Here is a 72,089-nt window from a genome sequence, read left to right as displayed (position 1 = left end):
TGTTTTTGCGGACATCTGGTGCATTAGGTGGTTAAGGCACCAGACCCGTTAAGACAAGGCACCCCCTCTCCAACCACTTTGGCGAAACTAATGTGTGGTGTAATGCCTTCACTTAAAACTGAACTCGACTCATTAAAATCCAAGTGGGTCTTAACACTGTTAACTATGGGCTTTAATACTCAATCTGTGGCATTTTAATGCATTGAAATTATATTGCCAGTCTTCCTCTATGTTAGCGGTTAACGTGCTTGCTCTGGATTGCAATATTGCAGCTCCAAACTAAACAGAGCAATTTCCGCGAGGGGAATAAAATATCACTGTGTATTTCACACTAAGTTTGTTTATTTTTTTATTGGGTTATTTTACGACACTTTATCAACATCTAGGTTATTTAGCGTCTGAATGAAATGAAGGTGATAATGCCGGTGAAATGAATCCGGGGTCCAGCACCGAAAGTTACCCAGCATTTGCTCGTATTGGGTTGAGGGAAAACCCCGGAAAAACCTCAACCAGGTAAATTGCCCCGACCGGGATTCGAACCCGGGCCACCTGGTTTCGCGGCCAGACGTGCTGACCGTTACTCCACAGGTGTGGACACTAAGTTTGTGGTATACCGTATTTGGTCACCGTAATTGTTTAGATATTTCGAATTGTAATCCTGCTGTGAAGCTGCACTCAGGAATGGGTTCGAATCCCTCCTAGGGCTGATTAATCATGTCGACTTTTTACAAAGATTTCTGGAACAGAAAAATCAAAACTTTATGGGAAATATATTAATCGACTGATAGGAATATTTTCTTATGGTCTTACTAATAAAAATTCTATATACAGATGTTCAACTGTCTTATACTTATAATGAGTAGCTCGTTTATAAGTCGTGTGTAAATTCCTTACTAATAATCACTACATACGTCGTGTATAACAGTAAAACTGTTACACAGCTACGTCATAGTTTCGTCATTACTTCATTACGAAAGGTAATAGTCCACACTTGTGGAGTAACGGTTAGCGCGTCTAGCCGCGAAACCAGGTGGCCCGGGTTCGATTCCCGGTCGGGGAAAGTTACCTGGTTGAGGTTTTTACGGGGTTTTCCCTCAACCCAATATGAGCAAATGCTGGGTAACTTTCAGTGTTGGACCCCGGATTCATTTCACCGTCATTATCACCTTCATCTCATTCAGACGCTAAATAACCTAAGATGTTGGTAAAGCTTCGTAAAATAACCTACTAAAATAAAAAAGTAAAAGAATATCTGAGGTTCTCTACTGCATCCAGTAGAGCGCTCTATTGTGCCGTGTTAAGTATCGATAGTACAACTGGCTCTGATCGATTACCACACTATATTTTGATCAAAGAGTACAAGCTACAGCAATATTATTCTAATTATTCTGTGCTCTTTGGTTTGTTCTTCTGTGGTTACAAGGCAAGCATCATCATAAAATGACAGTCGATACGAACAGCTGTTATAGGGGCGGCCATTTTTTCTTTATATACAACTCTTAAACAAGAGGTTTCGTGTATATAACTACTGCAAAGCAATTCCCATTGTATAGTTACAGACTGTTTATACATCCATCGCTTACGCATGCTTTATTAGTCACGTTTTCTGTCTCAACTCTGCATAAGTCTCGTATAAAAACTATACACGGTTTATTAGTAAGACCGTTAGATATTTTCCCAGTTGTATTGTTGGTGGTGGTGGTTGTGGTACTGTAGTTATTGTTGTTGTAGTTGGTGGTGGTGGTGGTGGTGGTGGTAGTGGCGGTATTATTATTGATAGTGTTAATGATAGGTAAGTAGTTGGGAGACCGGAGGGAAAAAGATCTTTGAGGAGGCCGAGACGTAGAAGAGATGATAATATTAAAATGGATTTGAGGGAGGTAGGATATGATGATAGAGACTGGATTAATTTTGCACAGGATAGTAGGGACCGATGGCGGGCTTATGTGAGGACAGCAATGAACCTGCGGGCTCCTTAAAAGCCATTTGTAAGTAAGTAATGGTAGGTAAGTTGTAGCTAGTGGTAGGTAAGTAGTATATTTTATGACAATTTCAACTGCAGATGTTGTTCAACTTCGAAATTATACGTATGCGACAAATGGGCAACTACTTTCGCCTAGAACTCTCTGCCTTAACTTGGCCTTTCGAGGGCAAGACCGGGGCCGCCTTTAATCTAACCATAAAATATTCAGTTCCTTATTTGCCTGTTGTTCAGGTATTGTTTAATTACTTATTTCCTTTAAGATAAACAACATACTGCGATACACCTAATAAGAGATAAGAAGTTTCCTTTTTATGATAGATAATGCCAGAAAAACAAAAGCGTTATCTAAACAAATTATGACACGAAAACTCGTCTTATTTAATTGTACTTTGTATGTTTACGATTTCAAATAGATAACTACTACTTTTTATTAAGCTTTATTGTTTTCTATATACATTAGAGCGTCTCGTTTAGGCACAGTGGAAACGTAAACAAAGTACAGGTCGCGTGTGGTGGGAGGATGAGCCGTACGATAAACACAAGGGATGAACAAGGTTTTAGTTACAACATTTATGGCGGAGCATTAATTGAAATTATATTTTCCAAAAACACACAAAACAAAAGAACACAAATTGCATAACATTTTCATATAGGCTATACATTTTAACAAACAAGCAATTGTAACGTTGAAATACTCTTAATTCAATATAACAAATCAAATTTTGCTACTTAAATGATGTTGTTTTCAAGAGCATTTTTACGGTCAATTTTATTATCTATATGACTAACATAATATCACCGTCTTCTGTGGCCGAATTAACACTAATTATGTTTAGGAAATAGTGTTGTCACTTCAGACCAATATATTATCGCTTTGTTAATTTGGCCACAGAAAACGGAGATATTACGTTAATCATACAGAGAATGAAATTCATTACCATAAAATTTCGTACTTGAAAGCGACATCATACAAGTAGCAGAATTTTATTTGTTATATTGAATTATTTCAATGTTACAAGTGCTTGTTTGTTAAAAGGTGTATATGATAAGGTTATGCAATTTTTGTTCTTTTGTTTTGTGTGCTTTTGGAAAATATAATTTCAATTAATGCTCCGCCATAAATGTTGCAACTAAAACCTTGTGCATCCCTCGTGTTTATCGTACGACTAGTCCTCCCCCCATACGTTACCTGCACTTTGTTTACGTTTTTACTGTGCCTAAACGAGACGCTCTGCTGTAAATCATTCCCGAATAAATTAATTATCAGATGCTGAACATTAATGTGCCCAATGATGTAGGAGAAATCACTGTAGGAAAAGTGAGAACGATAGTCGACATATACACAACTACTTTCTCGATATCGGGAATGCTGAAACAGCGTCCCCGGCAAGACCCGGGACAAATTCTTCAACTTAAGATTACACTGCTCATTGTACGGGATGTGGCTTTCTCAGGACTAGAATTGATATACCGACTTGATACTTTCCGCGTTTCATAGGGTGTAGGCAGCGAATAGGGATTATAAAGAATGGACACTTCGCGTCGGTACCTTTGATGTAGCCGGACCGATTTCAATTACCTTCAAGCAAGAAAAAGCGTCAGATTCTGCTTTCTCCCTAGAGTTGGCGCTGACATCACACCAGCTAGCAGTCGACACAGCGGAAATATAACACATACAATTAATACATCTAGGTACATTATGTACTCAAATAAAATAAATTGGATCCATAAAATAATAAATCCTTCATTAACTGCAATGTCTAGACTCTAGAGTTCCTTTATAATGAGAGTTGAGACGTTGACCCCAACAACAATTAAAATATGTAATGATTTGATAGCGCTGAAAATGGAAAAACAAAACTCTTACGAGTAGTAAAACCATATACCTATATTATATTATATACAAATATTAAACGAATTCGATACTTAATTTTATAATGTATTATATTATTTTATAATATAATGTATTATATCTGAAATATAAAATATTATTATTACAACTAGTTTGTCACTGAAAAATAAGGAAAAGCTGTTAACTTTAATTTATTTGAAGCAAAGCGTTACTGGATTATGCAATAAGGTAGGCGATGTTTGGATCCTGTGCCTTAACCACAGTATACTATATACAGTCGCGAAGCTTGAGGCGATTTTTTGCAAATCTCGTGATAAAGCGCTCCAAGCTGTTAGCAACTAGAATCAATAGACTGTCCACGGTCGACTTTGGACTGTGTCGTATTTCCATCGAGTGCTAGCTCGTTGCGTACTTCACATTGATGCTTGTGAAATGTTCGTTATTGGTTGTAATGAAAATGTTAATGGCTAAAATAAATAATTGGAATAATAATATTTTACTAAAGACGTAGAAAAATTAAGTTTGTTTTAATGAAATTTATTAATCACGTTTTATTTTCAATTCTGGTGGGATTATTATTGCTTAGCCCTACTTTTTTTTTTCAAAGGATATGTTTTTAATTATAGCTGTTAATTTTGTTGTTATTTTTATCTGTTACTTTACTAGAGACGTAGAAAAAGTCTGTTACAATAAAACTTATTGATCACGTTTTATTTCCAATTCTGGTGTGATTATTATTGCTTAACCTCATCCCCCTTTGTTAACTACGTAAGCCTACACTACAAGTACCGGTACACGTAAGTTACTCCATTAATTCATATTTCCATTATTATTGTTGTAAAGGGAAATGCAAATTAATATTTATTGGTTTCATAGTTAATTATCGCTATAATTTTGAATGAGTGAAGCGATTATAGTAAATTTCAGTTCGTTTTGCACAAACAAAAATAATATTAACCTATTTCTTGCAGGTATCTTCGAGTTTGTGGTGGAATTTAATATACTTTATTAAAATAATAAATTAACTTCATGCATTTAATATTTCAATAATGGAAGGAAGGTGTTAATTTTTCCAAAAGAACACAACGAAAGTGTAACATATTTTGTCGTATACTAAGAGAGTTGCTTACGAGATTATTGTATAATCTCGTAAGCAACGACTAGGAGAGAGATCTGCGATGATGAGGCGATAGTAGCGATCGGCAACTACCCATGTTTGCATTTTTACTACATATTGAGCTTCGCGACTGTATATAGTAGACTGTGCCTTAACTCTATTCCATGGATGTCTGTTCTCAATTAATTATCTTAGCGTATGCTCGATTACACTACCTCTAGCGCTTGAAAGTGGAACTAGCTGCTGGCGCACAGAGAAACAAAACACAGGAAAATTCGCTCAGTGTCCATTCTTTATAATCCCTATTCGCTGGTGTAGGTATCGAAAATAATTTTGTAAGCTGTTGAAAGAATCTTCAAAATATAATTATAAAAACATGTGAGTTAAGTTTCGATATCTTAAAGAATTCTGACGCTGTATCTTGTTGAAGTTGTCTGTTTCTCTTGTAATAATCCTGCAATTTTGAATTTTTATTTAATTTAGGCCTATGCCATATCATTTTAGTTCAACATCTCTGTCAAAAATATATTCCAAAATTATGTTTAACTTTATAAATTATAGAAGTAGTCGTTCGATTACTGCGTATACAATCTAGTGCTATCTAGGTATTTTTGAAGAGCTTACTATGTCAGAATGTCCGTTTGACCAAGAAAGTACATATACTTCTCACCCCTGTTCCTTTCGGAAGGAGTACAAATGGAGAAGGTAGGTAAAAACAAAGTTTGCAGTAAAAAGCAACCCTCAGTCTATGTAATTAATTGCTTCCTACAGCCACTTCAATTCCATCCACACAGCGGTGACCTTTTCTTACTAAGCCAATTCTCTGACTCTTAAACGTGGTGAACTACTTTCAGCGGAAGGTGAAAAATTCGTTTAAATATGAGCATAGTTCACGAAGACCAACTCTGGTAACTTTCAAGGAATATCACTTTTGTTGACGTCGTACAAAATTTTGTCCAATATTGTTTTGAGAAGATTAACTCTGTACATAGATGAAATTATTGGGGATCATGAGTGCGGTTTTAGCCGCAATAGATCGACTATTGATCAGATTTTTTGTGTTCGACAGATATTGGAGAAAAAATGGGAATATAACAGTACAGTACATCAGTTATTCATAGATTTCAAAAAAGACATATGATTCGGTTAAGAGAGAAGTTTTATATAATATTGTTATTGAATTTGGTATTCCCGAGAAACTAGTTCGATTAAATAAAAAGTGTTTCAGTGAAACTTATAGCAGAGTCTGTATAGGGCAGTTTCTATTTGATGCTTTTCCAATTCACTGCGGGCTAAAGCAAGGAGTGCATTACCGCCTTTACTTCTTAACTTCTCTGTAGAATATGCTATTAGGAAATTTCAGGGTAACAGAGAGGGTTTGGAAAAGAACGGGTTACATCAGCTTCTTGTCTATGCGGATGACGTGAATATGTTAGGAGAAAATCCACAAACTATTAGGGAAAACTCTGAAATTTTACTTGAAGCAAGGGAGGAAAGACAGAAAAAAAATACAAATCCAAGTATATTTATATAGATTATTTTAATGTACCGAAGTACATATGATATTTCCATGCAGATATTCTGCGTCATCATACGATGAAAGAGTAATGGAACGGAGAAAAATTCTCTCCGGCGCCGGGATTTGAACCCGGGTTTTCAGCTCTACGTGCTGATGCTTTATCCACTAAGCCACACCGGATACCAACCCCGACGTCGGATAGAATTGTCTCAGATTAAGTTCCAACTCTTGAGTTCCCTCTAGTGGCTGCCCTCTACACTGCGTCATAGATGTCTATGAACGTAGGACTGAAGTCCACACATGTCCTGAGGTGCATTCGTTATGAGTGACTAGTTGGCCGGGATCCGACGGAATAAGCGCCGTCTTAAATCACGAAGTGATTTACGCATATCATATATTAGTAATCGGTGGAAACTCACCTTGGAGGTGTTTAACTTCAGGAATTAACGATCCTACCTACATGAGTTTCAGGTCCTCCTGATCCGGTAAGTCGCACCTGGTGAGGGTCCTATCCATAGAGTTACGTGGGGATAGATGGGACTCCATAGCTGTAGTGAAAGCAACCCATCTAGGAAATGGTATCCGAAAATGAAACTACGAAAGACCGCCTAGCAAGCCACCGGAGGTTCTCACCTAAATCGCTCAAAGAAACAAAATGAAGAGCCGGACTGATTATATGTTGGAAAATTGAACTCAGAATTATAGAACAAGTTATTATTTTTGACTATCTTGGAGTGACGATAACTAACTCTAGCATATTATACGTTGAAGTGAAATATCAAGAAAATAAAGCTTTACAGATGGGAAGATGCATTAGTGACATTTTTCGGAAGAATAAGTTCCCTAAAGAAGAACTAAAAGTTAGAATCTACAAAACAGTGATAACGCCAATACAGAAACACGAGCAGATACTGCAGACACCTGTCATATATTGGAAACAACAGGAAGGTCTGGACTTAGGACAATAACTAAGGAAAACCATGCTTAACAGGATAGAACAGAATCATTGGGAATAATCTAACGTCAAAGCGACAGATGACTGGATCATAAGAGGAAGAAGAAGAAGAGAGTGGAATAACCATGTCACTGATGACATATTACAGCATAGAGGTATTTTTCTGTTATGTAGGTTACAAAATTGTGTGAACAGAAAGGTGTTAATCTCAGTGGGCCTATACTATAATAATCATCATCATCAGCCACATGATTTAAGCCTTGTTTGGCTCGTTCCGGTCTCATGAAGTATATACATTTTGAAATTGTTGAAGCAATCTTTTCCTGGGTCTACCTATGTTTCGTTTACCAGTTGGTCTGTAATCGAATATTAATTTAGGAATACGGTCTTGAGTCATTCTTTCAATGTGTTGCTTCCATTTATTCCTATATTCTGTGAGTTTTTCAATTAAATTGAATATATTCAGTTCTAGTCTGATGTCTTCATTGCGTTTCTCGTCTAAGAGAGTATAACCTGCTATACTCCTCAAAAATCTCATTTCTATCACCTTGATTCTTTTTTCTTCGGATTTAGTAAGAGTCCAGAATTCAGAGCCGTACAGCAACATAGGGACTGCCATAACTTTATAAAATTTTAATCTTGTTTCTTTGCTAGTGTATTTTAAAGTTATTTTTATTACCCCACAGAAATAATTAAATTTGTTTATTTTATGTGTAAAATCTTCTTTTCTTGCATATGAGATATTGTAGCCCAGATAATTAGAAGCATTAATTTGTTCTATCATTCTTCCATTCAACACGATTTTGGCTCTAATTGTTTCTAATCCTCTAAAGGCTAACACTTTTGTTTTAGTAGCCGATATAGTTAAGCTATTTTCTTTACTAATTTTGTTTAATTTAAATATTGCCATTTGTAGGTCATCTTTAGAAGCAAAAATTAAAACCTGATCATCGGCAAAAAGTATCGTATCTAAGTTTATGTTTTTTATTTTAAAATGTACTTTCAAATCCATCTGCCACTTCAGCACGATGTTGTCCATATACACATTAAAAAGTGACGGTTACAATGGGCACCCTTGTCTTAATCCTCTATTTATATTGGCTGTAATAATAATAATAATAATAATAATAATAATAATAATAATAATAATAATAAAAGCCGTAAATCCCCAGTGGTGCAAGTCCTCCTGCTTGAGCAGCGGTGGCTCGAGTCTTGACCATCAGAAGAGCCGACCTGATGGTCTATTTACATTCCTAGCTTTTTTTTTTGTCCACAATTTCACTAGCACTGGTTGTTGCTGCCGCTCAAAATTGGTTGGCTGCGTCCTTCCACCATGTTCTTTGACGTCCTATTCTGGTCCACAGTCCTCCTAGCTGCAACTTGAATTCGTCCCCCATCTGGTTGACGGTCGTCCACGGTTTCTCCAGCCAATTCTTGGATCCCACAGTGTCGCCGTGTGTGCCCATCTGGTAGGATGCATTCGTACCACGTGTCCTTCCCAGCGCCATTTCATCCTATTAGCGAGTGTGACCACGGCCTCTACCCCGCTTCGTCGCCGTACTTCTTCGTTTCTGATTCTGTCCTTCAGGCTTATTCCGAGTATTTTCCTTTCCATTGTTCTTTGGCATCTTCCTAATCTTAATGCCTGTTTCTTGGTGAGTGACCAGGATTGGGCCCCATACAGAAGTACAGGTGCAATGCAGCTGTTGAAGATCTGCCTCTTGTTCTGCCATTTCTGGCTCTTGTCCATTAGGATGAAGGACAGATTTCAAACCTTTTCCATGCTGATGCTATTCATCTATCAATATCTTTATCCATGCTGTTCTGAAATAATATGGTCTGACCAAGATAAATGTATTGCGTGACAAATTCGATGTTCGCAATGTTGATGATCATTTGCCCTTCTGCGTCGTTGGTCAGTACTTTGGTTTTGCTGGTGTTCATCGTTAGACCTACTGCCATGCTTTCTTCGCACAAATCGTTCAGCATCTCTTCCAATCGTTTCCTGGATCTTGCAAACAGAACCACGTCATCAGCGAATCGTAGATTGGTCAGTTTTCTTCCGTCAATAGATATGCTTTGCTTGTAATCTCAAGGTAACTTGCGAAAAACCTCCTCCAATACACAATTAAAGATCTTCGGTGACAAGGGATCTCCTTGCCTCATCCCTCGCTGTATGTTGAATGGTGTTCCTTCTGTATCCAGTTTCACTTTTGTTGTGTTACTATGCTCAGTCCTATAGCTATTCATAGCCATTTAATATATGGTACTATTCTCTGGGGTAAACTGCAGTTCAGCTTTTAATATGTTCAAACTTCAGGAAAAATCAATTCGAATTATTTTTGGCATTGATTATAGGGCTCATCAGGGATTCACAACTTCCCATCAATAAAATATTTACATTGTTTGTTGTCGCTAAAGGTAATGTTTCTAATTTTAAGCCTGTAACTCCAGGGTGCGAATTAACGGCGTAATGGGGGGATTTTCGCCCTGTTGGAAAGTTATCCCCTCTCATAAATTCATATTAACATTCCTGCCAGGGGTAACTTCTATGCGTCCACACCTGTGGAGTAACGGTCAGCGCGTCTGGCTGCGAAACCAGGTGGCCCGGGTTCGAATCCCGGTCGGGGTAAGTTACCTGGTTGAGGTTTATTCCGGGGTTTTCCCTCAACCCAATAGGAACAAATTCTTGGTAACTTTCGGTTCTGGACCCCGGACTCTTTCGCCGGCATTATCACCTTCATATCATTCAGACACTAAATAACCTAGATGTTGATACAGCGTCGTAAAATAACCTAGTAAAATAAAAAAATAAAAACTTCTATCCCCCTCACAAAATATAATTTGTTCTAATACGAATATACTTTATAAAGTATAAAGTAAGCAAAGAAAATAATATTGATGTAGTATCATCACCGGAAAACTGACAACAATCAATAATTTAGGAATTACACATTTTATTTTAAGCCTGCTCATGGACATAATTGTAATTATGATCAGATTCAAGACAAGCAACTCAGTGCGACCAAGCGTTGAGCTGCAAAAGTGTGATCCAGTCGTGATACAGAGGTAAGTTTATTGGTTACTTTATTATTTTAACTTCCAATGTTTATATTTCATCACAGTAATACCAACAGCAATAATAATAATAATAATAATAATAATAATAATAATAATAATAATAATAATAATTTTATATGTATGGTATTCTCTATCTAGAATTCTATCCCCACCTCATCAGAAATCTTAATTCGCACCCTGTGTAACTCATTCCACTACACATAGATGCCGTACCAGAAATTGTCAGTATTACACCTATACATTGATCATTTTCAAAAATACAGTATAATTTATGTAATGTTAGTTAAGATTTATAATTTGTTTTCCTGTTGTAACTAGAAGTCTGCATTTTAAACCTTTCAAATGTTTAGTAACAAAGAAGTTAGAGAACTTTACATAATCGTATATAGGAAACTAGATTATTATGATTATGATTATGTGCTAATGATTTTTATATAAATTTTATTTTCAGTTTCTACCTTACATATTTAGACAATTCTATACTGTATCATGTCGGGGCAACAAACAACATTAGTATAATATTTGTGTTTGTTATGGGTTAGGTACAGCTTACAGCAGTAAAATTTTGGAAGTTCTCAACATTTTTCTCCATTACCGTATCTTGTACAATAATGAAAATTGGTATATTTAAAACACTGTCCCTCTGCTATATGAAAAAAATACTTTTACGATTTAAAGAAAATGTTTTACTTTTTTTTTTTTTTTTTTTTTTTTTTTTTTCAAAATTCAGTTCTCTGTGCTGTAATGAAACTTTTCCTACATAACTAAAAAACTATTCAACATTCTGTGATGAAGTGTTTTGTGTGTATTTATACATGTCATATCAACAATATGATGGAAGATCACTCCTCTACCTTTAATACATTGTATGATAAAAAAATTAATTCGTTTGAAAAATGGTCAAATATCAGTATTTTCTTCTAACACAAAATAAAAAAAATATATATTATTTATCAAGGAATGTAGTTGTAAATATGAGTTTCAGCAATAAAATAATTTAGGAATTTGTTAAGGGTTAACAAGTTTATAAAGTTCTGAGGGAAACTGCACAGTGAACTGCCAACATTTTTAATTTTGAAAAAAAAAAATAGCCTACATAAGTAATTTTTTAAATCGTAAAAATATTTTTTTTCATATATCAGAAGGACAGTGTTTTACACATACCAATTTTCATTATTGTACAAGATACAGTAATGGAGGAAAAAAAAAAGTTGAATATTTGCAAAACATTTACTGCTGTAAGCTGTACCTAACCCCTTAAAATCACTAGAAACTAATTGCTTGGAAGTTAGAGAAACCCGCAATCTGTACCTATATTATATAGGTCCAACGATTTCCGTTGTTAATAGGGAAAGATATTAAAACAGACAAAGAAAGAAAATAACTGTTTGAAGTGAGTTCGTATCTTTTAGCTATTTTAAAGTCACTTATTTCTAATTGTGTTTATTTTACGTTATTCCAATCTATGAGTTTATTAGTGCATGCGGAAGAAAAAGGAAACTACTTGTTTAAATTATGACATGAATAAATATTCGTTCCTTTGTTCCTAATTTTATTAAATTACTGTTTTATTACTTCTTTTGTTATACAGCTTCCAACTCCCGCTTATTTTTTGTTTTAATTTTTTCCTTCGTTCATCAGACCTCCTCCTCTCTGTCTACGCCTCATTTCACCCCATCGTCTGTCTGAAGTACCCGGATAATGTTATATACCCGCTGCACTCTGCAAGTATAGCGCGGGGCATGCATCAATGCACACACTATAACTTCAACATTTTAGTTCCATGCTTCCCCGTCACGGCGTCGTCATCGCTCGCTTTTTAATTTCCTCCAGGCTACGTACCATTCATCATCCGACTTCTTGCCTTCTTTATTATTCACTTCACCGTCTCACGTCGACACAAGTGATACATTGGACTACAACTTCCCTCCGACAACTGAAGCATTTTTTAAATTATATAGTCTATGACTTGCCGATAAATCTATACCCAGCAGAACTAACTCGATGGTGATGAATAACCTATGCGAACTTCATTTTAAAATCTCAATCCATATTTCTGTAAAAATCATAGTTATACCGAATCGAATGATTATAAAGAAACCAATCAAGTGAACATGAGTTTGGTTCGCGCAGAAGAAACATTTTCTTCTTTTTACTGATTAGTTTTTCTGCGTTTCTCCGTATTCATATTTTATATATCTTCCGTACATGACTGCTTCCCCGTTGTCTACAGCCTACTAGTTACACATGCTTGCTATTACATCTGAGGTTCGCATATTCGAACCTGACCGAGGGCGGTGGAATTTTAAGAGTGACTATTACACTTTTACTACGTCACACTACTTTTGACCAATAAAACGGTACGAAAGGACGTCTTTCAACCAATCATGGCTGTTTATCGCACAATTTTATCGCGTCCCTAGCATTTATTTAATTTTATCGCGTCCCTAGCAATTGTTTATTTTTATCACTACCCTAGCATTTGTTTCTTTGTTTGCCAACATTTCAAACTGCTCTGGTGGACGTCAAAAAACAGAAAATTACAAACCACTCCAGTCGATGCACAGCAGTTTCAAATATGACTCTCATTGGCATTTAAGAACAAGAATTAATAAAGATCACTAGTCATAGCAATGCGTCTTCCCTGAAACCCTATTTATAAATAAATGAAGAGCACCATTCGGAAATCCTGAATAAGTTGAGGGATACACCATGTACACCAACCAGTTCACTTCTTTTACGCACACGTCCAATATAACATCAACTGAACCACCAACCACTAAAACATTCAAGTTTGAAAATTGTACTTTCAATAATTCTTTTAAAATTATTCATGTTTATTTTTTTATTTCATCATCGTTAATTAAAACGTTCCTTGTTTATTTCATCATCCCTAATTAAAACTTTTCTAACACTCTTTTATATTATTTAGATTATGTTATAGCTTCTGCTATATGATATTATGAATAGTCACGTATCAGAGATTGTTTAATACTAAGATTTATTGAAAATCATCTGTCAAGTGACGTTGATTACTGGGATCGGGATAATTGAAGTGGCATGCAACTGTTTTAATAAAAATAAAACTGAAGCAACATAGCCTTCTTGACAAGTAACCGTCCACACAGTTCAATGAAGATTCCATAGTTTGCACAACTGATAAGAAAATAGCTAAGCATAACACACTACTGCCATCTACTAGCGTAATATTTATAATGTTGAGATGGTACAAATTTGAAGACAGTTTTGTATTTTCGTAAGTCAATTAATATTTTATTGTATTGGAGTACTTCGTTACTTCTAAGCTTCATATACTTTCTTCTAATCGTGTAATAGTCAATTAAATCCCACTCGAGTTTTGATTTTCTCTAGACTATTACACTCTTACTACGTCATACTACTTTTGACCAATAAAACGGTTCGAAAGGACGTATTTCAACCAATCACGGCTGCTTATCGCACAATTTTATCGCGTCCCTAGCATTTGTTTAATTTTATCGCGTCCCTAGCATTTGTTTCTTTGTTTGCCAATATTTGAAACTGCGCTGGTCTGGACGTCAATATATATATATATATATATATATATATATATATATATATATATATAATTACAAACCACTCCAGTCGATGCACAGCAGTTTCAAATATGACTCGCATTGGCATTCAAGAACAAGAATTAATAAAAATCACTGATCATACCTATGCATCTTCTGAAATCCGACTTACAAATAAATGAAGAGCACCATTCGGAAATCCTGAATAAGTTGAATACACCATGTAGGCCTAAATCAACGAGTTCCACTTCTATTACGCACACGTCCAATATAACATCAATTGAACCACCAACCACATTCAAATTTGAAAATTGTACATTCAATAATTATTCCTTTTAAAATTATTCATGTTTATTTTTTATGTCATCGTCGTTAATTAAAACTTTTCTAACACTTGTGTATATTAGTTAGGTTATGTTATAGCTTCTGCTATATGATATTATGGATAGTCACGTATCAGAGATTGTTTAATATTAATATTTATTGAAAATCATCTGTCAAGTGACGTTGATTACTGGGATTCGGATAATTGAAGTGGAATGCAACTGTCTTAATAAAAATGAAACTGAATCAACAAAGCCTTCTTGACTAGTAACATTGCCATCGTGTATAGATCGAGAACTTCCCGACGAGAAGGCATTGCTCACTACTGCCATCTGGCATGCATCTAGCGTAATATTTGTAATGTTGAGATGGTACAATAATACATTTGAAGACAGTTGTATTTTCGTAAGTCAATTAATATTTTATTGTATTGGAGTACTTCGTTACTTCTAATCTTTATATACTTTCTTCTAATCGTGTAATAGTCAATTAAATCCCACTCGAGTTTTGATTTTCTCTAGATAAATCAAAACGTCTAGTGAGATTACTGTTGATAAAAACCTTTAACGTGGTTTCCTTCTAAAAAGGAGTAAAGCTGAAAGATCCGTGTTATATATTTACGATACACAAAAGAATCCTGTACTTAAAAGAGAGGTCTCCAGACAAAACTTTCTGGTCATTTTGCGTACACTCCAAAAATTGGATTATGTAAGTTTGGTTTCACGTGCGTGCGTTTTTTTTTTTTTATCACTCACCGTTAGTGTTGCCATGGCACGGAACTTTAAATTCCCACACGATTCCCTGTAACTGTAGCAACAAAGAAAAAACAACACTGTTATGAAATTTTCTCGTACGCCTTGCGGGAAGCAAAATCGTACATACAAGCACAACCTACTTTTCACGCCTCTTCTAAATCACTATATTTCATCAGCACAAGCGATGTACAATCATTTCTGCCAAAAATTTTACGATTAATATCAAAACTGGCAGAAAATTACAACTTATGCAGAAAGACAAAACAATAATGAAATTGTATGTACATAACAACAGTACTATCATAGCAAAAAAATCCAAAACCCCGTTAAAATACAAATCCAAAAGAAACAATATCAAAATCTAAAATCCGTCTATCTGCCTGCCTACCTGCCTGCCTGCCTCTGTCTGTCTGTCTGTCTAAAATCAGTTTAACTTTAAAACTTATTTTTAATCTATACTAATAATAAATCTGTAGCCGAAATTTTTCTGGTAATTATCGATTTTCCAAAAATAATTGGTCCTAACATATATAATTAACCACCCTGAAACCGAAAATCGCTTTTTTTAAATTTTTGTTTGTATGTCTGTCTGTCTGTCTGTCTGTCTGTATGTTTGTTACCTTTTCACGCGATAATGGCTGAACCGATTTCGATGAAAATTGGAATATAAATTAAGTTCGTCGTACCTTAGATTTTAGGCTATATGGCATTCAAAATACATTATTTAAAAGTGGGGTTATAAGGGGATCTGAATTAAATAAATCGAAATATCTCGCTTATTATCGATTTTTGTGAAAAATGTTACATAACAAAAGGTTCTTTACAAATCATTTCCGATAAGGTTTATTCTTTGAAAAATTTTGATAGGACTGATATTTAATGAGATAAATGAGTTTCAAAATTAAAATAACTACCATCTAAGGCGGTGTATTGAAATAAAAAAAATGACTTCGTCTATAAGGGACCTTGGACACAACAATCGAAAGCTATGAAACATAGCCTACAGACAATGTTTCTGTGTTTGTATGAAGTAATATAGGAAGCTAAATTAACCGATTTGTATAATTAATTATTATTTCATCATTGGAAAGTGTAGTTTCTCTGGATGGACATAATGCTATAATGTTATTACCAGGGAAAGGATTTATATGTAAATACATATTTACTTATAAAGCTAATATAATTTATATTTTGCATTATCTTTATGTTTCACAATGTGTAGGGTTGAAAAATCCTACTTTTATTTTCCATATTTTTCCATATTTTAGAGTTTAGTACATATTTTCGTTAATTTCCATATATTTTCCATATTTCATATAAAACAGTCCATATTATATTAGGTTTAACAATAAAACAAAACAAAATTCCATTAACTTTTAAAAATACATTTCAACAATAGAGATTTAAACACATGTTCAGTAATCCCTTTAACATCAGAGTTATTTGAAAATTAGCAGTCCTATCAACAATGGGAAAGTAAGTTACAAAACTGTATTAATTTAATTTAAAATTTTTAACAGACTTCAGTTGTGCAGCTCAACAGTTAAATGCCAGTCAGAGTACACATAGGTTCAGTTTTGTAAATCATACTATAAAGACGGTAAATATGCCAAAAGTACGTCATTCAGTCAATTTAAAATCAAAACTAACAAGTTACATTTCAGAATTTAAAGAAGATGGTTTATCAACTGACAATAAAATATTATTTTGTAATTTGTGTCAGTGTGCAGTATCATCTACACAAAAGTTCCTGGTGCAACAACACATTACAACTAGTAAACATCAGGCCAACAAACAACTAAATTCCAAGCAGAGACAATTGTTTTTAACACAACCAACAACATCGAATGTAAGATCTGAGTTTAACATCGACCTGTGCCGTTCTCTCATCTCTGCTGATATTCCTCTCTACAAACTAAAGAATAAGGTCTTCAGGGAATTCCTTGAAAAATATACTCAACATACAATCCCGGATGAGTCAACACTTAGGAAGACGTATGCTCCATCCATCTACGATGAGACAATACAGAAGATAAGAGATGAAATTAAAGATAGTTCAATTTGGGTTTCCATTGATGAGACTCCCGACAAAGAAGGTAGACTTGTTGGTAATGTAGTTATCGGTTTGTTAAGTGAACAATATTCTGAACGAATTCTTTTACATTGTGATGTTCTAGAAAAGTGCAATAACAAAACTATAGTTAAACTGTTCAACGAAGCTATGGGTATCCTGTGGCCAAAGGGTATTATGTACGATAATGTGTTATTCTTTATTAGCGATGATGCCCCTTATATGGTCAAAGCTGGACAAGCATTATCTGTTGTATATCCTAAATTGACTCATTTTACTTGTGTGGCGCATGCATTTCATCGTGTGGCAGAAGTGGTCAGAGACAATTTCCCTAAAGTAGATTTGTTGATTTCATCAGTGAAAAAAGTATTTCTCAAAGCTCCCAGTAGAGTTAACGTGTTGAAAGAAATGTACCCTGAAATTCCATTGCCACCAAAGCCAATTTTAACTAGATGGGGTACATGGCTAGAAGCAGTTGAATATTATGCCGAACATATAGACTCTATTAACAATGTTCTCCTTGCATTGGACTCTGAAGATGCAGTCTCAATTGATACTGCGAAAACAGTTACCTGTGACATAAGTGTGAAGAATGACTTAGCTCACATTCAGCATACATTTTCATGCATCATAAAAACGCTCAAAAGTCTCCAAAATAGGCACCTTTCACTATCTGAAAGTTTTGAAATTATAAATAGTACTGTGGAACAACTGAATCGTGGTAGAGGTAAAGTTGCAGATGCAGTAAGAGCTAAGGTGGACACTGTACTTTCAAAAAACCCTGGATATGAAGAACTACAAAAGGTTGTTGCTGTGATGAGTGGTGAATCAACAGTGAAGATTAACTTGGACTTATCCCCAGCAGACATTGTGAAATTGAATTATGTACCAGTTACTTCTTGTGACGTCGAACGCTCTTTTAGTCAGTATAAATCTATCCTCAGAGACAATAGAAGAAGATTCACTTTTCAGCACTTGAAAGAAATGTTTGTAACCTATTGTTATGGTAACAGACAATAAAAATTGTGTTTTGTTGAAACTACATTGGAAGATAAGGTACGTCCATTATATTTTTTGTTTAGTTTGATTAAAATGTACCAATATTTAACGTACATAGTCATTTTTTTATAATTTTAAGTCCATATTTAATTCCATATTTTGGTAAAAATCCATATTTAATTCCATATTTTGGTAAAAATAACTACATATATATTTACATATTTCATATATTTTTAGTCCATATAAATCCGTTCCCTGGTTATTACAGTAACTTTTGAGTGAATTGAGGACAGGTAAGATTAAAATAACTTCTCATGCACAGAAAACTTGATAGGTTATTCTGTATATTCATTTCCTGTATTTCTTAAAATAATGTTTATGAACATATTCATTTTTATCTCAGAGAATTAACGAACAACGAGAGTGTATTGATTTAGTATGCAGTAATAGTACGTTAACTTAGCAATACATTATTTTATAATTCAAATTTTAACTATGCTCAATTGAATCGTGTTAAAATACATAAAATATATATGCAATAAATACAATGCAAAAAAATTGGGTAATGAGCCAAGCAGATTATGTTGCGCTGTTGTGAAAGCTGTTCCTCCTGAGATTCAAGAGCTCCCACAACAAATTAAAAACTTTCTAATTCGAGTACATCCGTTATCAACACATTTTTTACATAATATAATATAATATAATATAATATAATATAATATAATATAATATAATATAATATAATATAACATAATATAATATAATATAAACATAATAATAAATCTGTAGCCAAAATTTTTCTGTTAATTTTCGCTTTTCCAAAAATAATTGGTAATAACAATTAAGAAACATGTTAAAGGAATTGTCATTGCACCAAATGAGTGGTCTCTGGATCAAAATGATCGCATTTTAATATTTTAAATACAATTTAAATTAAGTAACATATTAAACGATTTATCCTTCTATCAAACACGAATGTTCCCTGGATCAAACGTCCTATTTTAATTATGTAATTACTTTATATTTATTTCTAACGGGTGCAGCGGAGCGCACGGGTACGGCTAGTTAATTAATAAATTAATTTAATTTAAAGATCGTCCAAAAACAAGCGGAGCGGTTTTTTTTTTTTTCAAATTTTTTCTCGACTCTACTACAATGCACTTCCCACTCTTGTGTCGCACTATATTATAGCAGCACCACTTTATCGAATTAGGATACTTTGTCGCACTACTTTTTCAATTATATGTGGCGTCTAAGACGTGACGCCTTGTGGCAACTCTTGATTGCATCCGTGAAATGTTAATGCCAATTGGAGCAACAAAGCGACATGTCGCAGGTTTGCGAGGATGGTCAATGTTATCTAGTGACCATTAGAGAGACATGCCTGATTCATGTCTGTTATATCTCAGACTCGCAAGCTAAAAGGCACTTGTAGGATATCTCATTAATTTCATGTCAACCCCCTGTGAAATGGCTGTCGGTGTCCAGTGCTTACTATGCTTGCTATTAGATCCAGGATCTCGGGTTCAAACCCGACTGAGAGCTATGATAGTCCATGGCATGGCTTCCTTTAAAAGGGAAGTGAAGTTCAAGGTTTCAAATCCCTCCCTGACAATATCTCCATTTGTTGATCGATGGAACTATCATAGAGCCAATTGGCTGGTATATATCCATCGATTCATGGAGTCATTCAACCTAAAAGCCAGCTGGCTAGTCTCTTATACTGAGACAACTCATCTTGCCTAAGGTATTTCCGTGGTTTTCCTAAGGCGTTAAGACAAATGTCGGGATGAACCCTAACAGAAATGGGCCACGGACCTATATGCCCTTCCCCATAAGTTCCCCTTTTTTCTAAACAACTTAATGCCCTAGTTCAGAGTCTATAAAATTATGAAATACATATGCAACGTCACTCATGTAGTCGCAATGCGAAAGGACAGCGAACCTTTCAATTTGCAGATTCAGAATTCACGGCGTCTCTCCTGGCGGTCTTCACCTGCCTTGTCATCGAACAACAGACGACAGAGTCTTCTCGACTCCTCCTGCACTGCGAAATGACACAGTTCATTTCAATGTGCAGATTTACACCAGCCATCTCCTCCTCGTCCCGTCCGTTATCATTTTGATCACATTTCCATCCCCCTCGCGTATGTGGCACCTAAGAGGTTATGTCCATTTTCGGTTTTCCCCTTCAAAATTTTCTAGAGCTCCTTCAGTGGAGCAGCGTAACCCAAAGTGACACTAGTGGCCAACAGGCTTGGAGCTCACATATTTAGTTCCTTGCAGCTCCGAACCCCTTGCAAGGACGCGTTTTGCGTACCTTTTAAATTTTTCCTCCCAATTCACCTCTTTCAATTCAATTCAAAAAGGTTTCATGGTCTAGATTTATGGCACTAAAAATGTCCTGTCCTGATTGCGAAGGCTCCAGTCAAAATTTACCCGTCATTTCTCGAGAAAGTCAAAATTTGAGTGTAGTACCATGGGTCCATGTAAGTGCGTTGATTTCTCCCTCCCTTCACCTCTAGTCAGCGCCATACTAAGTGTCTTTGAGTGTTGTGCCCATAATAAGTTTATCTTGTTGAACTAAACGCAGAAGGACTTTTGTTCGCATCTTTCGTGTTCAGAGTCTTCGTAATGATTTTTCACTGTTGTTTTATTTAAACTATTAATTTAATGGGCAGAAAATCGAATTGTCCCGTTTCCAAGGAAACCAAGCTGGAGGTTACATTTGCATTTGAAATGCCGCCACCTTGCCGGACCATTGGTCTCCATCCCTGCAGAGAATGGCTTGTTCCTTGGACACCAACCAAGTGTGAAGTTGGATTCGGAGTTGTGTGAAAAGTTAAATAGAGGCCCCCGTATATTGCCTCCGGGGCGCAGGAAGGGAGATCTAATGGACCAGTGGGAAATCGAACGCCAATATCAGCTCTGAGTTATGTGCGAGGCCTCCTCGAATTTTGATGCGTCAGCTTCCCGATCTCTTATTGATTCACAGGATGTAAATAAGTCGATGCTCACATGCTTTGAGACCAGTTTTTTTTCAGTTGCTAGGTGAAATTTGTCCAATTCACGAGGTTATGCCATAAAGAATGCCCCCTTTTTTAAATGTGAAATCTTTATAATATATAAATTATTGAAAGAAATTGACAATATATTGTTTTATAATATACTTGACATTAGTCCTATACATTTTCAACCAGATGGAACGAATTTAAAGCCACCTTAGGAAATACAGTAACACTTTTCCCAATGGGACTGATTTCAAATGCGTTATAGACTACTAATCGGCACAATTTAAAAGTGAAATACGTTGACGCTTCAGCTTGGTGTGGTTTATTGTTTCTCTAGATAGTGTTCTGTTAAATTTTCGAATTGGATTATCTTTTCTACGAAATTGTTCAGTTCTTACACAGCTTATGCACCATATCATAAATGCATGAACATCCAGAGTTTTGCAGTAGGGGAGAGTTGGGTAATATCGGACATCGGGTAATATCGGATAGTGCGTTTCTTTCATCTACCACCATATGGTAGTACCTGAATGACATGGTTATATTTCTGTATACGACATCATAGAAACGTAACCATGTCAATAATCAGGTACTATCATGTGTGGTAGATGAAAGAAACTCACTGTCCGATATTACCCGATATCCGATACTACCCAACTCTCCCCTACGTATAGACTCCATCATCAGAGAAGACAAGGAAAGGGATACTTCTCTGTTGAATCCGTTACTATATAAGATGTTTTCTGCAATGTTATTCTCTAAATCCTCTGAATTCTGTAAACGAAAACAAAATCGACAGGTGTATAGTTTTACTATGCTATATTTCATATTGTGAGAACTGCGTGTGAATATGATTTCCTGTAGACAGGTGTCTAGCTTTACTATTCTGTAAATAATTATGTTGAACTGCCTGTGTGTGTGATCAGCAGACATTGAATTTGAGGGCAAATGCCTATTTTGTTCCTTTAGGAGAAAGGAAAAAATAAGCCTAATGATTAATATTTACATTTTATGGAAATTGAAAGCTATTCATAAAGTTTGATCGTACCTTAAAATACCCTAAAATGATTGTTAGAGCCTAATTTGTTAATACTGGGCTTAAAATGCCTAAATCAATGTAAACTTTCGTTATTTCACTATTTACTCGCATGTTCATACATGTAAGCCGTATTAAAGAACCGTTGTGTTGAGAAGTTTTAAGTGGTATCCTACAAGCAAAACTCAGCTCGAACTCCTCGCGTCGCGCATGCTATATCCCTCTTACCCCCCCCCCCCGCAGTAGGCGTGAGACCATGCTGGGAACGGGAGCATACGTCATTTGCGCGAGATAGTCACGCCGGCTGGTTTCCGTGCACTGAGTTTTCCTTGTTGGATGTCTATAGGACGTTGTCCTGTGCAGCTTAATGTCGAAAGATAAAAGTGCAACATCTATGCTGATCCGGTAATGGCTAACAGAATTTCCACAATTCATTTTCGATGCAAAATAATATTCTGCGAGATTTGTAGCTAACAGATATGTAACAATAGTTGAAATATATTTTATTATAATATTTATATATTGACTGAGCTATGCTGAGGTGAACTACTTTAACGACAATTACACTTTAAGCTTTTAAATTTCGATAGTTAAAGTCTTTACGGGTCATCGAGATTTTGATTGTTCGAACCAAGTAATCGCAGTTTGTGGTAGAGATACGGTAATACAACATTTAGGATTTTAATTCAGTTAACGTCTACACTTTTTAGATTTCGCATGAAAAAAAGTGCCACTTGAGGCAGCATCTGCAAGGAGCGAGACATAAGACAAAACCTCAGCACAAAAATCAAATAAAACAAACTCTACTGATACAGTATACTTCATCCGACCTCAGCGGCAATTTCCATCCATACTTAACCAGAGGGTTCGTTGCTGCGAACATTCCATGGAATGCAATTGAAAATCCGGTTTTAAGAGAGTTTTTACAAAAATACTGCAACACAAAATATTTCTACTCTATCTATCCTAAGAAAACATTATTTAGACAGAATGTACAATGAAACTCTAGCATACATTCGGAAATATATAGGTGATTCTTACTTATGGGTCTCTGTAAATGAAACCTCAGACTCTATTGATAGGTATATAACAAATTAATTATGATAGTAGAGAAATTGACCCTGATGAACCTTCGATTTCGCACCTTGTATGTGTGAAGTAACTTCCGAAAGTACAAACCATTTCTTATTTTGTAAACAAAGGCCGACAGTCGTTACACTCTAGCAATATAGACGATTCTAAAGTTCTGTTGTACTGAAGCTATCTCATTCATGGTTGCTGCAGCTCCACTTCTTAAAACTTTCTATCCTAACTTCATTCATGTAACCTGTTTAGGTCATGCCCTTCACAGGGTTTCTGAAACAATCAAGATGATGCTGAAACTGATCAGAAAGAGAAAAAGGAATTGGCTGGGTCACTGGCTGAGAAGAAACTACCTGCTGAAGGATACACTGGAAGGAATGGTGAACGGGAGAAAAGTTTGGTTCTGAAGAAGATATCAGATGATAGACGACATTAAGATACGTGGATCATATGCGGTCACTAAGCGGGAGACAGAAGATAAGAAAGACTGGAGAATACTGGATTTGCAGTGAAAGACCTGCCCATGGGTATAACACTTATGTACATGTATGTATACTTATGAGAATAAAAATGTAGGCTATATTTGAAATTCGAACGTACTACAGCACAAAATAAATAATTAATTTAATCGCATGTGTTAATGCAAAAAGATGATTGTGTTCGGATACGTTGAATTATTTCAGTACCTGTTACATTACAAAAACCTTCATGTAAGCCTGGACAATAGACAACTCCCATAAGCCTGGACCTTCGCAGGGAAAACAAATCGCCTGGAAGTATTAACTAACCTCAAAAGACATGTTTTTATGTCTAAAAATAACTCCGAAGGTTAATAATATTTTTTTTTTCGTAATGTGGTTGAGTATACTATAACCGATTACCTGCAAATATTTAGCACGTATATCCCTAACACCTTGTTATTATATTCGTGAAATAGTCTAAACCAGTGGTGACCAAAACTCGAGCTGCAGTGATTACATTCGACAGACAGCCTATGAAGTAAGGAGACGGAGGAAAGGTACTTGGTGGTTCCTGTACTAACATCTTGATCAATCCCGGGATAAAATTCTCAAGCTTTGCTGTATCAGTAATGGCACTGCTGTCATCAAGAGCCAGTGAATAATATACGATTTTTCTTGCTTCTTTTTTTTAACCTTCCTCTTGAATATAATCAGAAATTTTCTAAATTCTTCTCTCGATACTTGGTCGAGAAATTCGTAGTTTTTCAAAATTAAAAGCTTCCTATAGACAAGTTATTTAAGATATTTTAATCATTATTCTTTTGAGAAATTCTGTTCTCTTAAAAGGCTTTAGAGCACGAGATATTTGAAACCCCATTAGGTAGCTGACTTCCTTACATTTTTTTATGTCACCTTTCTCTTCCTGGCTATGATTTAAGACATGTCAATTCATGGAGTTTAACAGTTCGTTGGCACATAATATTGAATCATTTTTTCTATAATATTATTATTAAATGAATAACTAATAAATAAGTACCCTCATCTAATGATTATGAAGATTACATTTGAGACAAAACCCAATAATTTTATGTTTCTAGGGAGAAGATCTAAAAAATCAATATTCATGCACGTACAGAAGAACTATAGAAACACATACTTAGTGCTCAGTAGTAGTAATATAGGTCTCGCAAGCAGAGAATACCGACGGAAGGAATGCCAATGAAACAATGTGATAAGGAAGAGCGGGCGACAGGAAAGCTTACGAGATAGTTTGAATGATATTCAAGAGTACAGTCGGAAGAGAAATGACATCGATAGAATCAGTCTTGCGTTGTGATAATTACATTACGACTTTAGTTTGTTCCATTGCATGTGAATACGTGTCTTGTATCGCACGGTATTATTATTTCATTCGTAAACATATGTTGCGCATTTAATTAACGTTCTTTATTTCCACAGCGATGTCTTCATTTGTTCGTCTTCTTAGAAGATGCAATACTTCTATCGGCCCGTACCTCTCCCCCCTCGGTGTGCCTACATACAGACGTCAAAACAGACAGCAACGCCACCATTGCTTTTTGGTAATCGCTCCTTGCGCGAGCTATAGTAGTAGTAGTAGTAGTAGTAATAATAATAGTAATAATAATAATAATAATAATAATAATAATAATAATAATATATTCAGCGTGGAAATTAAATTTTCTATATATTCCTAATTGAACCGTTGAGCAAGGTAAACATATTACATTTTGTCCGACAGAACAACAAAAAAGTTCTCCTTCTCATTCTCTACGAACCATCTCTTTCTGCTTGTAGAGACAAAGTTTGTAGAGCGACATGTTACCGTCACTGCTTGCCTTCAGTATGTGAATGAAACACACAGCAATGTACAGGAAACTCCTCGTACCCGTTTGAATGTCTGTGACTACACGACGTAATCACGACGTCCGCTTTGGTCACCGCTGGTCTAAACAAATACCACTCGTACTGTTCATTTTTTGCTCTTTGTGAATATATCGCCGAATGAACAGCTCTCGTGGTATTACCTATAATAATCTTGCGTTTAATAGCATTGGTAAGAAGGTTACTTATGAGTTACGATATTTCCAACACCTAAAGTTAACACCGTACCACAGTCTAGTACATACAGTCACGAAGCTCAATTCGTAGTAAATATGCATCCATAGATAGTTGCTAACCACTAGGATCGCTCCTATCCCCTCATTACAGACAATGCGAAATAGTACCTGCACAGTCTAATGTTTCTAGTACCCTTATAAACTCAAGCTTCGTGACTGTATATACTAGACTGTGACCGCACTCAGAAATAAATCGGTCATTATTTTATTCCCGGGGCTGTATTTTACACTCACAAAAACTTGATCGTACATATTAATTTTATACCGGCCTCTTATTAGGGTTGTCACAAGTGCAAGTTGAAATTCCATTGTGCATACGATACATTAATCTAGGTGAGTGAATGCTGTGATACTTTGGGAAACGCTCACGTCACAGGAACAAGTTAATGTAGGAAGAATGTCGTAGAGGGTCCGTATTGTAAACTCGGGACGTTCGTACAATGGAACAATGGCCTCCGGCGACTGCTCAGTCAATTCCAAGCGCAGGAAGTTGCAAGTTGTGTATACAGACGATATTGCCGACATCGACCCGGGTTCTTGGGTACTCTAAAGTCTGAAAACAAATTCTCTGCTCAGTGGAACCGAGGTTCGAGATAGCTCAGGTCTCTTCTTCCATCTCACTTCATTATTCTTCTCTGATAAATTTCCGACCCAACCTGCTCTTGAATTCATGCAGGCAGGATAAGTAAAGCTTCGCTGTACTGTCATACGATCTTGTTACTGCCGCCTAGCTAAAGTAAAAAGAGGTTTTGTTATGAAAATAGGAACAGCAGTAATGTACACGCAATGAATATAAAGGCCATTCATATTGGTGACGGGCGCACAGTCGTCCGCATCGCTAAAAAGCCGGACAAAAATCATTTTTCTAACTTCAAATTAGAAACACAAAATTACCTCAATAATAATCTTCACTAGTCATTCTGATAGGATCAAGAATTTTTCGAAGTATATCTCATTGGTTCTGGCCAATACTTACGGGCAAAAGTGACAGAAATCTTTCCTGATTAATTCTGCATTTTTGTAAGTGATTTCTGAACATTGTGTCTGACTTAATCATGCAAAGTAAAATGCTAAGTATATTTTTTGTGCATGTGTTATGGTTTTATTTATTAGGCACAATACAGTTTTCAGTGTTTTTGTTTCTAAGTACTGATAATAAATTCAGTTTTTATTGCTAGTGTTTTGGGGAAAAAACAAATTTGTCTTAGAGTTTTAAAAAAATGCGGAGAAGTGTACACCGTGAAACTTACATATGTATATTGGTAGATATTTCTAACACAACACTGCGAATTATGATCTCTAAATCATATCCGGGGCGCCGTGCCGATAAAAAATTTTCCACGAAGTGGTATAACGAAATCGTGCACGAGATGTATGTATGTATGTATGTATGTATGTATGTATGTATGTATGTATGTATGTATGTATGTATGTATGTATGTATGTATTTATGTATTTATGTATGTATGTATGTGTGTATGTATGTATGTGTGTATGTATGTACGTTGTATGTATGTAGGTAGGCCTACGTTGTATGTATGTAGGTACGTTGTTTGTATGTATGTATTATTTTAGTAGGTTATTTTACGACGCTTTATCAACATCTTAGGTTATTTAGCGTCTGAATGAGATGAAGGTGATAATGCCGGTAAAATGAGTCCGGAGTCCAGCACCGAAAGTTACCCAGCATTTACTCATATTGGGTTGAGGGAAAGCCCCGGAAAAACCTCAACCAAGTAACTTGCCCCGATCGGGGAATCGAACCCGAGCCACCTGATTTTGCGGTCACACGCGCTAATTGTTACTCCACAAATGTGGAATGTATGTATGTATGTATGTACGTATGTATGTACGTATGTATGTAATGTAATGTATGTATGACACTTGATATTTAATTGAAATTACACACAAGGAAAGTGAATAATAAGGGAAGCAATGGTAGGTAGCGAAATCCGTTTCCGCGAAAAAGCTGTAATTCTTGGAAGGATATGCTGATCACATGTTACCTCCAGTATTGGCGGATATGAGGCCAATAATCGGCTGTTCGGGCTTGGCCCTCCGTAGGTTGTCGCGTCACGGATTAATTTTCCATGGCACCCGGGGTAACTTTCGGACTGTAAAAGTCATTACATAAGGAGCACGACGAGGTAATGTAAGTCCAAGAACATAGATCTATCCCGAATTTTCTAGATTATGGAGAAACTTTGTGACTTTGAGCGGGAAATGGAAATATTCTGAAATAACCTCTATGAACACCGTGTTTCGAATCGCATGCATTTTAACCCCTGGCTTCATAGTAGAAAGCCAACACATTATATTCGGTTAATTTTATTGTATCCTTTAAAATGTGAAACCCGCCATCTTGAATTGTGTAAGTACGTATGTCTACAACATACAGTAATTGTGTCCAGTTAAGCTACCATAATAATTGTAAAACGTTGAATAAAAAGTAAGCAGATTTGTATCTTCTCTTCTTTTAAAATTAAAACTGAATATAAAACATTTAAAATATGCCTACTGCTACAGTAGTAGTAGCACTGTGTACTTGGTAGCCAGAAGAAACAACGCTAAGTGATTTATCGTTGTCTGTGTGGGACTTTATCAATTAGTAGGGGACGTCTGTTGATTAATATGCTAATTCACTGTCCGCTGCGACTCTCACATTCATCATTATGGCTATTAGTTCCGCAAACGTGCATCATTCTTTGTTTACGCCTTTTCAATATTTCATGACAATGTTCAAACAGAAGAGAGATGAATGAGATTTTCCCTGTTGCATTTTGTTTCAGTCCTTTAAAGATAGTATTTCGATTCTCTTTTTCTATTACATTGTACGAGTATTTTGTTTCTTCTCTTCATTCGATTGTTATTTGTTTCTGTTCTCTACAATTTTCGCATTTTGTTTTCCCTCATTATATATATATCATTTTTATTTTGTATTCTATTGGATTCGGTTTTGTTTCTTTTTTATTTTATTTTAATTTTAGTACGATATTGTTTATTTCATTTTTTACAACCTGTTATATCCGAAGTTTCCGGAAAACAAAACAGGAAAAGAGGGCTCTCTTTGTAGGATCCGTCAGTAAGAGCTATTCACTAGGACTAGATGTGAAATACAATGGGAATTGGGTAAGATTGTATACATATGCACACATTAGGAAAATTAATGTAAATATTTTGGTGAATGTTAAAATAAATATGAATAGTAAATTCGTCTGCAACTCTATGGGATAATTGACGTAAGATATATAGTTCAAGTTAATTAACACTTTTAGAAAAAAAAAGTTAATGCAAAAGACATTTGTGGTAATGTTAGTTTTTTTAAGCATATTGCAACTCCTCCACGAGTCATAATAAACTTATCTAAGTAGGTTATGTATATATGCGGACTTCCCTAGGAATGAACTCGTTCGCTCTGTTGACCTTAAGACTTAAAATATTTTCAAGGTCACCAAAATTGAATAATTTCAGCGTAATAAAGAATTTCGACAAATTATTTTATTTATTTACTAATGTAGGTCAAATATAGATGTTTCCCGTGAAAATAATATCTGATTTTATCAATGTGAAATATGCCGAAATAAAAATGGCATGTTTTGTTTCCTAATTTGTCCCCTATTACTGAAACTTATTTCCAGTTTATTTCTTTAACAATCTATCTGTATTGCTGAAGAAAACAGAAGTATCTGAAGGATAGCCACTATCGAATATCTAATAGAATATTAAGACGAAGTTGGCCCTTTTAAGGGCCACAAAATTATCTAGAAAAGAATCATTGAAGCAGAAAGAAAGGAGACAATAATAACACTAAACAACAAATGTTTACTTTTTGTCTTGCTTCGTACTAATGTGTGTGCCCTAAATCTGAATTTAAAATCCAAATTTCCCCAACACATGCCATTTTCCGGGGAAAATGGATTGAATTTCTTTTATAAAAAAACTTCTTATTTTTTTAATTTTTCATTGCTACTGGTAAAATTACAACACACTAGCGATTCAAAATGCCTCATAATATTTTAAACATGTGTACTGGATACAAAAATGATGTTACATAGTATAAAACAAAAAAGAAAACAATAAAAATATTTCATGCGTATAATGAGAAAAATCTCGGAATTGGAACTTATTAAACGAATTTTCTGGATAGTCTGCAAGCATGCTGGATGATGATCTTCCTTTATATCGCCTCTCCATTTCAGATATTTCTTGATGAACTCTCCCATGCTTCTCGCTTACCGCTCCAAGGTTAGGAGGAAAGAAATCCAGATGAGAATATAAAAAGTATATCTATTTTGAGGAACATATTACACCCCATTTTCTCATATGCACTTAACGTGGTTTCCACAAGTTCTATGTAGTTGTTTGCCCTAGAATTTCCGAGGAAATTTGAGCAAACATCTTTGAAAGCGCGTCATGCCATTTTTTCTGTAACGGACAGTTTTTCCTGAAACAAAGAGTCAGCCATAATTTTGTGAACTTGTGGATCGATGAAAATGCTCTCTTTTAATTTGCCTTCCCTCAAACTGGTAAATGTTTCTTTTGAATACTGAAAACCACACCCTTGTTTGTTCATTGCGCAGACCTCACTTTGAACTGTTCTGAAATTTACTGAATAGAAGGGACCAATATCTATTTATTTATTAGAAGTACAAAAGAACATGCCAACAACCATAAAGAAACCGGAAATAAGTTATAAACTCATAAAATGCATTAGCTTTTGTTTTGGTTTACAACCCCCAACCCACACTATGTTGCCTGGGAGACCGCTTATCGAAAAGTGAAATCATAGTATATCTTAAAAACCTTATGTGAGACGAAGAAAAGAGATGCATTTTCTGATTCAGCGCACACAAAACCATAAGGAACACATTGTTTTAAGTTGGAGCAAAATTCTTGTTGTTCAGTGTAATAAATAATAAAAAGAGGGCTGTATTGTACGTCAGTGAGGGCTTTTTCCGTTGAGGGTCAGGATGTATGCCAAGCTAAGGGCTATAAGAGCCACCTGGAAGACGGCCAATAGCAACTCTCTTCCGATAGCCCCGTCCCTCCGCAACATTGAGGCATATACAGCATATATTCACATCACACTGCATTTGACGTCAAGTCGTGAAGGACTGCTTGCTCCAGTAACGTCTTGTGACGTAGAAGAATATTTTCAGAGTGCAAATATTGTTTTTCATAAATTAAAGGAGTATTTCTTTTGATAAAATGGAAATTTCCCATATTTGTTATAATGAGGGTAGAATCATAATTGCATACTTTTTTATGTTATTTTTATAGTTTGTATGAGTAAATTATTTTAGATTGGGAGTTACGGAGTTCATAATTACAAGTTATTGTTTTTTTGTATTATTCGTTTATTGTTTTCTTTTTCTAAGACCGTGGACGATTGGAGCACAAGTTTGGTTACCACCCAGCTGTATATGTTTGTCGTTCTGCTTCATTGACATTGAGAGGTGCGCTACTACTTCTCATTCGGTAGAGATATAGTCCAAACTCACACAACTTAACAGTTTCGGTACCAACTTCCTAGCTCTGGTCATTACTATTAATATATTTTTGTACCCTTAGTAATCCATAACCAGACGGAAGACGCGTTATACAGGGTGTAAGGGGTATAAGTGCCGTCCTTTTCACAGTCGTTGGGGACAGTCTACAGGATCAAAAAAATGTCCACACAACATAGGGTCAAAACTAGATAGTTTTATTTTATTTACGTTACACTGCTTATATCGTTAGTAAAATTACGAATATATATATATATATATATATTAAAGAGTTAATATTAGTTTAAATTAATATTTGTGTTTTCTATTACGTTTTCGTGAAATTAAATAAAAATGCATGCTTTGTTAATATGCTGGAGTGAGAAACGTGGCAACGTTCAGCAGGCAGTATGCCTGATTTTATTTCAAGGAGTGCAGTTCGGTGGCTCCTTTGAACACCGAACTGCACTCCTTGAAATAAAATAAGGTATACTCTGCACAGACGTACTGTGCATTCATGTCAGCTGAGTTCAAGCTCCCTGTCCATAGCTCTACTGCCGAGCGGATGGAAGTTCAGTACAGGGTATTCGATAAACAACAAACAATGACATTCACAGTTTAGGAATATCATATGTTATTAATTTATGGAGGTAGTCGTCGTTATTCAAGTGAGGTAAGAAGGATGTACCGTCAAAGTTTTCCTCAAGGAAAGTTACCTAATCGGTGAACTTTTTTTAGCAGTTTCTCAACGATTATTAGAAACTATAAGTCTCTTACCCGGTTTGGAATATCACACAACCAGAAATTTGTTTAAAAATGATACTACTTTACGGAAGCGGCGGAGATTAAAATGTTGCATTATAAAAAACGTTCGTGTGATTTTGTGCAGAAAATCAATATTGTTTATTTTTTAGACGTACAATAAAAATGGAGCAATATTGTTACATACCTATAAATTGTAAATTTACCATAATGTTCCATTAATGAGATTGAAAGTTTGTATTTGCTGCTCTTTTTATGTAAACAGCAGAATTGTCATGGTCCTCCTCTGTAATACAACAGAGCATCTGTTTTGTACCCGCTTCAGCTGTACTGTGTACTTCTAAACCCTCTCCTCCCCATCTAGCAACGTTGCAAAACGTCTAATATTGTAAACGTTAATAATTAGTTAAATATTGCAATTATAAAAAAATTGTAAGGTCATTTTTTCTTCCTTTTGACATGAATAATCGTCTATTAAAATAATGACACTTATACCCCTTGCAACCTTTATACAGGGCGTTTAAAAATACGGGGCATAATTTTGGGTATGTATTTCCCACGTGTAGACAATCAAAATAGTTCATTACAACATGTGTCCGGAAATGCTTTATTTCCGAGTTATGGATACGCAATACTCCCGGAGTTTGGGATCGTGTTCGCAGGTCAATGAGACATCGATGTGAGGTCTGTATTCAAGCAGGAGGTGGATATTTTGAACATCTTCTGTAATGACAACGACCTGCGGAAAGAAAAACGTTCCGGCGAATTTCAATGTTGTGAAGGCCATAACTCGGAAATGAAGCATTTCCGGACACATGTTGTAATGAACTATTTTGATTGTCTACATGTGGGAAATACATACCTGAAATTATGCCCCATATTTTTTAAACACCCTGTATTTAACACAATTTCTGTTTAATGGCTGCTTAACATTCAGTTACTAGTATGTCTACTTCACTTCTGCTCATTATTTTTATTACAAATACTCTGCTAGATGGTTCCAAACTAACTATTTCTATCAATTACCGAGATATTTGGGCTAATTATTTCACTTCTATGGAAAAATCTTAATGAATACTGGTTTGTTATTTTTCTTTTATTGAACCACATTGTTATCTGAACCTATTATTTTATTGGACTAATTTTTATGCTCTATGCAGCTGAAATGAAATATCTGCGACGAACTGCAGGATACACACTTCTGGACCACAAGAGGAACGAGGATATACTGTAGGAACTCAACATGCAACCATTAGAAGAAAAAAATTACAGAATACAGAAATAGATGGCTTGAACATATTTCTCGTATGGAAGCTGGCCGGACACCCCAAGAAATGCTAAAATACCACCCTCAAGGACGACGACGACGACCTGGACGTCCACAGAAAAGTCTATTAGATTCTGTATAGCTGGAACCGAAATAGGCCAACAATGGCCTAATTTCGTGCCTGGAAGATGATTATGATGACTAATTTTTATGCAGATCTTTTGCTTTATCGGACCATTTTGTTATCTGAGTCTCTTTTAATAGGATTTTTCTTCATCTGAATCCAACATTTCATGGATTATTTTATATTTGAACTCTTTACGAAAGGAGGCAATTTCTTGAACCATTCAGCTTATGGACTTATTCTCTTGTACCTTTTTGTTCCTTGGATATTTCTGTTTGGACAGTTCTATCTCAAAATGAAGTGGAGTTTTAACCCTATGGCAAACCCTCGGACTAATCTCGCCTAATACCACCGTGATATCTTCAATTCCACCGTCAATAGATAAGTCGTGGCCTATACATCATAATTAAATGGCTGATTAATTATTATAAACCACTAAGGGCAATGTTGTTCATAAGGTAAATCTCCCCACCCGTACTATAATTTGTAACCGAATTGAAACAAACGTTCATTTCAGCTTCGTAAGATAAATATTACCGCTGTCAAGCATTTTTGGAAGGTAATCCTTCTGTAAGGATTTCATATTGCTTCATCAATCAGTTGCTGTCATGGTGAAGGCTACACAACAAGATTGTGAATAATTAATCTCAGAACTTCAGCTTTCCATTGGCTTCTTGCATAATTGATATCCTTGCAGAATACTGACGTAATTGCAGACTACTTACTTAGTTATACAATATTTCATTTTTAAAGAAAACTTAACTCGAGATATTTAAATTATTTTAACAAGAATTCCGTGTTATAAATTAGTTTAATACCAAATGTTTTTAATTCTTCAAAGTGGCTGAAATATCCTCAATATTCAACACAGTGATTGCGATTCTGAATAAATCGAAATATTTGAGTCACTTCAACGTTTTCATCGTGGCATATGCCCTCATAAGTATATGGGGTGAGTAAAAAGTATGGAACAATGCTTCTAACTTTCTTATTTCTAATTTTATGAAGAAACTATTTGCACAAAAGTTGTAGGTTATCAAAGAAGGAATATTTTGAACATGTTTTCAAGTACTATACTTTTCACTTATAAAGAGTGTGCCAATAAGTCTGTTTTTTAAAATGACACCATGCACTTATTTCCCCATTTTTGGATTCTTCAGGTCTCAATACGTACAAAATCATATATATATATATATATATATATATATATATATATATATATTTTTTTTGCAATTTTAAACAATTGTTTTGTAAAATTTACCACTTTTGATGACAATGTATACGTACGGAATAAAGAGAAATTTTAATGCTTCAGTACATACACAAATTTGAGGTGGCTTTGGATTAAACAATTGCAGACAAAAGCTAATAGAAACAAGTGAATAAAGCTAATAAAAACAATTGACTAACAGTTATTAAAGATTCAAAAATTTCAAAGACAGACTTATGCATTGTTTGGTAGTAAATGGGGGCCATTTTGAGCACCTTTTGTAAACTGAAATCAACATATGATACAACTCAACAATGCTAATTTTGGTTTTAATAGGTTTTATTACTTTAAAATCAATGTATTGCATTATTATTGCAGTTAAATTTCAATGTTGCATGTCCTCAATGTGCCTTTTTTAAATTATAAATTTAAATAATATTAATATTGTTATTCAATTGTTTTACTAGCTTTATTAACTTGTTTCTACTAGTTTTTTGTCTGCAATTATTTAATCCAAAGCCTTCTCATGTTGGTTTACTGAAGCATTCAAATTTCTCTTTATTCAGTATACATACATTGTCATCAAGAGAGGTAATTAAAAAAACAATAGTTTATAAATGGTAAAAAATATGATTTTGTACGTACTGAGACCTGAAGAATCCAAAAATTGGAGAAGTACATAGTGCCATTAAAAACAGATCCTTGGCATACCTTTTATGAATGAAAACCATAGTAGGCCTACTTGAAAACATGTTCAAAATATTCCTTCTTTGATACCTTACAACTTTTATATAAATATTTACTTCATAAAATTAGAAATAGTACACCTGTGGAGTAACGGTTAGCGCGTCTGGCCGCAAAAGCAGGTGGCCCGGTTTCGATTCCCGGTCGGGGCAAGTTACCTGGTTGAGGTTTTTCCGGGGTTTTCCCTCAACCCAATATGAGCAAATGCAAGATAACTTTCGGTGCTGGACCCCGAACTCATTTCACTGGCATTATCACCTTCATCTCATTCAGACGCTAAATAACCTAAGATGTTGATACAGCGTCGTAAAATAACCTACTAAAATAAAAAAAAATAGAAATAGGAAAGTTACAAACATTGCTCCATACTTTTTACTCACCTGTATATTATGTTCGTTTTCAAGAGGAAAATATATTTGTCTTGAACTCTCCGTTAGATATGTTAGACCCAACAATAAATACGTAGTGCGGTCACTATTTTACAGTGTTCAGTAATTTAACATTTTAAACATATTTTGGAGTATTAGGTCTCATTTTGAGCAAACGCGTAGTAGTAGATAAAAATATAGGATCAATCTCTCTAAAGATTAATAATTTACGTGCGAAAATCTCAAAATTGGACTGCTCTCAACTAATTGATAATTTCTTATTCTACTCATAAAATAGTCTTTCATTGGAAAAGTCTGAAATTATCAACGAAATTACATGTCTTCTTTCTAATCCACTGACTGTTTAGACTTTAGAATTAATTTGAAACGGTCTGGCCATCCTGCTGTAATAGTATTTCTGAACAAGGTATAATTTCTTAAATATCTCTTGACTAGAGAACATTTTAAAGTCGGGTGAAATATTCACCAGAATGAGTTATTTTGACGGTATCTAGTATTAGAAATTCGTGATATTGTAATGTGGTCAGTTTATAAGTTTTAACTTATCACAAGAACGATAAACATGACAGTCATGCTCGCCTACACATCTGTAATAAATGTAATTGTTCGCTTTTGTGAGTGGACAAATTACTAATAATAAAATGACAGACACGTTGAATATTTCATTTGTATTGATGTTTTTTTTGTTACATTTATGTAGATAAATCAAATGTGTTTACAGATTTATTACCTAAGCTATCATTGAATTGTGCAACATTCAATTTAATCCGATGATATAAAAAATTAATAGAGTAATGCTATTCAAATAATTGCGCCATCCGGCACACAGTAGTAGCTTAATGTATGCCATCATATTTGAGCTGAATATGAATAAGTAATGAGATATAGAAGTGCAGTGTTATTCATAATTATTGTTGTTCATTAAGCAGTGATCCCTCGTATCTGGATCCTATAGATTAGGGCTGGGCACCAAGAGCGGATTCTACTCTCTCACGGGGAGCCATATGACTTCTCTTCAACTCTTTCTTCCCCGCCGAACACCGCGCAGCTTGGGTGCCCAGCCCTGCTATACATACTTCCTCCTTGGGATATTTTTCTTTGTCTGTTTAATGACCTCTATCATCTGCTCGGTTTTATAACAAATCAAACTGGGGTGTCGAGATGGGACTGAGGATTCTGCATGGGATGGACTAACATTAGCCCTAACTTGGGAAAACCTCGGAGAAACTCAATTCAGATAATGATCCAAGTGAAATTCGAGCCAACATCCGAGTGCAACTTTGAAGGACGGCTAGCAGCTGCAACTGTGGCTCAAATGCTAATGCGCTTGACTTCCATCCAGGAGGTGCTGGTTTTCTCGGGAAACTCCCGTTTCCGTCTATTATTCCACTAATATTCGTCATCTTCCCCTTATTTCTTCTATCATCTGATATGAAGTCTTGAGGGTAGTGCGAATTTCTGACTCTGGTATAGGAAAGGCTTGAGAATCCGGGCCCTGGGGCTTACAAAGTACTCGTCTGACAATTGAACCTGGATCTTGTCAGGATTGAGGCAGGATGGCCCACCTGTCAGCATCGGATTCTCAAATGCCACTCAGGCAACCTATCGGGTTTGAACCATTATCGGATATAATTATATATAGAGTGTACATAGTTTACATATTTACGATGTACTAGTATGCCGAGAAAGTGCCAACGAAAAATGGAGAGGAAGATGCTGAACATCACACTCAGACACAGACTATGCAACGAAGACATAAGGAGCCAAACGCATCTCAAAAACGCAGCAGAAACGGCCGACAATCTGAAGAAGAAATGGACAGGACACGTGATGCGACTCAACGCGAACCGGTGGACTCACGTCCTTACGACGTAGGACACAAGGATTGGCAAACGCAACGCTGGAAGACAGAAGACAAGGTGGGCAGACGAACTTTGAGCAAGATTCGGCAGAACAGCGAAAGACCGACAACAATGGAAACTAATGACAAAGTGACTTGCAACCCAAACAGTGACTAGTGAACAGTGGACCCTTCAGTGTTAACCCAGATAGCATCTTAAAACTATTACATTATAAAAGTGACCATCTTTCCCGGAATGGCTAACCGGAACTGCTTGAGAAGCCATCTGCATAGTCAGGAGGCCCTTGCCCTTCACAGGATTTTGTGGCTAATTCTTAATTCTTAAAGTATGTCATATGGCTAATCTTGACCAAAACGAAAACACAGAAAAATTCAACTCTATTAACGACACGATATGTAGATACCTAAAAAAAAAAAGTTATAAAGGATACTATACTGAAGATTTATAAAACAATGTCTGTTCCAAAGTTATTGTATGGTAGCCAGATTTGAGTTTTAAATGAAAACGACAAAGCTAGCCTTGAATCAAGTGAAATGAGGTTCCTAAGAAATATTGCAGACTACAGAAGAAGAAATCACTAAGGGAATACAAATATGCAAGAAGAATTTGAGATATTTGAGATAAACGAGAGAGTAAAGCAATACAGGTATAACTGATTTTTCCATGTACAAAGAATGCAACCTACTAGGCTATCACATCGGTGTTTGAGCTACAGATCGATTGGTAGAAGAGACATTGGACGTCCAAGAAAACGATTGACAGAAAGGTAATGTAGACTGCTACAGGTAACGTTGCCTTATGCATGAAGAATGATGATACTGTTCACCCTATATCCAAAGGTAGGCCTAAGTCTAAGGCAAGGCTCCGTGCTGTGTGCCGGCCCTCGTAAAAGTCAATCCAAGGCAAATCTGCACACTAACCCTTAGAACTTGACGGTAGCCTAATCACTATTTTTGCAGACTAGATGAATTATGAGTGGAATAATCCTACGCGTAATTTTCCACTATACCGGTTCATCGTATTGCTGTAGAATTTATTTTGCGGGGACGCAACAAATTTTTCACTGTGGTTCAGTCAAAGTGTATCGTACGTATTTAATATCACTTTAACATTGCAGAACTCGCGATTACAAATCAAACGAGTGGTCGCACAGGTCTGTGACTGCTCTCGATGCCGAGATATTACTGAAAGATATCTCGCGGCAAGGATAGGCTAATTTTATACATATATCCTTAGCGAGGGGGATGACGTCATTAGGCATGGTTCAAGTTGCATAGGCTGATGTCCTGACTACTAATAACATTAGCACTTAGTGTGTTGTTATAATAAACATTTGAAAATCTGCTATTTTTTTCTTTCATCACGGTTCCCGGAGTGGGTGCCCATAAAGGGCGCGGAGAAAGATGTATTCCGAATCAAAATCCCCTGAAAGGTAATAATTCCAAGTGGGATTCGATCCCACTCCCGAACTTAGCCTCGGTTCACGAATTTAGTTCGTTACCCAGAAGATATTTTTTTACAAGAAAATACAAGGTGGGTCAAAAGTCGCTTTCCCCAATAATCGTTCTCAGATTTCTTACTTGTACACACATAAGATGTCAGAACTTGAACAAACGAATAGTTGGTATAATAAGTGGTGGGTTGGCAACCATGTTCGTGCATCAACTGGTTTTCCATTGTCATGTCTTGAAAACAGTCCTCGTTTTGCCGATATGCATTTGATATGGCAACAAGATGGAGCACCACCTCTCAGGAATTGGGACTTCTTGAATCAGTTTCCATGAATGGATTGGCCATCGTGGCACAACAAAATGACCACCCAGATCGTGCAACCTGACAAAAAGTGATTCTTCGCTGAAAGATGTCCTGAAAAATGATGTTTTTGCTCAGAAATCGTAGGATCTGCATCAGTTGCAATAGATGATCGAACACGATGAAAATTATGAGTTAAGTTCTGCCATCTGTAAATCAATGTCTAAACGTTGTCAATTGTGTATCGAGAACAAAATCTGTAAAGGAATGTATAGTCAAATGTAAATTGAATGTAATTAAATGTAAGTAAGTGTTTGGAGAAAGCGACTTTTAACCCATCCTATATAATTATAGTTACTTCTATATTATATTCAAAAACAATATTAATAATAATTTCAAACATTACATTAATTTCAGGTATAAAATGCAACAGAATAAAATTGCGCAAGGAACAAATTAAAATTAACGAGACATTTTGTAGATGGGTGGAGATAACGAACACGAATTTGTGACCCCCACTTCACAATTGAATCCAATTGAGATGAACGAGACTGATTGCAGCGCTTTGATGAATCAGCTGATAATTTCAGTTTTATGTGAAAGTTCTTTACAGTCCATTTGAATGTTACTGTTATTGTTACGCTAATATCAAATATTTATTTAAACGAGGTTTGTGGTGTTGGCATATTGCCCATAACAACGGATTGTTTGTGAACAAAGTTTATCTCGCATCATTAAATATGCAGTATTACAAAATGTTAGCGATTTGAATTCAATTCTGATCGACAAAGCGATTTTTTATTTAAGGCATGTGTAATAAATTATTCAAGCAAATACGTATGTACCTTTCGGTAAGCTCTTCCACATATCAGTTTGTTACTTACTCTGTAAGCTATTAGTTCACCTCTGCTGAGGCATGAGGACGTAAGGCCAGCTGTTGGCTGGTCGGCCTTGGCCCTTCTTGGGTTGTCGTTCCTCGAAATAATTAATGTTAGCTAAGTATGCTCATTGATCCATTGATATACATTTTTGTTGTATCTTAGTCTAGATTTTGTATTACTCATTAATAGATCTATCAATCGATCTAGAATTTTGATGTACCTTAGTCTGGCTTTGCCAATCATTAATTGATTGAATTATTGCTGTATTTATTGGTTTATTTATCTAGACTTTCAATGTACTCTAATCTGGATCTTCCTATAACTGATTGATTGATGAACTGGATTTTTAATATAGCCTACCTCACTCTTTGATTGATTGACTAATTGGTCTAAATTTGTATTGTACTTTATTCTGGATTGGTTGATTGATTGATCAATCGATTGAACAGCTCATTACTCATTGATTGATTGATATAAATTTTCGTTGTAGACCTACTTTGGATTAATTGATAGATTGATCTAAATTTTCGTTGCACTTTAGTCTGGCTTGACTGGCTGATTGATTGATTATGATTACTAGAGGAGAAAAATTCGTTCCGGCGCCGGGGATCGAACTCGGGTCTTTGGTTCTACGTACCAAGTGCTCTAACCAGTGAGCTACACCGACGTTTAATCCCTGTCCTCTAGGTTTTTCCCTTTGTTGCCTGACTCCAAGTTCGACATATATGTTGACATATATTATGTCAACTGCCATTATACAAGGAGCGCACTCAAATGAGTGACTTGGTGGCTGGGATTCCACAGTAATATGCACTATTGGGCGAAGAATCTACATAAAGATTAATTTTAGGTTGTACAGAATATATCTATTATGGTAACAATAATTATTAACACTAGAGGAAAGGGATTCGATCCGGTGCTGTGGATTGAACGTCGGCGTGGCTCAATGGTTACAGCACTTGGTACGTTGAACCAAGGACCAGGGTTAGTTCCCCTCGCCGGAACGAATTTTTCTTCTCTAATAATGTTCCCATAACATATATATTCTGTAGGACCAAAAATTTATCTTTATGTTGATTGATTGATTTAAATTTCGTTGCACCTTAGTTTCCATTCTGCCTATCATTGATTGATTGATTGATACTCATTGATTAATTTGATTTAAATTTCGTTGCACCTTAGTTTGTATCTGCCTATCATTGATTGATTGATTGATTGATTTGTGTTCTAAATTTTCGTTGAAAATTAGTGTGGATCTTCCTGAAAGTCATATTTATATCCTATATTGCTCAAACATACGTTTAATATTCTTCTTCTGAAGCTCTGTTCACACGGCCTATCCATTTTAATATATACATATTTTCAGTTCGAACACCCTATGTCATCTTCAGAGTCCCAGTCGTATTGTCCCCTATCTTTCGATCGATGTCCTTCTCATCTATTTGCTTTCATTTCACTTTTAATTTCAACCATTCAGCTTTCTCTCGACCTTTCCCCTTTTCCGCTTTGCTTTGTGTTTCCATAAGAATGCTTAATTTATCAACGTCTTGTCTCCCATTCGCTGTAAAAGTTCTTATCATCTAATTTGTGTTGTTCTAATATAAACTATAATTTTTTTACTCACATAATTTATCAAATTACTTCATTTCTAATTCTCTGCCTGAGATGTCTGATTCTCGACTCGCCGCTCTCCTCCAAAAGTCACTTTCGGTCACCTTAAGAATTTACTCCGATTTTGTTTTTCTTTATTCATCAAACTTCACAACTGTATACTATCATTACGATACTCTCAACAAAAGAGATACATAAATTCTATGCTTATTTTCTCGTGAGATACTTTGTTTCTCAGAGCACACACTCATATAATAATATTGCTCTCCTACTTCAGTGATTCTTATACAGAGTGTTTCGGAAATACTTTGACAAAACTTTTCCTCACACCAAAACAAGAAAAAGTTCATATAAACATATGTCCGAAAATTCTTAGTTTTTTTTTTTTTTTTAGTTATTAATGAAAGAACATAATGAAACATATGTTAGATATCGTCAGCTTGGTAGCAAGTGTTGCAACTTTAATCAATTCAGAAACTCATAACAAATGTTCAAATGACAAATAACTGTAATAAATAAGTCTCTTTGGCAACACACAGCCATCTAGGATACAATGGGTGCATGAGCAGACTTGTATCGATAACATCATTCGATTATCTAACAAAATGAATTATTATCGAATAATTTCAAGGGAAAAATTGTTCCGGGGCCGGGTATCGATCCCGGGACCTCTGGTTGAACGTACCAGCGCTCTACCACTGAGCTACCCGGGAACTCCACCCGACACCGTGTCAACTTTTCCCTTTATATCCACACAACTCGCGTGGGCTGACGAAACGCCAGAGACCCACAACGAGTGCACACAATTTCTGTGTGACTTGGAATTGTGGTTTTCTGTTAACGTACACAGTAACGTATATATTATGCAAATCTAGTCTTTCAGGTGAAGCTCCCTGTAAAGCAGATTTGAATAATTTAAAGGGAAAAATTGTTCCGGGGCCGGGTATCGATCCCGGGACCTCTGGTTGAACGTACCAGCGCTACCACTGAGCTACCCGGGAACTCCACCCGACACCGTCTCAACTTTTCCCTTTATATCCACACAACTCGCGTGGGCTGACGAAACGCCAGAGACCCACAACGAGTGCACACAATCTCTGTGTGACTTGGAATTGTGGTTTTCTGTTAACGTACACAGCAACGTATATATTATGCAAATCTAGTCTTTCAGGTGAAGCTCCCTGTAAAGCAGATTTGAATAATTTCAAGGGAAAAATTGTTCCGGGATCAATACCCGGCCCCGGAACAATTTTTCCCTTGAAATTATTCAAATCTGCTTTACAGGGAGCTTCAACTGAAAGACTAGATTTGCATGAATTATTATCGGTTACAAACTTAAGTTGTTGGCTTGTACCTCGAAACGCGTTGAACGTAAACTTGCATTGTTATGAGTTTCTGAATTGATTGAAGTTGCAACAGTTACTACCAAGCTGACAATAGGATCTAACAAATGTTTCATTATGTTTTTTCATTAATAACTAAAAAACTAAGGATTTTCGGACATATGTTTATATAAACTTTTTTTCTTGTTTTGTTATGAGGAACATCCCCCCCTCAAGGTTTGTCAAAGTATTTCTGAAACACTCCGTATAATGGTAATAATAATAATAATAATAATAATAATAATAATAATAATCTCGGCAAGTAAAGCGATAGGTTTGGAAGTAAATCCCGAAAAGACAAAGTATATGATTATGTCTCGTGACGAGAATATTGTACGAAATGGAAATATAAAAATTGGAAATTTATCTTTTGAAGAAGTGGAGAAATTCAAATATCTGGGAGCAACAGTAACAAATATATGTGATACTCGGGAAGAAATTAAACACAGAATAAATATGGGAAATGCCTGTTATTATTCGGTTGAGAAACTTTTATCATCCAGTCTGCTGTCCAAAAATCTGAAAGTTAGAATTTATAAAACAGTTATATTACCGGTTATTCTTTATGGTTGTGAAACTTGGACTCTCACTTTGAGAGAGGAACATAGATTAAGGGTGTTTGAGAATAAGGTGCTTAGGAAAATATTTGGGGCTAAGAGGGATGAAGTTACAGGAGAAAGGAGAAAGTTACACAACGCAGAACTGCACGCATTGTATTGTTCACCTGACATAATTAGGAACATTAAATCCAGACGTCTGAGATGGGCAGGGCATGTAGCACGTATGGGTGAATCCAGAAATGCATATAGAGTGTTAGTTGGGAGGCCGGAGGGAAAAAGACCTTTAGGGAGGCCGAGACGTAGATGGGAAGATAATATTAAAATGGATTTGAGGGAGGTGAGATATGATGATAGAGACTGTATTAATCTTGCTCAGGATAGGGACCAGTGGCGGGCTGATGTGAGGGCGGCAATGAACCTCCGGGTAAGCCAGTAAGTAAGTAAGTAATAATCTTCTCGACTTCATGGATTAGGCAATATACCTGTTTCACCTTCAAAGTCCTTCCATCCATCTCCTTCTGGGTCTGCCGATAGATCTCCTTCCTGTAGGTCGATATTTCCATATTTTCTTGAGCAGCCCCGCGTCTAGCATTCTCTCTAGTTGTTCTTTCCACATAAGTTTATAATATTTTTGGTCACTCATACTATACATAGATGTTAAGTCATGTCGTATATCATTCCTTATACGATCTAGTCTTGTACAACCTTTAACTTGTCGAAGGAATTTCATTTCCGACGCCTGCATTCTACTCTCTTGTTTTCTTGTTGTTGTCCACAGTTCACTCCCATAAGTTAATATTGGCGCTGCCATGACTTTATAAAACTTCAATTTTGTCTCTCTGCTTGTTTTACACGTATTTCTAAGGGTTCGATTAATTGTTCCGCAGATCATCTGAAACTTATGTAGTTTATAATCTATTTTTATTTTATTGGGTTATTTTACGACGCTGTATCTAGGTTATTTAGCGTCTGAATGAAATGAAGGTGATAATGCCGGTGAAATGAGTCCGGGGTCCAGCACCGAAAGTTACCCAGCATTTGCTCATATTGGGTTGAGGGAAAACCCCGGAAAAAACCTCAACCAGGTAACTTGCCCCAATCGGGATTCGAACCCGGGCCATCTGGTTTCGCGGCCAGATGCGCTGATCGTTACTCCACAGGTGTGAACTTTATAATCTATGTCATAGTCTTTGTCATAACTGATATCATTCCCAACGTAGCTAAAATGAGTGTCTTGTTCCATAAATTCATTATTAATTACTGCATTTGTTCTTACAGGTTCAGTGGCTCGGAAAGCATAACTTCTGTCTTTCTTGTAGAGATCTTCATATTGTATTCTTTGCAAATCTGACTTAATTAAAAAATTTATCTTTTTAAGGCTTCTTCTTCATTTTGAATAATAATCAAGTCATCAGCAAATAGAAATACGTAATAATAATAATAATAATAATAATAATAATAATAATAATAATGTTTTATTTAACCTGGAGAGTTAAGCCATAGGGTCTTCTCTAACACTCAACTAGGAGTGATTTGTCCATTTGTATGACCTTGTTTCAATTTTGGCAATTGTATTTGAATCCTATTATTATTTGTAATTCACTTTATTCATCAATTTTCTTATTGTGACTAGTTCTTCAACTCGCTTAAGGGTCACGTAGAGTGAAACAAATGTGTAATTAGTGTGGATTTCCTGATCATCACATAAATTTGTGTATCTTGGAATTACTTAAAAATCGCTCCCCATGCACGTGAAATACACCCGAACTGAGAATTAACTAAGCTTGAAATTTGATTCGCTATTAAAATTTAATTAATTAGAGCTGTAACGAAACCTTCGCGTGTGTCCGTTAAAATTTAATATTTTCGAGTTTTGCTTGGTTAGCCATGTTCTCAAATTTCTGAATTGCTCGTAATTGGGAAGTGGTTAGAACAGAATTTACCTAATGGTTCCATTAAATTATACATAGACGAGAACCACAAAGGGAATTGGTAAGGCAGTAATTCTCAACCCGCTGTACGTGTGCTATCTATACTGTAGTCTCATTAGGGGAGTCAAAATAAATTTCCAGCTGGTTAGAAGGACAGCAGAGTATATGAGATGTAAATTGTTATATAGTAGAGATGGGAAATATTATTATTCTTCACGAATTGCTTCGTCTGTTCCGGTTCATCTGGAATACCAGTTAAGCCCGGTTCACAATAAACCGGGAACGAAAACGACGAGAACAAGAACGGAAAAAATGTTAAAATAAATGTATTTAAATGTGAGCATTCACAATAGTTTCCGGTTTATTGTGAACCAGCCATTACGAAATAATATTTTAACAGCCTGTTACACAGATGATGTGAGTTGAAATCTCGATCAGGCATGGGATTTTTTTTTTAACGGGTAATGTTGCAAAAGGGTCTTTTTCCGAGGTTCTATATTTTTTTCTAACATGGTAGAGGACTATATTTTAAGTATGTAATACCAAAAGTAACCTAAATAAATTTAGTGGAAACAGCAACTATGTTGCCATTACTTTTAGAATGCCCTAGTAGTTTACTCTGAATCCTTACTTTTAGTGGATATAAATTACTAAGCATGTTTTGTAACTTTAATTATTCCACAATATCAACGACAAAACACCAGTAAAATTCAATAGGATAATGTTAGAAATTCATAATTTTACAATTTGATCTTATTCGGGGCAGCGTAACTTCGCGCCCCAACCTCAGAAGTGAGTTACAAATAAGCCATTGCCAGAGAAACCAGAAATGTTGAATGACAACCTGGTGGCATTGGAAAAAAACAATTTGGTCTTATTACTTGAATGATTCATGTCTTAAAAAGGAAAATAATATTAATTCACTTTCTTCTCTATACTTAGATAAATAATGGTAAAACTATCGAGGTTCTGAGGAAAAATTTCCGAACTTTTCACAAAGAAACAAATTCAGCTTGAGTCCCAGCAACGAGTGGTGTGGTGGTGGCTGCATCCATCAGGCGCGGACTTCACTGGGCCGTGACTGGGCGGTACGGCATTGAGAACCCAAGTGACTGATGCTAGCGCCACGCAAATTAACCCCGCCACCATCTATTTCTCCGTCTTGCAGGAGTTGGGCTTGCGCCTTATTCAACCCGTCAAAATACAGCCATTATTGCAAGCAGTGAAATCAACCTGTACTAGTCCAAATCCTACTTTTAAACTTGGAACAGTATATATTTAGTGGAGTGAAGCTGTCAGTTGTCTCAAATTAAGACAAATCAAAAGGAACACACGAGTTGGCGTGAACCGAGAAGAAATAATATCTTATTATACTGATCTTATTTTGGGCAATACCGCGCTTTTCTCTGGATACTCTTCTTTTTCTGTGTTGTACATAAAATTTTCCTATATCATAATGGTATATTGTAGATCCAATCCCTGTGTGCTGCACCCTGGATATTATCTGACTTACTAACTGCTCTACGCTTTTTGACACTAGCGAAATCTATGAGGAGTCGAGGGCAATAACGGCAAGTTAAGGGCACTGCCATTGCACAAAAACTGTAACAGTCATCTCTCTCTGAACTAGTTTTTTCATCATCTGTTTCTTCCTCCCTCTTTTTATGTCAAATCTTTTTCTCTTTATAACTAGTTTAAATTTTATTTTCTCTTTCTTCTCTGCTTCATTGTTCACTTCTTTTTTCCCCATATTCCACTTCTTACTTGTTTTTCTTTTCTCTTTCATTCTTCTCGTATTTTACCTCTTTTTTGTTATTTTTCTTTCGCAGTTTCCTTCCAACTCATTTTCCTCGTCTGCTTCGTTTTCAGCTTCCTTGTTCCTCCTTGCATTTATTTCTATTTTTCTTTCTCTTTTCCATGTACCGTTTCATTGTTTTTAACATGAAAAATGGCTCGATTTAAGTTTCAGCAAATTACAACCATGGGTGGCTTGCTTTTCTAGGACCGGACTTAGGATTCGTCCATGCACTTAGATTCACATTGGCCCATTGTGCTTCCTATATGAGGTGATTATCTAAGTACGTCAGGTGGCCCGGGGAAGCATTCTTGAATTCTATGCTGAGAGGCGGCTATCATATCTCAGCCCTGAAACATCCAGGTCCCATCCTAAGACGAGTATCCCAGAGCCCCAACCCTTGAATCAATCAATCAATCAATCAATCAAAGGACATTATGGAGCATGTTGGCTCCATGTCGATTTCACAAAACGCTTCCACTCTGTTCTGTCTTTTGCTAGTTCCAATTTCCATCCATTCCTTCTGAATTTTATCTTTCCATCTATTGGCTTTCTATTGTTAAAGGTTCATATATATTTGTTTTGCGCTGCTGCAGTCATCCATACGTATAAAATGTCCTGCCCAATTTAATCTTCTGGTCCGTATTACATCTAAAATCGACGGTTGATTATAAAGTTTGTTAATATCATTATTATGTCGAATTTTCCACTTGTTTTCAAGTGGGTAAAAAATTGGACCAACATTTTCCTCAACACTTTGTTTTCAGAAACCATTAATGTGTGTTTTTCTTTTTTAGTTAAGCTCCATGTTTCCGATCCATATAATAGTATAGGTTGGATTAGTATTTTGTACAAAATCATTTTTAAATTTCTGGTTAAGAAACGGGAAGATAATAATTTGTGAACAGCATAAAAAGTTTTGTTTGCATTATGTAGTCTGTTAAGTATTTCATGTTTTCTGTCATTAGAAATGTCTACCAAAACACCAAGATATTAGAACTGATTGACTGTTTCAAAATTGTTTTTTTTTTTATTTTAAGACTATTGGAAATCCTTTTTGTTCTAGTGATTACCATTTATTTTGTTTTACTCTCGTTAATGTTTAATCCAATGTTTTGAGCTTTTTCCATTAATTCAATAAATGGCTGTCTTATTTCAAGCTCATTTCTTCTTATTAATAATAAATCATCAGCAAATGCAAAAATGCTATGTTGTCCACCCAGGTTTATTCCAGCTGGTATTAAGTCTAACTGTCGTACTATCTTCTCTAATGCTAGAGTAAATAAGATTGGCAAGACAGCGTCACCTTGTTTTAATTCCATACATTTCTTACATAATCATACATCAGCATCGACAACCCGTTCTATCCGTAGTTCATTTTTAACCATTGTAAATTAAATGAGGGGAAAGGTGGACATTGTTGGTGAAATTAAATATGGAAACGGGAGTATCCCGAGAAAGACCTTCTATAACGTGTTATGCGCACCAGAAATAATTTCATCATTATCTGGGTCAAGATCGAACCCGCGCCACCCAGATAAAAGACCTACGATCTAGCTGTGAGCCACAGACGCGGCAATTACATTCATAGAAGTAACTTTAATATTTTAATTATTGTTTTTCTCATCTTCCACAAAGTTTCTCACCTCTACATAGCCGTGTGATGTGTGTGAAGTTTGTGTTCTTACTTTGTACTCTAAAACTTGTACTTTCCTCCATTATTTGTAAGTAGCAGAAGCGAAGAGGAGATAAAGAGGTTAGAAAGAAGCTGCCTTACATCTTGTCAGACTAGTTTCGCTAATTATATAAGAAAACTCACGAGGTGAGAATGTTTCGTAGCTGCAAATTGGGAAGGAGTGGTTTAGTTGCCTAGCAACTGACGCGCCCATTGTTGCTGCTCATTTTGATGAAAATATGTCCCATTAAGTGATACCAGAGTTGCAAGTCTGGCACTTCCTCACATCTGTTGCCATTACTTTCCTAATTAACAGAAGTCGGAACGGTTATAAACTCTGCTTCTAGACTTCATGAACGTGTGTCACCCACTCATCAAGATTCAAATCTCTGCAAATTCTCTAAGACGTAGCCTACTCTGTACTGTAAATACGCGTGTAAGGCAGATTTCTCTGAATATTTCGAATTTATTTAGCATTACTGTGTTACCATATCTTCATAACATCCTCTACTCTATTCCGAGTAGACCGTGTAACTGGAGAGAGAGTTAAATTAATAATTTTCTTCCCACTCATAGTACATGCCTCTAAATATTATGCTGTAACTTACACTTCTGGAATAAATTTGAGAGAAAGAGAAGTGAAAATGAGTGTATAGCTCCTACGCACGGCAGAATTGAAACTTCTTGAGCCGTAAATATGGACAGTAATCGTTTTAAATATTTTTGCAGTGATAGACGATAAATCAGTGTTAAATTTAACACAATATTACACTCAATACTCTTCAGAATTTAAAAAATGAAACAATTCGTTGATGTTAGGTGAATTAAAAATGAAGCACACAAATTTAAATTCACTGTTTAGGCCTATAAATTCCTTTTCAAATATTTATTTATTTTGTTTTTAATTCTGAAGAGTATCGAGTATAATTGAAGATCTTACTTTCTAAATGTGCTAAATGCCGATTTTTAAAATCTAAGGAAGGAACATCCTTATGAGAATATCATACTAAATTGGAAATGTGAAATATATGCACAATAGATATACGAGTATTTAGTGTAATGGCTTCTTCCACTTTTTAAAATTTCGAGTACCCAACCCCTCTTGCATTGGATTCGATTAGCTTGCACTTACACTTGCACTTCATTTGTTATCTTATAACTAGAGAGCAGATTTGGGATTTGTAAACCGCAAGGTTAATGGCAACATCGATTATAGGTATGACCATAAGCAGCACGTAAGACAGTGCAGCTTGCTGTCCTCATACAGCCAGAATCACAACTAAACTTGGCGGCACAGTTGTTTGAGCTACATGTTTATAGTGTTTTGTGAATGCGCTTTAAAATATGGAACCACTTATTGCTTACATTTCACATTGTTGTTGTTTAGTCAACTGTCCGAAGACAGGTCTGAACCCCACAAGTGATACCAACATGGCACCACTTAAGAGGCAACTAGGCCAGGAAATAATGGGTTAGGATGGCCAGTTCCCTTCCCCCTCCATTGCATACATCGTCGACTAGCTACATATGATTTCAGATGCATACAAACAACTGTTCTTCCTCTGACACATATCGTCAAGTGAGATGTACTGCCTGATAATAGATGTACTTACCAGCCAGAACCTCAATCAGAGGTAACATTTCACATTAAGTTACTAAATTTATTTACAATATGTAGTACAATTTAGTGTGTTGAGGCCGAGACGTAGATGGGAGGATAATATTAAAGTGGATTTGAGGGAGGTGGGATATGACGGTGGGAACTGGATTAATCTTTCTCAGGATAGAGACTGATGGTGGGCTTTTATGTGAGGGCGGCAACGAACCTCCTGGTTCTCTAAAAGCCATTTTTAAGCAACTACAACGTTATAGTAGACATATTCGCAACCAAGGCAAATGCCGGGTAATATTTTGGCGAATCCTCGGACCTCACCTCATCTCATTACATCTCGCCAAAATATTGTAAAAAATTGCACAAAATTGTAAAAATTGTAGAAAATCACTAAATTGTAAAACTATAAAAATTTGTAAAAACTGTAATTGTAATATTGTAAAATTTAGACTTCTTCCACATCTTAAAGCTTCATTGTTCATGTAAGATCTATGGAATAAAATGAATGAATTAATGAATGAATGAATGAATGAATGAATGAATTTATACAGTTAACCACTTATGGAAAATATATATTATCTTACATTGTACTACTTTCCCCTCCTTCATGGTTCAGTTTTTTGCAGTGAATAACAATATATTTCATCAGGAATGGAGAGGTGATCCTCTTATGATATTCAATTAGGCAATTTTTATAAAGCCAGAACCAGCGTTTTCGACGCGTGTCCTTCAGTACAAGCCCAGTCAGTGAGTCAGTGCATCTGAGAATGCGACCACCCAAATACACGTCACGTCAGCAATCGGCCAATCACAGTCGTAAGTCTTATCGTCCACACACTGCGGCAAAGGCAAGATACTCTCACTTGAGTTTCTGGGGTATGTCCTTGTGTACAGTGCCCAATCAGTGGCATCTATTACCAATTCAGCTGAGAGTGGCACCACCTTCTAGACACAAGTCACCTCAGCAATCTGCCAATCACATTGTCAGTTTTCTCGCTTACAGACTATGGCAAAGATAAAATACTCGCTCTTAACGTTCCCATTACTTATTTCACTCGCCAAAAACGGTGGCTTTGGTTGTACTGAAAAAAAATTCTCTACAGCGCATGATGTGACAGAGGCGAATGTAAAATATGATATCTACCGATATATCATTATTTTAGTATACTCGTATTTCGTAACGCAATGTTCAATATAAATTCTTAAAATTACGGAACAAAAGAATATAAAATTAAGGAAACTAGACTTACAGGTAGGTATAATAAAAGTATTCTCCTCTTGATAAATTTTCCGTAGTGAGGTGTTGAGGTTCGAACTCTTCAACAAATAATTGCAGCTTCAAATACCGAGACTTATTTGCGTTCAACATATCTTACCATGAAACTAAATAAATACTACGAAATTAAATAAAGAAGTACGGAAGAATGACAAGAATTACGGTGGGAAGTAAAGAAATGCTGTATACGTAGTGCAGATATGAGAATAAAGATGCGAAGACGTGTGGATGAACGTGAAAAACTAATTAGGAATTTAAGGAATATGCCAGCAAGTGTAGAAGTACGACAGTAAGCAGAGAACTGTTGAAGAATGGTAAATAAATGCTACGAAATCACGTCCACTACCAGTGAATTGTAAGCGTAATGTCAGTGTACTAAAGAGGTACAGCTCCATCCAAACTCGTGACGCCATTAAAGCACTCTGTGTAGTAAACTTGTATTCTCTCAATACGTATCCCATTTTGCGCTCTTTACTTACCACCGTATAACGCCATATTTCCTTTTATACACATTTAATTTCTAAACTGCCATTTATCGGCTGACACAATAACGAAAGCGTCAATTTTAGAAACTTCTTACAATTACACATTTCTCCAAGGTCGAATATTTACATTTAAAAAATTACAGACTGAAAATTAAATAATTATCAAATAAACTGATAGTTTAACGTAAGTCAGTCACGTCAAAAAATCCCTATAGGCGCAAGCGCTCACTTAAGAGCTCCGGACAGCCTGAGCACTTCAAAGCATAAAGGAAGGAGACAGACAAAAGACGTAGTATATGCCGCTTGGTCGAGCTATATACAGGGATGGCCAGCAATGACTCAATAGATAAAGAAGTATAATTGCATTATAAGAATGTAAGTTTTAATTTTAATGCTCATTTTTCACAAGTTTGCTCTTATATTCAAAAGGATTATTTTCCAAATTTTTTTTACAGAAAAATTAAATTGTCATATATGTTTATTAATAGTCTTACAGATATTGAAATAATGTTTTTGTAAGTATAATATATCGTAAATACGTATTACTGAAGACAGTGTATAGAAAATTTTGAAAATTTTCGCATGGAAAATGTTTGTAAGGAAATTAATTAACAAAGCAACTACTGTTACATCATAAATGAAAGATATGTGTCCATGTGTTGTAAAAACGTCGGCTCTATAGCTTCAGCAGATTTCGAGAAAATAATCGAATATTCTGATGACATAAATTTGCGCACCAATATCACTTCAAAAGCATAATGCAATAAGAGTTTTGTTACGTAATATTACTTACAGTTTAAACATATAGGATAAACATTGGTAATTTCGTGATAATTTCATGAAAATTAATTTAAAATGCAAATGTGAAAATATATCCTTATTCCGATTTTTTCATCTAAAAGACGATAATTTGCTGTACAAATCTGGAGTCATAAAAGATTGGACACGTTCTTGAACAAGTGCCAAAAACCACTTTCACAACTTAAGCTAAAAGGTTGGTTATTTCGTGATAACCTTGGTAATTTCGTGATATTACATTGATAATTTCGTGAGAGGTAGAAGAATTGTGGAAAAATTCATTAAAGTTAAATGAAATTCTCATTTATTGTTACAAGACTTCAAACATAGTAATTCCGGCTAATATTCATAGCAAGAAAACATAGAAATACATATCAACACATAATAAGAATGAAATCGAAGTAAAAATTGAAATTGAAAAGGGATCTGCTTTGCCCTGAAAGGGTGAACACTTTTATTACGGACTTTACTATAGCCTATATTACTAGGGTAACTCCAAAAGTAATGCATAACATTTGTTTAAAAATTATATTTTTATCCTACAGCTTTGCTATTTTTACAGAATGTAGATACATCCTTTAGGAACAATATGTCACTTTTCCACATACTCCCCGTCCCTTTCAACTACCTTACGTAACCTAGGAACGAGGGCCTGTAGACCAGCACGGTAAAAGTCTGGACCAACACGTCTGAGCCACTCTTTAGCAGCGTGCACAAGGGAGTCATCTTCTAACCTCGTTCCGCGAAGGGATCCTTCAGTTTACCAAAGAGATGGTAATCGCATGGTACCAGTTCAGGACTGTAAGGCGGGTGTTTCGGTGTTGTCTATCCGAATTTTCTGATCTGATCTGTGGTCTTGTGACTGATATATGGCTGTGCGTTGTCGTGCAATAGCAGAACATCCTGCTTCTCCCGATGTCGTCGAACACGACTCAGTCGAGGTTGAAGTTTCTTGAGAGTTGTCACATACGCGTCAGAATTAATGGTTGTTCCCTGTGGCATGATGTGCACAAGCAAGAGTCCTTCTGAATCGAAAAACACAGTAGCCATAACTTTTCCTGCCGAAAGTGCACTTTTAAATTTCTATTTCTTTGGTGAATTTTCATGAATCCACTCCATTGTCTGCCTCTGTCTCCAGTCCAAAATGGTGGAGCCATGTTTCATCTTCTTTCACAATTCTCGCAAGTAAGTCATCTAGCACTTATCATTGGCACTTAGGCATGATAACAAATCAAACAGAAGCTACACTGAACCCATTGCGTCCCCCTTTTCTTTTTTGTTATCACACCTTATCTTCATATTTCTAAAATTCGTATTGTAATACAATTTTTAAAATAGTATAAAATGTAACGCTTAATGCTCAACAAAATTTCGCCTCAAACAGCTAAGATTTCTATCAGTAAAGCTAAGCTTATATGGCGACTACAGCTGTATCTAAAATTCTAAAACATTTCCTAAAATTTCATTAAGATATAATAAATCATTGTACCAAATATCATATGCTTACCTTTAGTAATAAACCTGTAATGTAATTACAAACATCCACAAAATTTGTACGGCTGAGAAGTTGACGCTAACTTGCTCTCTCCAAACATAAAAGCTCACTAAAGCAACTACAATAGTCACACAAAGCGTAGCTGTATGTTTCTGGAAACCGGACAACATATGCAATCCCTTGGCGGAAATTTGAACCTCGTAACGCCATTGGTTAGTTCACGAAAGAGCAAAGAATACGTATCACGAAATAACCACTGCCACGAAATTACCAATGTTTACCCTACCTAGATAACTTTGCTTTGTACTGTAATATTGTTTTGATTAGTTTATTGATTACTTTTATAAGGCTAAAGATACCATCGTTATCAATTCCAACTTATCATGTCATACGCAATCTCTTTCTTTGGAATATCACTTTCTTTATGAATGATGTGTCTCATTCACTTAGTACAGTATACTACGAGTACTATAGAATTTATGTGAATATTCCTTCTTAACTCTTTATTATGTTATTAAAGTTTAAAACACAACTGCAATATTAAGAAATTGGTGTTGGTACTATTGTTTTACAGATAATATAGATAATATCAAACAGAAAGAAGCCGTATAAAAATAACGACATAAAATTTCACGTTCCGTTTGAAGTTTGCACACATAGGAGGAATATTGGGGTCCACGGGGAGCACTGCCCCCCCCAAACTTGTCTGAACTCTTTTTTTTTCTATTATCGTTAGAAAATAATGAATTCAAAAGATCTTTTTTGCTTTTGTTTAGGATTAAGTTTCTTTGCTTAAATTGATGAATTAATGTCTTCAAATCATGTGCCTGGATTATAATAGCCTATATATTTTTAATTTCTGAATGTATAAGAATTTATATACCTCATTTTAGGAATGGAAGCAGTGTAATGTTTCTTTTGTAAAAGCCTGTACTCATGTATTAGACGTCTGCAGGTGTTCAGGCCACCACTTGGAGAAATATGAATAACATACTGCATAACAATGCAGAAGAAATAAAAGTGATCCCGGTATAATGTGTAACTTAAAGACGAGATTGAATAAAATAATTAGAGTTTATATTTCATGTATCTTCAGGAAGGTAAACTTCATATAAAATAATTTCTGTTAGTACTGTTAAGTAGTTTTATTGATGTATGCATGTGTTCCTGTACGAGAGAGAAAATAGGGAGATTGTTTTAAGTAATGCCCTATTATAATTTGTAGTAGACCTAAAGTTCAAGCCCTATACAATTCGGTCCGAAACATCGCGGATGTGGATGTAACACTGTAAGAAACATGCCCTCGAAAATACCTTTAAATAATCATATTCCGGTATACTGTACCACGGTCAAGCTATAACGAGGGGAGGAGGTAAATAATGTCCCTAATAACCCCTTATATGGGGATTCTATGGTTTTGTTTTGCCTCCCCTCCCTCCAAGGAAACTGTTCTCCCTCCGCCTATGTAATTGTACACCGCTGTTTTCTTAATCCAACAGACTACTCATTCATATACATAATCCTTCCTCTTTCCATACCTAGCGCTTGATGCCCGCGCACGATGTCAAGGTCAAGAAAATACGCTTGCTTTGACGTCACTGGCGTAAGGGAAGCAGAGAAAAGAGGGAAGAAAAATAGGGAAGAAAAATATAGAGGGAGGAGATAAAATTAAATTAAAAAGAAGGAAATTTAGGAGACAGATGATTGAAGAAGAAAGGAGACAAAGAATATACGAGGAAAAGTTGAACGAGGTAGCGGAAGATTAGGAATGCCCCAAACCTGTAATCCCGTGTTTGCGAACAGTCTGTGGTGGCAGGTGTGTAGTAACGCATTACGGGCATGTATACATAACGGACGCCAGGCGCTAACTTGCTCGGCGTTATTTACATCACTCCATGTGTGTGCGGTCACACAGTCTGGTTCCGTTGTCATGACAACGATTTCCGATGCAGTGGGAAATAATCGCCGCTTTATTTAAACGCGATTTTTATGTTCAGACAGTGACTTCCGGCTGTGGGCCGTTCTGGACGAGAGGCAAAGGTTCAGTGCGGCCTCCTATAAAATAATTCGATAAGTGCAGCATAGCCATCTTCAACCGACATTCAATGTTGATAAAATCACATGTCATTCGGATGAATTCATCATTTATTTTCCTAAACCCTTTAGCAAAGAGCAAACGCTGAGCAACTTTCGGCGCTGGACTCTGAACTCATCTCGCTGGCATTATCACCTTCATATCACTCAGACGCTAGATATCATTAGCAGTTGATTAAGAGTCGTGAAATAACAAATTAAAAAACATATTCGGAATATGTATGATAAGAACTTTCTTGTGTTAAATTTTAACGTACCTTGTTAACATGTTTCGACCTATTGTAGTTCATCTTCAGAACTGGTCGTTGTTGGTCTTGGCCTCTTGTTTCCTGTGAGGGTGCGTTCGTAGTGTAGAGTCAAAGAGTGTATGTGTTTTTAAATTGAGTTTTGTGTTGAGAATATCGTTGGGGTGTGTTTTCGTGTGTTTGCATATTTCATTTTGTTCTAGTGTGTTGAGTTTCTGGCTTTTTGGTTGGATGTGCAATATTTCCATGTCTGTATTGATGTCTCTGTAGGTGTGGTTGGCATTTGTGATGTGTTCTGCATATGTGGAAGTGTTTTGTAATTTTGTTATAGCTGTGATGTGTTCTTTGTAACGTATTTGAAATGATCTGCCTGTCTGCCCTATTTAGAAGTTATTGTAGGTGTTACATTTGAGTTTGTATACGCCTGTGTGCTTGTATTTGTTTGTTTGTGTTGTTTGTGTGTTGAGATGTTTTTGTAGAGTGTTATTTGTTCTGTATGCGATGTTGTAATTTAATTTCTTGAATGAGGTTGCAATTTTATATACGTTTTTGTTTTCGTATGTTAGTGTGATGTATTTTTTGTGTTCTTGTGTTTGTGTTGTATTCTTCTGTTTTTTGTGGTGTGGTGTGGAAATACTGCACATCCAAGCAAAAGTCAGAAACTCAACACACTAGAACAATATGAAATATACAGACACACGAAAACACACCCCAACGATATTCTCAATTTCAAAACACATACACTCTTTGACTCTATACTACGAACGCACCCTCACAGGAAACAAAAGGCGCCAAGACCAACAACGAACAGTTCTGAAGATGACCCAAAATAGGTCGAAATATGTTAACAAGGTACGTTAAAATTTAACACAAGAAAGTTCTTATCATACATATTCCGAAGTGATACAGCGTTGAAAGTTGTGTAATCAAGATGTATAATAGTACATTATGCAACGAGTCTATAATGAAGGTAATTAAGAAGTGAGTATGGATATTTATGAAACGAGCGCAAGCGAGTTTCATAATTTTCATACGAGCTTCTTAATTACCATTATAGGCGAGTTTCATACGACTTTTTATGCTCGACCATATTTCTAACTTGATATTATTAATTTTATTTATATCTGATCTTGAGCAATGTTCCGTATGTTGTGAGATGTGCGCAGACGCGAAAGTATTGATTTTTTCCGAGGAACAGATGTCCACATTGACCTTGCTAGGCCATAAGAACCTACAGAGATAACATTGAAATTAAATTAGACATTGAAAAACGAGATGACAAATTGAATTTATTTGAATATTATTTACAATTAACGCTAATAATTATTATAGTAACAGAACATAACCTTCTGCGACAGCATTGGATTTCCAGCCTCCGTGACTTTTCGCTAATTCTCTTTCGATTGCATATCCGAGAATAATCGATACTTGCGGTTTTATAACGGTAGAAAGCTGACCTGTCATTGGCTTAACAGTTGTAACCTGAGTCGTCATTGGCTGAAAGACCTGACCTTTAATGAGTAGGTGTACTTTAATGACATGCATTAAAGGTCTGCTACCAGGTGTATAATTACTACATTTCGGCATGGTCGAGCATAATAAAACATATATTCCTGTATGGTCTAGCGATTCATAGAAAGGAAGGAACTGTAACTACGAATGTGAATAAAGAAATAGAACAACAGTCTCCTAGTATTTCAGTCACAAAACGTACCGTTATTGAAAGTGCAGGGAAGTGCTATAATGTTTCCGCAAGCACAGTGCAGCGAATAAGAAATTAAATAAAAGATTGAGAGAAGAAGGAAGTGTGTTGTAGACATCGGGGATAAAGCGAAGGCGTCCAGATTATCGAAATGTAATCGTAGAAGTTTTGACAGCATAGTGATTAAAGACATAATTGAAGATTTTTACATAATTGAAGATTTTTATTTGCACAAAAAGTAGTACCAAGCAGCAAGAAGATTTTTCCCGAGTTGCAACACAGTTGATTTCAAGTGGAAGGCGACAGCGTTGAGAAGAATATTAAAGGAAATGGTTTCAAGTGGAAATAGTTTGCTTTTGTAAAAAAAAATAATTGAGGGGAGAACTGGAAGTGCATATCTCTACAGGAATTAAGAAAATTATGAGAAGAACATAAACCAATGTTATATTATTTTTGTGGTGAATCACGATGACTCAGACATAACGTGCTAAGCTTATAAACTAGGGGACCCAGGTTCATGTCCTGGGTGATCCACTCTGAATTTATAATTTGTATTGGGCAAATCCGTGGTCAAGGCACCACGGCGGTTTTCACTTTGGTACTGCGGTTCCCTTGTGATATCGCAAAAATTCTTCATTAACATTCATTACCAATGTAATGTAGAGCTAGATCCATCGCCGATGTTGCATTCTAGATAGCGTCTAACGAATTACACTGGATTCCAAATCTCCTGACGTTTCGCGAGAGCCAATGAAGTGCAAGCGCGACGTTGTCAAACCTACAGTAGGATTGATGCGATCTCCACTGAACTCGTCTGGTGGGAGAAATTGACGGCCGGGTTTGAAAACAGGATCGGTTCTCAGTAACAAAACAGTGCAACACAATAATAAATAATTTATTCACATAATAATAATAATAATAATAATAATAATAATAATTATTATTATTATTATTATTATTATTATTATTTATTATTATTATTTATTATTATTATTATTATTATTATTATTATTATTATTATTATTATGTATTAAAAGTTATACTTTTTAAAGTGATGTTTGCAATTCCAGGGAAAAAGCCAGTGGTGTGTTTTCGAAATCATTTAAATTTGTCACTCTTTTATGTACATCTACTATCAGGCAGTACATCTCACTTTACGATATGAAGAACAATTGTTTGTATGCATCTGAAGTCTGGCTAATGTAATATGTAGCTAGTCTGTGATGTATGCAATGGAGGGGGAAAGGAATTGGCCTTTATCTCCTGGCCTAGTTGCCTTATAAGTGGTGCCTTCTTGGTATCACTTGTTAGATCCAGACCTGTCTTTGGACAGTTGATTAAACAACAACAATCACGTGACAAATGTATTACTGAGATGAAAAATAAATAGAATGATAAGAAATTGGGAAATTATACTTTTTAAAGTGTTAATAATTTCACTTATTTAGGAGTTAGAATTAATAATAATGGAGCGATAAGAGAAGAAATAAAAAACAGAATATAATGGGAAACATTTTGCAAATTTAAGATTTTTAAAATCAAGCTTATTAACGCAAGCAACAAAACTTAAACTCTATAAATCCCTGATTTGACCTGTGGTAGCGTACTCAACTGAATCCTGGACAATGAATAAATATGATATAAATGCTTTACGAAGATTTGAAAGAAAAATTATCAGGTGAATATATGGACCAATATGTGGGAATGGAATATGGAGGATTAGGAGTAACTTAGAGATTGACCAGATATTAAAAAGCTAGGATCTGGTGAGGCATATTAAATCCTTGAAATTTGGTTGGCTGGGTTATGTAGAAAGGATGCAAAATGATAGGACAGCAAAATACCTGTTGAACAATGGAACAATAGGAGTCAGGAAAAAAGGAAAGCCAAGGAAAAGGTGATTGCAAGACGTGGAAATGGATTTGAAGAGTAAGGGAGTTAGAAGATGGAAGGAATTGGCACAGCAGAGAAGTAATTGGTCGAAGATTGTGAGAGAAGCCAAAGCCCACCCAGGGCTATAGTGCTATGGAACAAGAAGAAGAAGAAGCATCTTACGGAGACGTTTACACTTGAAAGCATTACCGATATACGACGGTGCAACACATTACTACAGTTGCAGAAGTGAAGCCGGATATGCTGCGTCGAGTTTGGAAGAAATTGAGACTTCAGGTCGAATATTTAACATAGGACCAATGGCAGTCACATTGAACCACATTGAATGCTTATGTGTAAACTTGATGTGTTCTGCTATCAAATGACATTAAAACAAATTATGCAAGTCTTATCAATAAATTTTCATAAGCATTCAAAGTTGTAAAGACCTTTTTTAATCACCCTATACTTTTTGTCGTTCCTTTCTTCTTTCGTAAGAACAAGTCTCCAATAATTTTCTATTGTTAACACTATATTCGCGTATTTTTGATACGCTGTACATACATAGTGAACCGTAAGTAGTAATGTCATTAATTTCAAGAGGTTATTCTTTGAGATATTTCAAACAAAAAGGTTTAATACTGTAAATTTTATTAGTAACAACAATGTAATTTATTCGTCACAACAATGATTTCTTTCTACAATTCGCCTTGAACGCTCTCGTCAACAATTGGATTTTCACGCAACACAGTATTCGTTATAGCACTCCACTGATGACAATGACAATTTACTTGGACTAGTACGAACAACAATGAACTGTTAATCTAAACTAATATTTACAAAGCACTATTTACAAATCAGAACTATCAGTTCTCAGTTCACAGTTCTTCTATCTCAGCCACTCGAGTTCACAGTATCTCGAACCACAGACCTTCAGAGACAGTTCACTGCACTCGAACTCAGGTCCCTCCAACTGCGGTCTACTGCACTCGAACTCAGGTCCCTCCAACTGCGGTCCACTGCACTCGAACTCAGGCCTTCGGATGCTGACGCAGATGCGGACGCACACTCGAGTCGAACTCCGGCACACAAGTCTGGCTTGCTTGCTCTGGCTTACTCACTGACTGAATAACTGAAAACTACTGTCGTTCCTTCGCGTCCTTAATTTATAACCACAGCGACGTAGCCTCGAAAGTTCCACGCGTCTCTAGAGATGGCACTCCAGAAAAATCCAGAGCCCTCTCCTCTCTACCAGCACCAGATGCGCGCGCACTCTCTCTCCACTCTCTCGCCGCGTTGGCCCTTTCCCCTCTCCGCCGCGCGCCATCCCAAAGTGTTCCGCGCGATCTTCTCTCTTGCGGGACGCTGGTCGTGAGTTCGAATCTCACGTCGCTGTCACAATACGTACAATATTGATCGTTTTTTTTGTTTCCTTTTCGAAAAAAAAAAACATTTTATATTAAACATTTGAGTCGCATAGATGCTAACTCCGACATTTCCAACTTTGTTAATTTTTCAGGAAATGAAAAAAAAATGATTTACTAACAAACTATGTTACATAAAATGTCTAAATTGTACTAAGCGTTTAAAGACATAACTAACACCATAATTATTATTTTAAATGGCAGGAAATTTGAGTTGTTTCCTATAAATATGACAAGATAATATGGAAATGTCTGAGTTTGCTTTTAATGATTATCTTAATTTTTTATAATGTTCATTACAGCATTTTTTTACAGTTGCTACTAACAAAACTGCATGAATCTGACACTAAATTTATTTGTAGTATATATTTCATACAATATTATTGAAAAATAAAAGAAAAATTAATTCAGTGGCGGATCTAGTACAAAGATGACTTCAGACTACTATTTATACTTTTTTCTTTACAAAAAATGTTTTAAACTTATTTGAAAGTATCCACAGTTAGTTTATATTTTATATACAGTATTATAAATATTTTATTTAGAAGAAATATAGGCCTACTTAGAACTGCCACTGCACACAGTTCAAGTCCTCAATAACTCCACTTCATTCTGTGCTTCACAGAGGCATCTTCTTCCACTTGCAATGGCTTAAGGCTCATTCACAATGAAAATTAAACATAACATAAGCGTTAACTTAAGAATATAAACGTTACGGTAAAATCAAGAAGGCATACCATCATTCACGATGGGAACATAAACATAACCGCAAACATACTTGGTAACCATGGAAACATAACAACGACGCCATTTCCTCATATTCTGTCGTATATACTTCAGCGTTCCACGATTGTGTTCTGTTTGCAAATCACGTAAGCATAAGCATGAAAGTTTGGAGTTTGCAAACTTTCATGTTAACGTCTTACGGTAATGTTTATGTCAGTGCTTATGTGAATCATTGTGAATGATCCCATTTGGTAGCCTGGGCGCAAACTTCTGTGTTTATGTTACGGTTATGTTTAATTTTCATTGTGAATGGGCCTTTACTGTGTGCTGCATTATCAACCACTCACCTGTAGAACTCAAGGTCACTTTGTTCCTTCCATTCTTCTCTGAAATGGTGCTTTAGTAATGAATCAATATCAGAGCGCTTTTCTTTTTTAAGTGGCACACCTAACGACAAAATTTCAAGTTTGACCTTGTCAATGTTATTCTTTTTTTGAAAACAGAATTTGCAAATCATTGACCAGATCTGTAGAATGGTTCACCTCTGATTTTCAGAATTCCATTTTCACGAGTCAGGATCATCCTCTTATTCACATTGAATTTTAAATGCCATTGTCCAGGAATTTTCATAAGTTTAGCATATTTTTTTCAGTTATATTGCTTCGTCTCTACCACGTTATGTTATTATACTAAATTGCTGGAATATATTTTTATACTCGAGGACTAATAATAATCGTTTATCTTTTCCTTACAATTTTTTTTCGATTTTCCCGAAAGCTCTATTAGAGGGAAGATAGCTATGGTCTGCTACAGGAAATACTTACACTTTATTACTTCATAATATGTTAAGTAACACATTCACAATATCCATTTCGCCAACAACGAAGTACTGTACAGCTGATAAGTGGTAGCAAAGGCGGGAACCATGTGACTTAATTCATACCAGGTATTGGGTAACGAAAATGTCGGGGATTGTATCTCACTGCTCCGAGGAAATGTCGGCGTTTGAATGTAAACCCTGCATTCACAGTGTTCAAATGAATGGGAATTGTCGCTATTTGCTTATAAATTATTAATGAACATTTAGATTTCAAAGTGGAGAAATTTTTTGCGTGAAAATGTCATTTTCGCTGAAAAGTGGAAATGTCGGGATTTGCATCTATACGACTCATTTAAAACGTATTTTGGGAAAGTTACTGTATTATTTTCCAATATGCTCAGTTAATTCAAGATAGCAGTGTATTATGATTATAAATGGTTGAAATAATTTTAGCTTTTTTCCTTTAAATATGCAAAAATTTGACCCGAATAAATGTAACTTTTCGTTCTGAAAAGAATTTTAAAATGCTATATTTGTTCGGATCATATTTCTGCACATTAAAGGACAAAACTAAAATTCTTTCAATCAATTTGTTATCAATTTGTAAATTAACTGAGCATATTGGGAATTAAATGTTCCTTGTAAAACAATTTTATCTCGAAAAAGAAACAAAAACGAGCTAAATTGTATTAAACTTTTTGTTTGAAATATTCCAAAGAATAACCCCCTGAAATTAATGGCACTACTTGTGATTCACCCTGAATATTTAAACATATCTCCCACATATCGGGTGATTCAGTAAACGCGTGCGGTAATATTTATTTAATATTTAAATGCATCCTTACCTAACCTAAATATGACCTAACAGCATGCTAAGAGTAATAAGTTTCAGTTATTGGAACACTCTGTATATAAACGCATAACTGAGTGGGGTACTTCCGTGTTTTATCATATCCTCCAAACACAAAAGTGGATCCAATCATTGCACTTCGTGTTCTCAGCTTTTCACTTAGAATGTAAGATGTGCAGTCATAATCATTCCCATATAAAATACTGTATATTCACTGAAAGTGATATCCTGAATCTCACCTGGCTCAACATTCAGTGCATTGCTGAGTTTATTAGGTTAAAATTATAATGATAATAATTTCTCCCTCGTGTGTGCAGCAACTCTCATTAATTACTTCACATTTCCGCTGCATGAACGCTTCACTACTTGCGGTATGTAATATTATTAAACATAATTCACATGACGATGCATGTAAACGATTTATACCCTCATTACACGAGTCGAACCAACACTGTTGAGTGTAAACCAGTATGCTTCATTAAGTGGACACAAACCAGCGCTGCAGATTCACTTCCTGTGTATAAACACAACAGTTACGACGCATCTTCCGCTGATTACAGTCCATCCCCTCTTGCTTTGAATATTTGGTGTGTCTTTTATCTCAGCTGAAGCCTCGGAATTGTGCTGATATGTGAAAGCAGAATAGAATATGTTTATTAAGCGACAGATCAAAAATTCGTCTGCAATACAATGTTATGTATGTATGTATGTATGTATGTATGTATGTATGTATGTATGTATGTATGTATGTATGTATGTATGTATGTATGTAGGCTGTGATGTAAGTTATATAACCCTACGAATATTAACAGATTTATTTCTTGGCTAGAGTACAACAAAAATTTTAATAACATATTAGTCCCAAATAAATACTTCTGTTGGAAAAAAATAATAATAATTTTCCTCTAAGTGTTAACGCTGTTTTGTTCCATAAGTAGGCCTACAGGGACATCATTTTATTTTTACTTCAATTTTTATTGTACCTGAGTTTTTGAATGTACTTCACTCCCACCTCTTCTACTAGTAAACTTCCAACTGTTCACGACACAGAGCCGAGGGCGCGTAAGCAGTACTGAGTTAGGAGTATAGTACGTTCCAGAAATATGTTCGCGTTCTCCAGTGACGAAAGAGCTTTCAATATTGAATCATATTTTCGCACAGGTACTGTCGTCCGTTTGCCTATGTCGCATCCCGGTTTTCCCCACCTGCTTCTGTTCCCCCAATGTAAAGTATAGTAGCTGGGCTGTTTTAGCTCTTTTCTGAATACATTAATTTCTGTTAGGAATTGGACGTCTACTGTACGTAATATTATAAAAGTGTTTAAATTAACTTAAATAGAAGGGTCTCGTTAAGTAATTAACTGTCACGTGATTCACACTCCTTTCTACGACCCTGCGACAAAACAACTTGAACGGACAGTAGATAGCATTTCTGAGTAATTTTATCTTTTCGGATCGGGCAGAAGTGAAGACTGAATTTACAGTACGTAAGGTACTCTTTTATAGAGTAGGTACAGAATTATTTCAACATGAGTTACTCGTACGAAGGACGAAACTGGTAATTGGAATTGGGTACAATAGTCTATAGTGTGATAATATGCACAAAATGACTGAAGCCTGTATCGAAATGAACGGCCACCATTTAAAAAAATGTGTTTAAATATCCATATTATGATTATTTTTCAATTTAACTTCATTCTCTATATTGTACGCTAATGTGCTGTAAAGTACAATATACATTGCATAATTAATACGTCCGAATGGATAGCTCAGTTGGTGAGTAAAAACACTAAGTGGTAATACAGTACTGTATTTTGATTAAACAAAAGCCTAATGAAAATTATCAAACTCAAAATTGTGATATTTCCTAGTTTACATAATTGGATGAACTACTTTTCTTCCCTCCTATACCTAGTAAAGTTATTTGTATTTTACGCCAGTAGCATCGAACTCCAATCTTGGAAGGGGTAGCAAACGGTGTTTCCTGTTTCAATCGTTAATAGAAAGGTATAGCCAGATTAATATTAAAAATGTTAGTAAAAATAAAATGATGTCCCTGTACTATCCGTACGATTCTCATTGTACACTTATCATTACAGAAAATGATAACAAATTATTTACCAATTTAAAGTTTTTAAATAAATTGGACGGTATTCTTGAAAATTAAATAACCTAGAGATTAACGCGTATCGTTATTTCATGCCATTATGAAGTCTGGCAACGCTGCCGTAGTGACTAAAGGATGGAAGACTGCTGTTCAGACTGAGTACGTGTGTGTTTTCTTGGGAGAGCCGCTTATGTGTTGTTATGAAACTACGTAGATTTTCAGCCTAATTTAGTAATCATCCTTGCTCTTAATTACAGACCGCACCGCAGGATTTTTATTTATTTTAATGTATTGTATTGCCGCCTTGAATTTGCAGAGTTATGTTAGTTCCAACCTGTGTTTATGTACGTGTGTTGTAACGTTAGACTATGAGAGTATGTCTTACACCTTTTCCTTCTTGTTCCTTTTCTTGTTTCTTCTTCATCTTTATTCGAGGTTAGGCTTACAGCTTGTTGCGGCTTCACAATAATTCCTTCCGTTTCCTCGGTTTTCCATTCGTTCATTCAGAGTGTTCTGCTTAAGGGCAGTCTTTCACTACAAACCCAGAATTCTTCAATCTTTCCTATATTCCACCTTCCTTTTATTCTCCGCATAGGATCCCTTTAAGTTACCTTAATGTTGGCTATCATCTGATATCTTCTTCTGCCCCTAAATTATCTTCCAGTGCATCCTTCAGTAGGCAGTCTCTCCTTAGCCAGTGGCCTAACCAATTCCTTTTCTCTTCCTGATCAGTTTCAGCATTATTCTTTGTTCACCCACTCTTTCTAGCACAGCTTCATTTCTTATTCTGTTCCTCCATTTCATTCCATTCTATTTTTCTCTATATCCACATTTCAAATGCTTCTAGTCGTTTATTCCCGGTTGTGTGTATCCGCGGTGGATTTCGGAACATATCATCCCAGGATACGGGGGGGGGGGGGGTTACAATATATTTACTAGGTCTATAGTTTTGTCCCATTCTAAAAAAGGGACGATTTCTTACTGGAAAGATTATCTGAATGCAGTGAAACCGTTCCTTTGCGTGCACCAAAAAGTGAGAGAATCGAAATACATTCTAGTTCTTGTTCTGTCCTGAACAAGAATCTCAGAATTCATGGACATATTTATACAGGGACAACATTTTATTTTTACTAACATTTCTAATATTAACCTGGTTATACCTTTGGATTAACGGTTGAGAACAGGAAACACAGTTTGCTACCCCCTACACCGAAAATATAAAATTACTCAGACATGCTATATACTGTCCGTCCAAGTGGTTTCGTCGCAGGGTCTAGAAAGGGTGAGGGGAAATCACGTGACAGTTAATTATTTAACGAGGCCTTTTTATTTAAGTTATTTTAAACAGTTGTATAATATTACATAGACATCCAATTCCTAACAGAAATTAATGTTGTCAGAAAAGAGCTAAGTCAGCCCAGCCACTAGCCTTTACAGAGGGGTCAGCAGAAACGGGTGGGGGAACCGGGGTGCAACGTAAGCAAACAGAAGACAGTATCTGTGCGAAAATAGGATTCAATATTGAAAGCTCTTTCGTCACTGGAAAACGCGAACATATTTCTGAAACATACTATAACTCACACAGTACTATTTACTATGTCCGTAAGGCGACTTTGATTGCGTATGCGGTCTTGGTTCTGTGTGGAGGACGGTTGGAAGTTTACTAGTAGAGGGGGTGGGAGTGAAGTACATTAAAAACTCAGGTACAATAAAAATTGAAATAAAAATAAAATGATGTCTCTATATGTAACTATTTAGAATAACTTTTCTTTCGTAGTAGCATCATTGACGACACTTACAGCAGTGGTCAAAGTCCTAATATTGTATACAGATGTATTGCATTCTAATCGCAATGACAATGTGATGGCAGTGCGTTGTTTTGGATATGTGAAATAATACTCCACACACACGATGTACACTTGACGTAGCTAAGCGGAACACATCGCTAAAGCTTGTAACACGTCATTGACAATTGGAAGTGAAACTTGTGACCAATAAATCTACAGGAGGATCCAGCACGGTAAGATCACCCATAGGATGTAGTTTCATCCCCACAATGTGGACGTGACAGGAAATAATATGAAACTGAGAACCCGTTTTAACATTGTCAGCGATACAATGGCGGAGCATCAATCATAAGGGCGACAGTAACGCTACCTGTTCATTGTAGCGGCACTAAAGCAGCGTTCATAGCGAGTGCTACATGCAAGTATTAGAGCTCAGAGGGGTATGGGACTGCAGGATGTGCCAGCGAGCTTTACAAGACTGATCCATGCTCACAAAGTCAACTTAAGGCATGAGGGAAGTGTACAGGCGTACCTAAAGGGTGGGTACAGTGCTCTTGGTCCTATATTCCAAGCCCGCTTGAGCTGAGTGCTTGGATGGCATATTTCCTAACTGTATGACAAATGTGAGGTAGCCCATAGAAAAATATAATACTGTCTCGCTATTTCAGTTCTACTGACGCTGGATAAGCTCGCAGTTGATTCAGCATCGCTAAATAATGTATTTAAAGTAACCATCTTTTTTCATACATTAAAAGAATTGATAGTTTTTTCTCTAAAACTGCTTAGAATATCTGCTTCAATTTATTATTATATTTTTGCAATACAACTGCACGCATTGTATTCCTCACCTGACATAATTAGGAACATTAAATCCAGACGTTTGAGATGGGCAGGACATGTAGCACGTACCACAATATGCAATTTTCTTAATCTAGCTGTATTTTACAATTCATTTTGTTTTCAGATAAATCTAGCTCAATATAATAAAAATTTAAAGTTAAATCTATGAGATTTATCTATTTTTTATTTTAATTTCAATTTTGATCCATGTTGTTTCAGCGGAAGTTTTTGTTTCTTTAGCTGATAAAGTTCTGCCTTTGATTTAGATTTTTGCATAATTAAGTGTTAGTTTTTCTTTCAGACATTTTTGGTTGAACCAAATGTTTGCATTTGTGTTATGTAGTTTGATTTTCAAGTTTAGATATCGTTTGCATAATATTGTCTGATTGACATTAAGTAGTAAGTAGATAAATCTTATACATTGAACTTGAAACTTATATTAATCTAGCTGGACAAAATTAATAACTTCTCTCCTATTCAACACATTTTCATGAAACTTTATGCACAACTTAAAGGTAGTATATTTGAGTTGTGTACAAACTTTGATTACGTTTGTGTAAGGGAAACTACCCCTTTATAGTGGGCGAATTTAAACAAAATTATTAACATTTCTATGTAAAATATTTTCACGAAACTTTATGCAGAACTTAGAGGTAGCATTGATTATTAGAGGATAAAAATTCTCTGGAGATCGAACCTGAGTCCTTGGTTCTACGTACCAAGTGCTCTAACCACTGAACTACCCCGAAGTTCAAACCACAGCGCCGGATCGAATCCCTCTCCTCTAGTGTTTTTCCCTTCGGCGTAATAATAATAATAATAATAATAATAATAATAATAATAATAAAATGGATTTGAAGGAGGTGGGATATAATGATAGAGACTGGATTAATCTTGCACAGGATAGGGGCCGATGGCGGGCTTATGTGAGGGCATCCGGGTTTCTTAAAAGCTGTAAGTAAGTAAATTTATTTTTTATTTTAATAGGTTATTTTAAGATGCTTTATCAACATCTTAGGTTATATAGCGTCTGAATGAGATAAAGGTGATAATGCCGGTGAAATGAGTCCGGGGTCCAGTTACTTAGCATTTGCTCATATTGGGTTAAGGGAAAACCCCGGTAAAAACCTCAACCAGGTAAGTTGTCCCGACCGGGAATCGAACCCGGGCCACCTGGTTTCGCGGCCAGACGGGCTGACCGTTACTCCACAAGTGTGGATAAGTAAGTAAAGTAAGTATTTGTGCAATACATCTGTTTTCACGTAGAATACAACTTTCCCAGCACCGAGTATGGACATTTAACTTTTATAATCTTTTGTTGATTACCGACTTGGTAGTGGGATTAATAGACTATTACACGATTAGAAGAAAGTATATAAAGATTAGAACAAAGAGTAAAGTACTCTGTTGTTGTTCAGTCAACTGTCCGAAGACAAGTCTGAACCTCACACGTGATACCACGAAGGCACCACTTATGAGGTAACCAAGCCAAGAGATAATAGGATAGGGTGGCCAGTTCCTTTCCCTCTCCATTGCATACATTGCCGATTAGCTACATATTACACTAGTCAGACTTCAGATGCATACAAACGATTGTTCTTCCTCAAGTGAGATGTACTGCCTGATAATAATAGATGTACATATCAGCCAGAACCTCAATCAGAGAAGTTTTCTATTAAATGAGCAGCATCTCTACCTAAAACTTACATGTCTGATGAGTTTTTTTAGAAAGTCTTTTCAGTTTAGTCTATAATTTCACTGTCGTGAAAACCAAACTAAACTTTACAGTAATCGGAATAGATTGTTTATACGAGTTTTCGCTTCTCACCGTAATCTCAATATATTTATTAAACGCATTTTGTTCAGTGCTCTGTGTATTTTCCCCTTAATGTCAACAAAACACTCTTGACCAATCACCTTTCCTCTCTTCGCAAAATCGTTTTCACGAACTTCTTTTAAATTCTGGCAGACTCTTCAAAGTTATACTTGAGATTTATTATTTTCTTTCTGTCTTTTTAATGCTACAGAACTTGGTAAACGAAGGCTACTCGCGACATCACATTCTTAGTCTTAACATGGCCAACATTGAATAAGTTTTATACTGTACAAATGCACGTTTAATACGAGTTTTAATATAGCAATTCCTTTGTTCTTTTAGAACTTTGAACATTTATTTATATTAGGCGATTGTGAAGATGGCCATGACTAGACCATGATAACCACGTGACTATTTAGTCAGCAATTTTATTATAGGTACAAGTGCATTACGTTATCAAAATTTGTCCTTAAATAGAGAACAATGGTCTTTTGATCATACGTGCTTTGCACAACCAGTCCTACAAGGCCTGATTAACAATTAAGGTATAAACACAAAATGTGATATTTTAGCAAGATAGTGCTCCTAAGCACTTCCTCGCATATTTAAAAAATTCCAAAATAATAATTTTCCACATAGATGGATCGGAAGGGACAGATGAAAACCAAGGCCATCACGCTTTCCGGACCTCACTCTTCTGAAATGTTTCTAATTGGGTATTGTCATGCGAAGGGTGTAGAATATACTCATTAATAACATTAGCCATCTAT

This window comes from Periplaneta americana, chromosome 17, assembly GCF_040183065.1.
Source record: "Periplaneta americana isolate PAMFEO1 chromosome 17, P.americana_PAMFEO1_priV1, whole genome shotgun sequence".
In the NCBI taxonomy this organism is placed as follows: domain Eukaryota; kingdom Metazoa; phylum Arthropoda; class Insecta; order Blattodea; family Blattidae; genus Periplaneta; species Periplaneta americana.
This window is presented reverse-complemented; position numbering follows the sequence as displayed.